We start from the raw sequence: 72089 nt of genomic DNA, 5'->3' as shown, positions 1-72089 counted from the left end.
GTCTTTTCAACTCAATAAGGTGGTGCAACTGTACTTGGGTTCCTCCTTCCTGATGCAGAGAAACTGCCTCCAGATTATGTTGGGGGAAGTCAAATGGCAACCGCTTGTTTTCCTCAGGGTTGGCCACCCTGCGTTGCCTGAGAATCACTGTCACTTGTACTTGACCCAGTGTGTTAGTCAGCTTTTCTCCCTGTGACCAAAATACCTGACAAGGACCACTTGGAAGAGGAATAGTTTAGTTTGGCTAAAGTTTAGTTTGGTTCCAGAGGTTCAATCCATGCTTGGCCAAGTCCATTGCTCTGGGCCCAATGTGAGGCAGACTATCATGGCAGAAGGGCCTGGCGAAAAAGCAGCTGCTCCGATGCTGGAAGCCAGGAAGCAGAGAAAGAAGGAAAAGGCTTCAAGGAGGATGAACCCCTCCAGGACAAGCCCCTAGTGACCCCCCCCCACCCCACCCCCTCATGCCCCACCTCCCTATAGTTACCCCCCACCTGTCAATGCTTTCAAACTAGAGTCCAGCTCTCACAACCCAATCATTTCACTTCTGAATATTCCTGCATTAGCACAGGGCCTTTGGGTGACCCCTCACATCCAAACCATAAACCCAATTTATTGGCTGTTGGGTAGAGAGGCTAAATTTAATCCCCGTTACTCCATCTTGGCTGAGAGCAAGTCCTCTCTCCATTTCCTTTTAAGATATTTCTTTTTTCTTTCTTTCCATCTGCAAATTCCCTAATAGCAATACCTGTACAGTTTATTTGCTTTTGTAAGTCTTTTAGTTTATACTTCACTTAGGACTACTTTATTTGTTTTGACCTTTTCCCCAAGTTCTTCCACCTTTTATTACAGTTCTTTCTATTTCCCAAGAATCTTATTTCAGAGTTTTTCTAATTTAATTTATTTTTCTTCCACATATGTTATCTTTCCCTTGATTTTTTAAAAAAGGTTTTTTTTTTATACTCTAGCTTAACATTTTGTCAGTTTGGATCTGTTATCTTTCTTTCAAAATTTTATCTTGTATACAGATATTCTTCTAATTTTTTCTTGCTTTTATTAACAATTTCGAATGGGATCGGATCCTTTTTGTTGTTGTCGATGTTGTTTCATGCTGGGGATTGAACCCAAGGCCTCGAGCATGCTTGGCAACTAACTACTCTACCACTGAGCCACATCGCCAGGCCCTGTCGCTCCTTTTTAATTAAAATGAATTTTCCTGTAATTTTAGGAGGAAGAGAAAGGCCTTCATAGCTCAAGAGCTGTGTGGATTTATAGCTCCCCCTTCTGTTGTTCTCAGTAAGTGATTTTTTTTCTTTAGAAAAAGAAATGGGTAACTTTAAAAGTTACCCACTTCTGAGATTTACTTCAGTGTTCCTGCCCTCATTTTTACCTGAATTTTCTCCTTCTTTTGCCACTGTTATGGAATCTGCTTGCTTCCTTGCTCTGAAAGGGAATTTTGATTGTCTCGTTTTGAGAGTGTATAGAGTTCATTTCTCAGTCCATTTGGAGGGACGGGGAGGTGAAGGAGGAGTGGTTAAAGGAGATTCAAACTCATGGCCCCACTGAAATCATCTTCCACATATCCCTGGATCCAGTCATGACAAAGTCTCTTGTCACAGTTCCTACTATCGTGTTTATATTTCATTGTCTTTTTGTTGTTGTTGTTGTTATTGGGGTTTAAACCCAGGGGCACTTAACCACTGAGTCACATCCTCAGCCCTTTTTATATGTATTTTTTAAATTTAGAGACAGGACCTTGCTAAGTTGCTGAGACTAGTTTTGAACTCACGATCCTCCTGCCTCAGCCTCTGGAGCCACTGGGATTATAGGAATGCACCACTGTGCCTGGCTCATTGTCCATTTACTTCAACAAATATTTACTGACCTGTCAGGGTGGCTCACACCTGTAATCCTAGCAGCTTGGGAGGCTGAGGCAGGAGGATCACAAGTTCAAGGCCAGCCTCAGCAACTTAGCGAGACCCTAAGCAATTTAGAGTGACCCTGTCTCTCAAAAATGAAAAATGAAAAGGGCTGGGGATGTGGCTCAGGAGTAAAGCAACCCTGGGTTCACCCCAGTACAAAAAAAAAAAAAAAAAAAACACCAAAAATTCACTGGTTGCTTACTATGTGCATGACAGTGTGCTACGGATATGAGCATGGATACTTTAGCCTTTGAGGAGTTTCCAAGCCAGCCAGGGAGACAAACATGAACACAGCTAAGTACAATCAGGCTGTGGCCGATGCCATGAAGTTACTGTGGAAACTCAAGGAAGACATCAATCCCCCACTTGTTGGCTTGGCATCAGGACAGTTTTCATAGAGAAAGAAACATTCACATTTCCCAGAATTTGAAGGTCTAATGGGATTCACATATTAAATCAGAATTAGATTTCTTGTAGGAGGATGGGCTTAAATATGTTTTTTCCCACCTACTTCTTTTTTTAAATATTTTTAATTGTAGTTGACACAATACCTTTATTTTACTTATTTATTTTTATGTGGTGCTGAGGATCGAACCCAGGGCCTTGCACATGTGAGGCGAGTGCTCTACCACTGAGCCACCACCCCAGCCCCTTTCCCACCTACTTCTAATACATGATTTTTTAATGATAGTGATTATTTTTATTTTTTATTAATTTTTTTTATTTGTTTTAATTAGTTATACATGACAGTAGAATGCATTTATGCACTTTGATATATCATACATAGATGGGATATAATTTCTCATTTTTCTAAGCATACATGTTGCAGAATCATATTGGTCATGCATATGTTATTAAGGAAAAGGCAGCTGGGTAATTAGCACTGTCTTCTTTATAGAACTAGGTGCTTCTCATCACCATCATTAGCCTGTCTACCTTTTTCCTTTTCCCCCAGTGCTGGGGATCTGACCCAAGTCCTCATGCTTGTGAGGCAAGAGTTCATTCTACCACTGAGCTATCTCTCCTTTTTCTTTCGTTTGTTTTGCTCTTCTAACAATTTTGACAGGTCTCTGGCAGGAAGACAGTGTGGCGTTGTCTGGTGTAGATCCCATCTCTTCCTTCTCAACAGACCCATCAGATTATAGCTTTCCATTCTCTCTGCTGCCCAAGGAGACCTGCAGGGCGCCTTTCTGCGTTCTTGACCTGTGATGTCCATTCTGGACCCTTCCACATTCCATCCCCTGGGTAGCTTTCAGCCTGGCTCTTTGGCTGGCATCTCACACAATCATGTCCTCCCATCTGGATATTCTCATAAAAGGCCAAGCGGCTGATATGTGTGTGCAGACATGGGAGAGGGCAGGCCGTCGTCCACCCAGCTTTTCCCCATAGCAGTCTTTGTGGGTAGATCTTCATTTTAGAGAGCAGCAATGTGTGTCTTTTGCTTCTATTCATCAGAGTAATCCTTTTTTAAAATTTTTGAGTGTTGAATACTGAATAAAATTATTCCAGGATTCAATTGGAAATTTAAAAAAAAAAAAAATTGAAGGTTCTCTTGGGACTTGCAGTATTTCCTCAATGCATGTGTCTATAGCCAAAGGCTCAGGAGTAACCCTGAGACCAGTAGGAGGGAGAGAAGGGTGTGAGCTAAGGCTACCCTCAAGTCAGCTCCACTAAGGGCCAACCAGAGGGCACCATGCTAAGGTAAACGAGCATGGAGGAGGTTGTTTAATTAAAAGAGAAGGAGACATGGAGAAAGGATTTGCAGGCTTCCAGTTGCCCCCATCCTGTCCTCCTGGGCTCCCTCTCACCCTCACCCGAGCTTCCTCAGCTCATGCCCAGGCCTTGCGGCAAGCCCCTGTGGGTTCACTACTGCTCCTGGCCTCAGGAGCATTCATACCTCCAGGTCCTCACTCAGGTGAGGAAAGCCCCTTTGCAAGATAGTCCCAGATGAGGTTAGAAACAACCTCCAAGAAATGAGGCATCCTAGAACTGGAAGCAAAGGACTTATAAGTCACGAGATTCTCATCCTAACTCAACTGTCCCACAGAGTGGCACGGCTGACTCAGCCCCACAGCTCCTCTCCTACTTCTTCTTCCTTCCCCTAAGCCTGTTGGAGTGGGGTGCCAAGCAAGAGGCTCAGCCCCTCAGATCACTGCAGGCCTGGGATGGAGTCCTCTGTGCTCTGTATGCAGGCCTCCTCCTTTCTCTTGCCCTTGGACATAGGCCCAGGTTGGACCTTTTGCCTTGGCTTGCCCAAGTTCTGTTTTTCCCCCTCAGGCTTTCCCTGGTCTAAGATGAAGACACTTCCTCATTTGAACGTTCAGCATTTATGTTTGAGGTGTTACATCATCCTGAACAGATCCTTCAATTGTGTGTTAGTCAGCTTTCGGTCACTATGACAAAATACCTGAGATAATCAACTTAAAAGTTGGTTGGTTGTGGCTCACAATTTCAGAGGTTTCAGGCTGTGGTTAGTTGGACTTGTTGCTTTGGGCCTGTGACAGCACAGTACATCATGGTGGGAATGTATGTTTGCCTCCTGGTGGCCAGGAAATAAAGAGACAGGAAGAGGAGGAGTTGGGTTCCCAATATGCACACTGAGGATACACCCCAATGACCTAACTTCCTCCCACTTGGCCCCACCCCCTAAAAGTTCCACCGCCTCCTGATAGCACCAGGCTGGGTATCAAACCTGCAACACAAGGGCCTTTTTGGAGGGTATCCTACATTCAAACTATAGCATTCTGCCCTGGAGATCTCCGTGGCTGTGGCCTATTGTTCCTCACCAGGCTTTTCTTTCCTTCTCCAAATCCCATCAGGCTTCCTCAAGCAAAGCTGCTTACCCTTGATAGTTCCATCCTCCAGTGAGGTCCTTCCATTTGCCTTGGTGGCATGGCCATGAGTTTGGACCTGACCATGTCAGAGGTTACAGGGATTCAGTGGGTTCTTGAGCACACATCTACTCACAGTTATGTGACCATAACCACATAACCTTTGACTCTTACTCTTATTAACTCATTTTAAACCGCTAAATCTCTAGTTCCTCTGAGTAGTTTCTTTAGTTTTTAGTTCATATTCCCAAAAATAAACAAAAAGAGAAAAGAGCTTTTTTTGCTAAATGTTCTCTGATACTCAGAGTCTGAATGAGAAGCAGGTGCATTCCACTTACAAGCTGTGTGACTTGGGTGAGTTACTTAACCTCTCTGGGCTTCCCATTTTCTTTATCTTTAAAATGAGAATGCTCATTATTCTTACTTCATAAAGGTAAACACAAGGAGACTCCTGGAACATAGCAGTGCTTGATGTTATTATGGATTGTCATTGGCATTGTTGTTGATGACACTGAAGAAGCAGAAGAATTCTCCCCTCCTATGCAGAATACCCTGGAAGTCAAGCCTATTGCCCATCTCTTTTCGAGAGCCCTGGTCAGCATGCAGGTCAGAGAGCCAGAAAGAGTCGATGCCACGTGGTGACTGAGGGAGGAGGGGGCATGAGTCACACTCTGGGGAATCCCCGAAGTATTAGGTTAACTCACGAAATTGCTGGGGGTTTTGGAGAAAGAGCATAGGTTTCTATTCATGTGACCCTACTTTTAGTCTCAAGCAGAGGAGACTGGAAGAATATAGCTTTCTTAGGTTCCCTGTCCTGCTATTGTCAGTAGACCCCATTCTCCTGGTGACATGTGAGACAGGCAAAGCTTCTGGATCATCAGACTTTCAACTGCTACTCATCACCTGGGGATCTTGTTAAACTGCAGATTCTGACTCAGTGGGTCTGGGTGGGGCTGACAGCCTACACTCCTAACAGATGCCTGCCCGGACCATCCTGTGAGGAACAGGGCTCCGGATGCTGTCAGAACAGCTCTAACTCATTTCAAGTCCAGAGAGCCCAGAGCTAATCCGGTCCCTGGCAACATTAGCATCTTAAAAACAAAATGAAGCAAAAAAAGCTCTTTTGCTAAATGTTCTCTGGCATGCAGAGCCTGAATGATAAGCAGGTGCATTCCGCTTACAAGCTCTGTGACTTGGGTGGAGGGTGGTAACATCAAAATCCCCCACTCCACCTTGTCTAGAATATCTTAAGCTACAATTCTTCCTGCCAGTCCATTAAGCCTATTAAAAAATAATAAGGATTTAAAAAAATTTCCTTTCTTCATTGCATTCATTCAACCAATATTTACTAAACATCTACCATATACCAGACACTGCATGAAGAAAAATTCTAATCTAGGCTTTGTGCATAGCCAGAATAATTATTAGAGGTGAAAACTCATGCTGCTACTTTTTTTTTTTTTAAATTTGGGCCTGGGGATGGAACCCAGGGCCTTCTATATGCTACGTGAGTGTTCCACCTCTGAGTTACACCCCCAACCCCTAATATGGCATTTACTAGCCTCTGAATGTAGGCTTAGCCCTCACTGACAGCTCACCCTACCTCAGGCTTTGCTTGGCACAAGAAATATTTTCTTGCTCTCAGCTCCCTAAGCTGCCAGCTGACTGGTTCCTGCTTTTCCCATCAGCTTTACAACCCCCCGAGAAGGAGCAGCCCACTGTCACCTCATTGATCACTTGTGCTCTTCAAGACAAATTCCCCAACACTCCTTTCAGGGAATCTTCTTGGAGCCCAGGTGGATTTCTGGGGACCCCTGAGTTCTGACAATTTTACATGGAAATTCTTCCAGGTTCTTGCTCCACTACACTCAAAGTTTTCCAATTATACAGTCACAGTCATCTCCCCAATTATCTAATTTTTGCTGAGCTGCATTCTGGTCTGAGTGCCATACTACCTGGACCTGGTAGGAACACTTGCCTGCAGGTTTTCCCATCTGAGATGCCCGTGGACTTGACCTGCTTCCAGATCATTAGCTTTGGCTTCACAGCAGCTGGCGAAGGGCTGGGCTTCAGACTGCTGAGGAATGAAAAATGTTCCAGGGTGAATGTGCGTCATCTGTGGTATGTAACATTTTACAGCCCAGCTGTCAGGACAGAATCAATAAAAACCCTACCAGGATGGAGTGAGAAGAATACCAAGGAGCTGAGTAGAAGACAGAGGGTCACTACCCTTCGAAACCCAGAGTGCTGGAAAATTCAGATGTGCTCCCACTCTGGAAATCTCTCACCTTTGGGTATAGTGAGTTAAAAGGAAGTGCAAGCTCTTTGCAGCTTCTAAAACTAGCTCCATCTTGCTTTCCCTAAGGTTCTTTTTTTAAAAAAAATATTTATTTATTTATTTGTTATCGGTGGACACGACATCTTTGTTTGTATGTGGTGCTGAGGATCGAACCGGGGCCGCACGCATGCCAGGCGAGCGCGCTACCGCTTGAGCCACATCCCCAGCCCCTCGTTAATTTAGCAGCTGTTATAGCCATTTCAGTTTTATGTCACTGAATTGCTAAAAACCCAGTCTTGCTTTTTACGAGAGAAGGGTTTCGGAAAATATTTTATTTTCTTGTTCTCTTAAATCAGGCTCCCTCACTTAAAAACAACACACACCACCACCACCACCACCATCACTACCATCACCACCACCAACAACAACACAAAACATTTTCTATGTCATAAAATACAACTATAAAAATGTAACATGATAAATGTTGAAGTCATCATTTTTTGCAGTAAAACTCATAAATTTCTGAGAAATCATCTTCCAGGGTCATAGTTTAGAAGAGATGTATGTAGTGGTGTTGGGGTGGAAGGAGCAATGGGAACCTTAAATCCACTTTTGATATTCTGAAATGGCCCTGCCTTTTTAATTCAAATGCCTGAAATACAGAATTATCTTCTATTTCACTGGCTACAGTAGAAAGATGGCAGTCCCTCAGCCTCTCTGAATCAACCTGCCACTTGTGTCACTCACTGGTCCACCGTCTGTTTTGACCTTTTTCTCTCTCTTTTCTTCCCCAACCCTTGGCCCTCATTGCAAACACTGTGACCGTCACTGTGGGTAAGAGCAACATTAAGTTAGAAGACAATTTTGATTTTGAACAGGACGGTAATGTGGTCAGATTGAGCATCGCCAATCTGAAAATTCAAAACCTGAAATGCTCCAACATCTAAAACTTTTCAAGCGTCCACAGAGGCCACATGTAGGAAATTGTACACAATAAAACTTTGTTCCATCCATAAAATTATTTTAAAATATTCAAGCTGGGTTTGGTAGTACACACCAGTAATCCCAGTGACTCAGAAGGCTGGGGCAGGAAGATGATAGGCTTAAAGTCACTCTTCATTTTAGGGAGAGCCTCAGCAACTTAGAAAGACCCCATCTCAGAAAAAAAAAAAAAGAGAGAAAGGATTGGGGGTATAGATCAGTGGTGCTCCTGGGTTCAATCCCCAAGAAAGTTCTATAAAATTACCTTTCTGCATTAGGTATGTATGAAACATAAATAAATTTCATGTTTAGATTTGTGTCCCATTGCTAAGATATCTTATTAACTTATGTGCAAATATTCCCAAATCTGAAATCCAAAAGCACTTAGGATAGTGGATACTCCTCCTGTATTAGAGCATCTTAGTCTATGGGAGATGCTACAGCAAAATACTATAGACTGGGTGATTTATAAACAACAAGTAAGTTTATCTACTTCTAATAGTCCTGGAGCCTGGGAGTCTGAGATCATGACTAGTTCTGGTGAACACTGTCTTCCAGGTTGCAAATTGCTCCCCTTTTTGGTTATATTTTCACATGACAGAGGATGAGGGAGTTCTCTGGGATCCTTTTTATAAGGGCAGAAGTCCCATTCATGAGGCTCTACCCTTGTGTCTTAAATCTCCTGCCAGAGTCTTCATCTCCTAAGACCATCAACTTGGGGGTTAGAATTTCAACATATGAATTTTGCAGGGGCACAGCATTCAGTCCATAACATCAATGATGTCTTACCAAGGATTATTGGAGATGGTGGGAAGGATAGACAACAAGGTTTAGAAACCAGAATCAAAGAGACTAACTGGTTTAGTCAATCCAGGTCATATGTGAATCATCTTGAGTGACAGCACAGGGCTACCATATTCCAGCTTATGCTTCCTTTATTCACATAAAATGCTCTCAGGATAGCCAAGTTAAGGGAAAAGGTAAAACCCCAAAATTGGCAGCGCTCAGTGTACACAGCAGAGATTATGCAAAATGGAGGAAACGTGACCAGAGAAAGAATTGGATTCAATGTCACAATCCCCATGAGGCCCAAATGCTGACAGTGTGGGAAAACTGGCTGGTCCTTTTTTCTTCCTCCCTATATGACCAAGCAAATGCCTCTGGGCTAGTGTCTAACTTTTAGGACAGGGCAAGTGTGGATAAGTAGACCCCAAATCTGATTAGAATAAGAGCCAGAGGCCAAGTTCACGCCGTAGAGAGGACGGTGCTGCATGTGGTCCAGAATTCAGCAGGAGTCTCCATGTCCTATACCAGTGGTGAGGTCCCTGATGCTTGCCACTCTTCATCTTCCTTGGAAGTTGTTGATCTTGCCAGCCACTTTGGCAGCTTTGGAGTTGCTCAGGTATCAGCTGGACTATTAAAACTTGGCCTAGACCTTATTTGGGGGGTTTGTATACATGAAGATATATGTTTTGCTCTCCTTCTTTCCTCGTGCTCACCTTTAAACTTGCCCACGTATTTATCATTGCTAGTGTTCTGCATTCTCTCGGGCAGATCTGAATTTCATTCTGGTTTCATTTTCCTTTAATCTGAAGAATTCCAACATTTCTGGCAGTGCAGGTCTACTGGTGATCCATTCAATTTTGCTGCCCTAGAAATGTTTTTATTTTTACCTTCAGTTTTGAAGACTATTTTGACTAGATTTAGAAATCCCAGGTTGGCTTTATTTCGGCATTTCATTTTGAGATGTCTTTCCATTGCCTCTGGTTCATACCGTCTAGGGTAAGAAGTGAGCATGTGTCGTATCTTTCCCCTGTATGCAACATGTTATTTTCTCTGGCTTCTTTTATGACTGACATTCATCAATATGATTATGTTGTGTCTCACTGTAGCCTTCTTTCTGTTCATCCTGCTGGGTTGAGTTTTGTTTTTTTGTTTCTTGGGGAAGTATGAATTGGTATTCTTCATCAAACTGGAAAAAAATAGATTCATTGTTTTTGTAAAAATTTTCTGTTCTTCCTCTTCTTTCTTCTTGGGATTCTAATTATATGTTTGTTTATTGTCTCACAGGGTACTGAGGGTATATTCATTTACTGAAGCCTCTTCTTTTTTGTGCCTCAGTTTGATAGTTTTATTGACACACTTTCAAATTCATTGGGTATTTTTTCCCTCCAATGTCCAATCATTTGTTAATACTACACAGTAAAATTTTAATTTCAAATATTGTTTACATTTCTATTTAACTTTTTTTTTCTTTTTTCGGTGGTACTAGAGATTGAACTTAGGGCCTCATACATGCTAGGCAAGTGCTTTACCACTGAGCTACATCCCCAGCCCCTCTATTTAATTTTTAATTGAGGAAATAGTTCACATATCATTATTTCTGTATCTACAATTTTTCTCCTCATTGTGTTCATGTTTTACTTCTAGTCCTTTAATATATTTACCTAAGCTCCTTTAAAATTCGTATCTCTTTGTAACATTTTTCCCTCTCTTTATTTCTGGGTGTCTTTTGATTGGCTTGATTGTTCTGATTATGGGCCATATTTTTCTGTTTCTTTGCATGTCAGTATTTTGGTTGTATGCTGAACACTTTGAATGTTACATTGCTGAATGTTGGGATTCTGATGTCTTTAATGAGTACTGAGATCAGTAGATTAATAATTTTTGTGTGTGGGGGCGAATACTGGGGATTGACTCAGGGGCACTCCACTACTGAGCCACATCTCCAGCCCTATTTTGTATTTTATTAGAGACAGGGTCTCGTTGAGTTGCTTAGCTCCTTGCTAAATTGCTGAGGCTGGCTTTGAACTCTCTATCCTCTTGCCTCCACCTCCTGAGCTGCTAGGATGACAGGCGTGCGCCACTGCACCAGGCCTGGATTAATAATTTTTTTAATATTTTATTTTTTAGCTATAGTTGGATGCAATACCTTTATTTTATTTCTTTATTTTTATGTGGTGCTGAGGATCAAACCCAGGGCCTCTCACGTGCTAGGTGAGCACTCTACCGCTGAGCTACAACCCCAGCCCCCTGGATTGAATAATTTGATGGCATTATTGGGAGGTGGTAGAAACTGTAAGAGGTGGGACTAAATTGAAGAAGTGGGTTCTTGGGTGCCCTTGGGGACTATATATTGTCCCTGGCCCCCTCTCCCATCTCTATATCCTTCAACGTGCCCTCTCTCCATCCCAATGTTCTGTCTCACCGCAGGCCCATAACAATGCATCAAGTTGACCATGGATTGAAGTCTCTGAAATAAATAAATCTTGTCTTTTAGATTTATTTTCTCAGATATTTTGCCACAGGGATGCCACCAAGCTGATTAACACAACATCTTATTGTACCTAATTTACAAGCTAGTTTTAGGTATGTATGTATAGGAAAAACAGCATGCATAGAGTTTGGTACTATCTTTGTTCTCAATATTTCCTTTGTAGGTAAGGGAGAACTACTATATTCTTAAGATATGATTTTCCTGGGGTTTCTACTGAATGCTATCCTTAAGATAGCTCCACATCTGCTCAAAAATCAAGAGTCTCCAGGATTGTGCAAGCTTTAATTGCCTGGGAGTTAGTCGCTCTTTCCCCTGATATTTACTCTTTGCACAGTTTTATAGAATATCATCTGCATAACACAGTCTAGCATTCAGCCCAAATCTTTGAGGGTATTATACATATTTATGAAGCTATTTATTTGCTCATTTTTGAAAATTCACCACCACCCAGCCTTCCAAACACCTTTCTGTCTTCTTGGCTTAGTCAGACTGCTATACTCTGCTTTGATTCTTGCTGCCTGCATCGTGGTGTAGAAAGGCCCCAGGCAAGAAATGGGATTACTGGACTCTTCTTTTTATTTTCCTGCCTTCAGAGATTACAGTCCTTGGATATCCATTCTCCACGGACTTGAAAAGAGTTGTTTCATATATTCTATCCAGCTCTCTATTTGTGGCAAAAGAGTTTTTCTGGTAACAATTACTTCTTATAGACTCTTCTTATATGTTATTATGTTGTTATTATATGGTAAAAAATAAACAGCTCACTGGTTCTAGAAAAGATTTGAAATTCTATCATTTGCAACAAACTAGACAAACCTGGAGGACATTGTGAGATGAGCCAGGCACAGAAAGACAAATATTGAATGATCTCACTCATGTGGAATTTAAGAAAAGTCAATTTCATATCAGTTGAGAGTAGAATGGTAGTTCCTAGAGGCTGGGAAGGGTAGGAGAAGGAGGAATGGGGAAAGATTGGCCAATCGTTATGGTTCAATCTGAAGTGTCTGTTGTACAGTAGAGTGAACACAGTGACCACATTTAACCATAATGTATCATGTACTTCAAAATATCTAAAAGAGAGGACTTTCAACATTCTTACCACAAAGAAACGATAGGTGATAGATAATCCATTGTCCCAATTTGATCATTACACGAACATGTATCAAAACATCACAGTGTACACCATAAATCTGTATAATTATTATGCATGAACCCTAAATATTTTAAAACAGTTAGGCAAAAACAGATAGTGTCAGTTGTGTCTCTGAAGACATGTGATAACCAGGAACTAATGCAGCAGCAGTCACATGGCCCTGTGAGGGCAGCTCTCTAAGAGAATGTGCCAATGTGTTGAGAAAGAGAGAGAGCTACAAAACAACTGGGTCTGCGATAGCACCAGTGAGATGATCCAGCAACCAACCCTGAAACTGCCCAGTTCTAGACTGACTGATTGCCATGCTGGGTATTAAACCCAGGACCTTGTACACACCAGGCAAGCATTCAGGGTCTTGTTGATTTGTATCATCACTGAGCATCACCACCAGTTCCTGCTCAGCTCTAAATGTACTGTTCTTAAGCTGTTTGGTCTCAGGGTCCCTTTATATTTTAAAAATAATTGACAACCCCAACAAGTTTGGTTTATATCTATCAACATCTACCTTAATATTAGTTAAAATTCAGATAAACTAATATATATGTATATTTATATATTATATGTACATATATGTGTACATATATATAATATATATATGTGTACATATATATAATTATTTACATAATAAATATATATGTACACATATATGTACATATAATATATAAATATACATATATATTAATCCACTAAAAAGAAATCCACCTCATTAACATGAATATGTTTTCATGAAAAAAAAAAGTATTCATATCCTCTAGAACAAAAAATAGCCTGGTGATATGACTAACATTGTTTTCCAGTTTTGCAAATCTCCAGAATCTCTGGACTAGTATGACCCAGCTGGATTTTCAAATCTGCTCTAGCATTCAACCTGATGCAATACATTGTTTTCATTGAAGTATATGAAAGAAAAAATTCTGGCCTCACCAGATCCATGGAATTCCTTTTTAGATAATTGTAGATTATCTTCTTTGATACTCACTAAAAATGAAACAAGTGGTAGTTCCTTAAAGCTTCTTTGCAACAAGGAATTAAAAACTACCTCTAAAAATATTTTGTGCTCTTTAGCAGGAATCAGGAATTTTTTTTTTTTTTCTGTGAAGAGACACTTTGTGGGCTCTACACTGTCTTACCACAATGACCTCCCTTTGCTGGTATAACACAAAAGCACTCTTAGACAATGTGTAAGCAAATAATGCTCTGGTTGGAGTGCCAATAAAACTGTATTTACATAACTTTTTTTGTAATTAACATTTTTGTAAATGAATGTTGATCTCTTCTCTATTACCTTAAAGTCTATTGGTCTATCTTGCACTTGGAATGGATGAATTTGACCAAGCAGATCTTTTGAAAGGGTTTGAAGGTTCCCTTGGAGTCGCCATGTTCCACTTTGACAACTGTCACTCTCATGTTTTTTGTTATATGAGATAATAAGTCTCTTATTATTAATGCCAGTTGGGTATTTTGCTACTTGAAGTCAAAAGCATCTTTGCTGGTAAACTCCTGGGTAGTTTCATAAAGTCAGAAATCTGCATTCTGATCTCCATCTTGGATCCTGGGATGTGGCAATCCCAACCACATTTACCCCCAGCAGCTTGATGAGCCAGTCATAGAGTAGAAATAACCAGATGCACATCATGTTAGTCAGAGTTTGCCAGAGACACAGAGCCAACAGAGCTATTGTACTCGTAGTATACGAATTTATTAGGAAATTGGCTCACACCATCACGAAGGTCAAAAATTTCCACAACAGGCTGTGTCTAAACTGAAGAGCCAGTGGAGTGGAAGCAATGACTCAGTCTCAGCAGTCAGAAGCCTCTGAACCAGGAAGGCCATCAGCACAGTCTCCAGGCCAAGAGCCTCAGAGGCTTCAAGGGCCTGAGAGGCTCCAGAGGTCTCTGTGCAAATTCCTGCATTCAAAGGCCAAAGAACCTGGAATCTGATGTTCAAGGATAGCAGCAACAAGAGAAAAAGCACTCTGCTTAGGGAGGAAGACACCCAGAGAGAGGGTTTCCCCCTTTGTCAGCTTTTGTGATCTAACTGGCCTCTTGCCACTACAGTGCCCACCCACATGCAGGGCGGGTCTTCCCCACTCAGTCCACCTCCCTGCATGCCAATCTTCTGGAGACAACTTCTGAGACACATTCAGAAGTAATGCCTTATCAGAACTCTAGGTATCACTCCATCCAGTACGGTTGATACCCCAAATTAACCATCACATGTCCAGGCTGAGACATCCTGACGCTTCATGGAGCCTCAGTGGGTCCCAGAACATTATGGGGAACATTGGAAAGACTTCCATGTTTTCTCTTGGAAGGGCCCGGAGGTACCTGAGAGAGAGCCTGGAGAACCAAGGAAGCCCTACTCTTTAGACAACGGGACAAGGCAGGACATGTCAGCATGAACTTCACAACAGGAAATTCTAGGAGAACATGGGCCTCTCATCAGGTGCCAGCATGGACCGAAGATGGAGAAGGGGGAATGCAAGCCACCCCTCTCTACAACTGCCCTGGCGTCATGCACACCTCCTCTAACTTGGAGTCAACCTCAAGGAGAAGCTAACTGCAGGTCTCCTGAACTGACCAACATTAACTACATTGACTAAATTGAAGTTGCTATTTTTACCAAAAAAAAAAAAAAAAAGGAACTTTTAAGACAGAAATTAAGGTCAATAGTAGGAAACTTTTAAAAAACTTACATATTTGTGTTTATGTACTAAAAATCCATATTCTCCAGCAATGGCCATCATCAAATTCATTTGTTCGTTCATTCATTCATTCTGGGGATAGATCTCCGGGACACTTAACCATTGAAATACATCACCAGTTCCTTTGTTTGTTTATTTATTCCTTTTTATTTTTAATTTTGAGACAGAGTCTCATTAAGTTGCCATGGGTCTTTCTAAGTTGCTAAGACTGGCCTTGAACTTGGGATCCTCCTGTCTCAGCCTCCTGAATCGCTGGGATTACAGGTGTGCACCACGGCACCTGGCTCAAATTTTAAAGCATTTCCAATTTGATGAAGAATATGCCTTATTTTATTTGTATCTCTTAATCATCAGTGAGGACAAGCATCATACATATGTCATTGAGAGGACTATTAATTTTAAATCCACCATGGTGCAATGAATGGAATTAAATCCAGTGCAATTAATGTTTACAATTAAACACTCTCAAATCTGCAGATAACTCATGCACATAAATGGGTGCTGCTGTTTTTAGCTTTAAAGTGAGTAGATTTACATTTTGTTCAAGCCCTAAATAGACCTTTAAGAGATACACTCCTCTAGTTCATCTACTCTCCTTTATTCGTATGCTGTTTATATTCTAACTTAGACTCACAGTATTCCTGCTTGTCCAGCCTCCTGCCCATGCTCTTGACTGGTGGCTGGAAATAAGGCCCAAGCACTAGGCTCGGTGTTTCTGGATCTTGTTTCTATCAACATCTCTCTTCTCCCAACAATCCAATATAATCAACACATCCTTCTTTAATCTGGACTTCACATGAACAAAGGCAAGTAATTCTCCATGTTCAGTTATTTTTTTTTAATATATGAAAACACCCCAGTCTTCTTGCCTGCAGAGGTAATACTCATTTTTAAAATTAATTTCACTAAAAAACAAAATTGCAAATGGCATAAAGAATGCTACTCCAAATCCCTCTGCTCTAAAGCAACTGTTAATTTTTGTGAATCTAATCCTTGCTTAACTACATAGATATTTTATATACTTACAATTCTGTGTATGTACTAAGCATTATCCCCAACATTGTACATTCATCTGCTACTTTAGTCTACAAACATCATAAGTCATAAAAAAAATGACTTGGCTACTGTAGAACTGAAATATCATCACATTCCTATGTTCTACTTTTATCATTTATTTATTTATTCACACATTCATTTAACAAATATTTAAGGTGATAGGCATTAGGAGCACAAATATAAATAAGAACACTCTCCCTGCCCTTAAGGATCTTACAATCTAGGAGCAGAGAGCAACATCACCACGTAATTTTCATGTACTTACACATTTGAGCTGGATATTTATGTTGTAATTCCACATGTGTTAAAATATAAAATGCCCATTTTTTAATGTTGACTCTGCACAAGTGGCCAGATGCCTGTGTTTTGGTTGACTGAGTTATGTCCTCAAGGCTTTAAAAGAAGAACCTTGTAAAGATCTAGAAGGCCCATGGTATAATCTCTAGGCAGCACATGCTTCCACTTTTGACCACAGGACAGGTAATCAGATAAAAACATTCCTTTAACTGAGAAAAACAATTAAGCCTGGAAAATGTGAGAACAAGGAAACACAAGATTAAAATAGAACTTACCAGCCTGCTTTATGAAATGTATTTTTATCTGGTAGATTTTTGTTGTTGTTGTTGTTGTTACTGGGGATTGAATCCAGGAATGCTTAAACACTGAGCCACATCCCCAGCCTTTTTTTTGTATTTTATTTAGAGACAAGGTCTTGCCAAGTTGCTTAGGGCCTTGGTAAATTGCTGAGGCTGGCTTTGAACTTGTGATCCTCCTGCCTCAAACTCCCAAGCCACTAGGATTACAAACAGGCACCACTGCACCTGGCTTCACTGGTAGATTTAAAGCTAACATTTTTACCATATTCCACTCTTTCTGAACTACATGATATTTATAACAAGGAAGTCATCAGAATAGCAGCTAAGTATGCTGCTTACTCTTGTTTTAAACTCTAGGCCAGTTATGAGGAAATTGGTTTTATGTTTCAGATCTAGAAACCACTATGGACCTTTTCTTGAAAAATTCTTTTAAAATTTTTAATTAAAAAAATTAATATCTGCGAGTTGAAAGAAGAGTACAGTCAGCCCTTGCTGCCTTTCCTCTAATTTCAGCAGTTATTGACACTGTTAGTGTTATGCCACATTTGAAAGTAGATGAGAGGGGCTGGGGTTGTAGCTGAGGGGTAGAGTGCTTGCCTCACAAGCATGAAGTACTGGGTTCAATCCTCAGCACCACAGAAATAAATAAATAAATAAATAAAAATAAAGATGTTGTGTCCATCTACAACTAAAAAAAAAAATTAAAAAAAAAAAGAAAGTAAATGCAGTGCTTGATCCCTAAATATTCCAGCACATACCTCGTAAGGACAAAGACATTATCTTATATAACCACAATGTCATTACCACACCCAAGACATGTATCACGGGTATTCAATACCATTGCCTAATAGGCAGCTACCAGCTCTGGTGTCCTGAGACTATGTGTTGGCACCACCCTGCTGCCTGGGCGCTGAGCCCTGTCCCTACCCTGTCCCTGCCCTTTCTAGAAGGTAAAGCCTGACTCGGTGCACCGTCAAGTCTGGAGACTGTGCCAGGCACTTTCACCCATCGTCTCCGACTCCTGGCAGCTAACGCCTTCCCACGCCTCTGTAATTGAATACACTGTTCCCTATCCCTGTGGGCCAGCACCAGAGTGAGGCTGATAATTCTTGACCATGACCCATGGCCATGCCGCAGCCGACCATTGGAAATGGCAAGGGAAGATGTAATAGGGCGGGACACATACATTTCCAACTTGTTCTTTGTATGTCATGTTTCCAAGAAAAACGGCTTTTAGCAACACCTATGTGCTGGAATTTCATTAATATTTATGTCAGAAGAGAGCTGCTCATAAAAGCAAAGTGCATTTCAACTTCTTGGTAAAGAGTAAAGAAAATGCTCTGGATGGATGAAGATCAAATTGCCCAAGCCAGTGAGGGAGTGGACTGCGGCAACTCTTAATCCTCCCTTCCTTGCCTGGTCTCTCAACCTAAACCTGCCTCTTGCAGCAGAGCTCAAAGAACAAATTCTTTAAGTCCCCACAGCCATCTGCAGGGACCATCACAGGATGGAGCACAATAAGCAAAGATCCTATGCCAGGACGAACAGGTCCTAGGATACCGACATTTCAGCCCTGGTCCCCGTCTGCACATGCACAAGTCCAAGGACTGGCGGGGGCTCTGCAGAGCCCTTTGCTCTTTGGCAGGGGGTGGGGATGAGAAGTTGGCATTTCTCAAGGGGCCCAGCTCATGTGAATAAAGACTCACTCCATGCTGCAAGGGTAAAAAGCCTGAGAGAAAAGGAAAAGGCAGGGGGAGTAACTAAAAATAGAAACAGGCTCAAGGCTTTGATGAGCAAGATTCTCAATGAATCTGGTCCTTCAGTGAGTGGAAACATCTCATTTGAAACAGAATCCCACGGACAAGCTTTTGGGCTCTCTGTTTTCGCCACATTAACACCCTGACAAAGGGCCACAGCATTGTCAATGCAGGAAATGAGGGGGCGAATAGACATTGGCTGAATTCCTCCTTCCTCTTGGTTTCTGCAGACAGTCCTGGAGGCTGGGAGCTGGTTGCCTAGGAAACAGCTTAGATGTGAAACTCCAGAAAATGTGCTGTCTCTGGCAGGAGATGCCATTGCTGGTATTGTGTGATGCTGGGGGCCATTTTCTTAACCCCTTTGAGCCGGTTTTCTCACATATGAGGAGGAAATAATTGTGTGAGTGTGTTAGAGAGAGACAGAGAGGGAGGGAGGGAGGGAGGGAGAGCGTGTAGTACCACGGCTGGTTGAGGAACCCAGGAGGCACTCAGTGTGGATTCCCTCCCTTCTCTCCCACCCACCTCACCATCACACTGCCCTTAGTGGGTGCCATTGGATAAATAGGATATAGACATGATATAGAAACCGTTTTCGTAATGAATAAGAAGTTAATTCAATTTTTTAACTGGAGTGAGGTTTAAAATTTAAGTTCGCCATGGCGTATTAGATGATCGATCTTTTGTAAACTGAGAGATTATTGAAGATGCAAACACTTTGAATTCATCAGTTCGGTAAATTTTAAATTTTATCGTTTGATCCTCTTCGAATAAGTACGATTGCACAATATGGGTTGAAGCTCCTTGTTAAGAGCTTGATCTTTCTCTGTTCAAATTCAGACCCAAAAGAGAGATGGATGTAGGAGTCACAGATAGCAAGAGCAATATGGCAGCATGATTACTGATAAAATCCATATTAATGGCCTGGGCAGAAATGATGGGTCTTTTAATGTCACTCTTCCAAATTGGAGAGACTCCACACTCCAATCACAGGGAGTTCTAGGCTACTGTGGTCACTCCTGGCCCCGTCCCCCTAGTCAGGGCTGAGTCCTCCATATAACTTGTGGCATGTCATGGATGGTTCAGAGCATACCCTTCCTACAAGCAGACTACCATTAAAGTCATGCAATAGAAGTTATTAGCCAGATGTACACAAAAAACTTCACAGACAGCAGCTTGGGAGGCTAAGACAGGAAGATTGTGAGTTCAAAGCCAGCCCCAGCAACAGCGAGGTGCTAAGCAATTCAATGAGACCCTGTCTCTAAATAAAATACAAAATAGGACTGGAAATGTGACTCAGTGGTTGAGTGCCCCTGAGTTCAATCCCCCCCCTCCCCGCAAAAAAAGACTTCAGAGAGTTGAAACTAGAAGTTTCCAGTTTAATTAACAAAGTGGATGCTATGTGGACCATGGAACACCCCCTTAGGGCTCTGAGGCTCTCATCTTCCTGCTGCCAGGAGTTACAGACACTGACAGCTTTCAGGACAATCCTCTCCTGGAGCTGCCTTCAGCTAAAAAGAGCAGCCTCACCCAAAGTCACAGCCTTCTCCTCAGGGACAGCTTGCACATAGAGGCTGGTCACTGGGGGGGAGGCACAAAGATGTATCCTTTGCCTTAATTTGTGACCTCTCTCTGAAGGCTTATCTGAGCTCCAGAGCATCCCTTGGGATTGATCGAGACCATCATTGGGACCATACAATTCAGCTCCTGGCTTCTGCAATTCTTCCTTCAACCTCTAACATGCTTCACGTGTAAATCTCTGACTCAGTCCCTGAGAAACTGACTCAAGACAATTTCAAAGTAACTACAGCATGCATCCAGATTATAAGGTGATAGACTCCAACAATGAGAATTGCATCTGAAAACTGAAACTCTTCACTCATTTTTCTTGATCTATTTATAAGATCATATTCCTTCCCATGCTTTCCTTCCCCACCCCATTTCAGCTCTCTGCAGAGTTTCTATCCATTTGATGTTGGACTTCTTAGGTTATTCTTACCATTTCTCTCCCATTCCTCCTTCCCTTCTTTTCTTACTGTTCATTCTACACGATTTGTTTGTTTTCCAGTATATGCATTAAGCTTTTATTTGTGCTCTTATATTCTGCAGTTCCTAGAAAATATTTTTATTCTCTAAATTTATTTTTATATTATTCTACTTTTATTTCATGGATTCACTTGTGAATCTGTCTTCTCTGAGGAGATCTGTGAGATGTTCAAAGACATTCCCTTCTCCCTACTAATATCCACCCTGTTTCTTATCCTCTTTATTTGTTTGTTTGGATCTCTTTCATGATAGAAGTTTTCTTCAGGCAACTAATAATTTTTGTTGTTGTTGCCTGCTTATTTCTAAGATATAGGCACTAAGAAGCTAATTGAATTTCTGAGCCCATGGGTGGAGTTTTTTGACTTGTAGGGGTCATTGGGTGAATTTGGGGTGTTCTATCTAATCATTCCCCTGGGTGCCGCAGTCCGGCTGCAGCAAAATAACGGGGGGGGGGGGGGGGGGGGGGTGACGAGCAACTTGTGTACATTGATACAGCAGGAGTTGGAGCCGTTTATTGTAGGACAGGAGGGGTATATATACATTCCGCACAGCTTATCTTAATTAAATAAGACTAGATAAACTAGATACAGCAGTCAACCAATAAGGAATCTCCACACTTAATGGCTCGCTGGCGTTACTTCACAAACCACTCCCCCTGGCAAAATGCCAGGCGCCATCTTGACTTGTTTACAGACCCTAACACTTGGGAATGTTAGTGTATGAATTGAATCAGTTACTAAATCCTCCCATCCCTGAATATCCACTCTGTCAAGGTTGAATTTTTTGTGTTGTCTTCACTAGGCTATTGTGCCCAGTTTACATGTTCCTGTGAAGGTATTTTATAGACCATTGGACATTTACATTCAGTTTGTGTTAAATAGAACAAATTACTCTCCGTAATGTAGGTGAACCTCATCTAGTCAGACCTTATAAGTAAAATTAAAGGCTTCCTGAAAAAGAATTCCATCAAGATTGTAATATAGAAATATGGTCCAAGTTTCTAGCCTGCTGACCTGCCCTTCAGATTTCAGGCTTCCCTGATTGTTTCTAGAAAAACCTGACTAATACATACTCCTTTGCAATCTTTCTTTGCTGCTCTATCAATCAAGAATTGTGGTCTACTGGTCCATCTCTTGATTCTGGGTTTGGCCACATGATTTGCTTTAGCAGATGGGATGTTAGCAAATGGCCAAGAAAAGATAGGAGAAGAATTTGTGGATTGGGGATTGCCTTCTCATGCAGCTAGAGATCCACAAAAGCTCAGGTTAACCTGGTGGATGATGAAGGACGCGTGGCTGTTGTCCTAGCACATGTCATGCCAACTGCCAACCTGACAGCGAGGTTATCCCAGAACATCAAGCCCCAAATTAACTGGCCCACAACAGAACAGCCACTCAGCCAAACTGAAAAGCTGTGATCACTACATTTGGGGGTGTTTTTTTTTTTTTTTTAAACACAGCAAAAGCTAATTGATATAGTCACCATCATCAGATCTTACTACGCCAATGTCCTGCATCTTATGCCCACTGCTGGCATTCTGAGAGTGAATAGAAGGCTGAAAGTTTCAGCATTCAGTCTGTAAATATTCTCCTTTTCCCTTCTCTAATTCAGGGCCAACTATAAAGTTTTAGACAGTATGTACTGTCCACAGAGAAGGCTGCCCTCACTTCTGACACCAAGTGCAAGTTTGAGGGAATCCTCAAAGCCACACTCAGATTCAGTAATTTGCTAGAAGGACACATTGGACTCACTAAAAATTGTACTCACAGTTACAGCTTATGATAGGAAAAGTGCAGATAAAAAATCAGCCAAGGAGGAGCCATATGAGATAGAGTCCAAGAGGGGTCCAAATGTAGAGGGTCTAGCTCTCTTCTCTGTGTGGAGTCCTGGGCAATGTTAACTATTTCTCCCCATCCACAGCATCCATATGCACAGAGTATTACCGACCAAAGATGCTATGCTCATCTGAGCCTTTGGTGTCCAGAGTTTTTACTGGGGCCTCACCAAGTCCTGTCTACATGTCTGACCCTCAGTGTCCAGCCCTTTTTTGATGTTGGGCTAGTACCTTTAATCCCAGTTCCTGGGAGAGTAGAAATAAAACCAAGTGGCTCAAAGCCCCCATCATTAATCAAATTGTCCAATGGCCAAAGCCCTCAAGCAAAGAAAGATACTCCTACTAGTAAGGACATTCCAGGGGCTTAGAGATTACCTCCAAAGATCCAAGGGCAAAAGCCAGATGTCTTTTGAAAATCTATTTACCTGTTGCTTTAGCATCTCTATTCTCTTTGGTAGCAGCACTGAGGTTGGTGATTCTAGTTTGGCCCAACCAGAATCCAAGCCTGGCTCAGTCTCAGGATCTATTCCAATACTCTCTTACTTTCCCTTTAGTTATTACAAATAATAATAACCAAGCAATTGGTATTATCTTGTTTCTTGTTACTTTTCATTTCCTTCTGAATCCACTGAACCCACTGTTCAGGATTTATATCCATCAATTCTAAATTCCTTTCTAAGTTCAGCCTCCAATTACTCATTACAGAACAGCTCCAATTCTATACCATAGGTGACTCTGTAGCCATTCAGGAACCAAAGTTTCATCACCTCCACTCTTTCTTTTTTGCTCTCCTCTGACCACATGTTTCAGTGAGTTGGGGTGAGTCTGTTGAGTCCCATTTTGACATCAACTGTGAAACATTTTCACCAACTGTGAAGTTAGAGGGAAGAGTCCTCAAGAACATCCTTACTTCTAGCACAGATTGCAAATTCAAGGGTCCCCAAGACCATCCACAGGCTTGATAATTTGCTAGAAAGATTCACAGAACTTACTGGAAATAGTATGTTCATAGTTACGGTGTGTGTGTGTGTGTGTGTGTGTGTGTGTGCATGTGTGTTTATTAGGTACATGCTAGGCAAGTACTCTGCCACTGAGCTATGTCCTCAGTCAACAGTTATAATTTTTTTTTATAGGAGAAAGATTCAAGTAAAAAGAGTGCCTTAGGCAGAGTCCAGAGGAATAACAAAGGTAGAGTTCATGGTATCTTGTGGAATCAAGGCATGTCAATGTGTGATGATATGCATAGAATATTACTAACCAGGGAAGCTCATCTGATCTTTGGTATTCAGAGTTTTTAGAGTGCCTTAGGTGCACATTTGTGGATATCCCAGTTTGTGCATCCAAACTCCATCATCAGGATACCCCTGGAGCACCTTAATCCTAGGAATGCACGCTGTAGGCATTGTTTATCCTCATGAGAACAGACCTGGGTGTGGGGAGGCTCATACAGGCCTTAGAAGTGAATTTAAGGAAGTTTAAATAAGGAAAATCTGATACACTGGATTTGGGACATTGTCCATAAGAGAGTGGAAAGATTTGGGTGGATATTATCTCTTGAATCTCATGGGGAAGGAACTAGACAGAAAAGGAAGAAGCGTGCCTGATAGTTAGACGAGATATGATTAAAACTTAGTCTTACTAGCCCTTATCAAATCTTTAACCAGACAACCTTCTTTTCTCACCTTAACTATACTATTACTTCTGATTTAAGTTTGCCAGGCACTGGAAAATCCAAAAGGTCTACAAAAACATGTTATATTTACAAGCTGAAGCACAGAATCTCAGCCCCAGAAAAGAGGTTGTGATCTTCCTTTTCCACCTGACTCTTAAGAAACCATAGAACAAGAAGGTAAGGTTTGGGAGGAAATGGAGAAAACATGATGTCTCTGGAGACCATGGATGGATACGCTTTGTCCCTGGAACTGCTGACTGTAGACCACTTCTCAAGTTCACCAGGACTCCCATGTTGTCCATGATCTGCCAGAAGTATGGACAATCTTACCAAAGACACCAACATCACTAGAGACCTGAGGAACTCCTGTGGTCAGTCCCCAGCAACTAACTGGCATTGGCCATGATCCTGGCTTCCCAAAGGATATTGTGACTGTGTAGTCAGAAGTAATGCTGTGCATGGTCCCCATAGACTTCTCCGATGTCTCTGCCATCACCCAAAATACTCAGATTACAAATCAGGAAATTCATCAAATTGTCACTGTCACCCTCATTTGTACATTTAACGATGTTCCAGGCCCAACATTGTAGGATCTTCACACCTAGCTCCTTTTACACCTCAAATCTTCCTTTTATTCTTAATATAACATTTAGTACTTATTATTATTATTATTATTATTATTATATTCTGTGTATACCTCTCTGTAAATGCCTGATCACTGAGACCCTCTAAAACCTGACAGTATAGCAACTTATGCAACAGATGGTAGCAGGCTCCTCAGAAACAGCCAGGACGTGGAGGTTGACCCGCCCAAGAGCCAACTGAACCACCCTCAACTTTGCAATGAAGGTTATTCCACCCGAGATGGCATATGATGGTAGATTTTTGTGGGTCTGAAGCAACGGAGGAATGACTAAATGCCCTCAGTTGCCCATTTCTTACCCACTACTTTGGCTTCACCAAACCATAGTCAGAATTTATCCTTGCTTAAGGCCCCTAAAGTTTTACTTGCTCCTAAGCACTGTCCCCTTAACATCTTGGTCTCAGAATCAACTGACTGTACAGAATAATATTTCCTGTGGAAGAGACTTGATGAGTCTCTTCCACTCTTCTTGTGGAAGAGACTCATTTGGCTCCCCCAGTCTCCACAAAATTTGTGTGAGACCTGCTCATCAATCCTTATTTTAAAACACCTTTATCTGTCTTTGAATACTTTTACATTACTGAGACCAGAGCATTCGGCCAATCAAAATGGTCCTTTTAATCAGTTTCTTCTTATCTAAAACTGTATTTGTTTTTATTTAACCATAAAGTCATATTGACAAGGGATTTAGATAGATTCTCTTAACATGGGCACAGTCTAGATGTGATGACATGTACACAATGATCTTCTTCCATCTGTGAGATGGAAACTGACAGCACTGTGCAGTGCTATAATTTCAGGCTGCAATAGCAGCAGGCATGGTGCATGGTTGTGGGCGGGCACCTGTACAAGGATGTCTCCTCCGTCCTTTCCTGCTGCAAGTTTACAATGGGGTTTGCAGCCTTACTGGCAGCTCCTTCCACTGTTGCCCAGTTGTAATCTCAGACTCCTTTCCAACCTAACCCATTCATTTTTCTATGGTTAGTGCCCAGAGGCCAAAATATATGTCAGTGATATAGAACTGTGCAGTTGAGAGCTGTGCCAAGGCATCCATCCCTGGATGCAGCGACATTCAGCCCTGCTGGAGTGACAGCTCCCCTGCATCCACTTCCACTCGGAAGGGGATCTGCTGTGCTCTCTCCTTCACTGCCTCTCCCAGCCTTTCAGTCTGTAACCACAATATGGCTGATGCTCTGCAGATTTCTAAGCCCCTTTGCAGCAGCTGCTGCAGGAAATGGGGGCCAGCAGCTCTCTGGTCACTGTCTAGGACTCAACTGACTATGGTAGCCCCTATTCCAAGGTCATCCTCAGTGACAGGATTCCAGACTCTGATGCGATTCCTTTTCATTTTAGTTTTGGGAGGTCATCAGCGATAAGAATAGCATCGACCCCACTGGCAGTTACCATGGAGACAGCGACCTGCAGCTACAGAGAATCAACGTGTACTGCAATGAAGCTGCTGGTGAGTATTTGAATGTGAACCTTGCTTTCCACATGTGGGTAGAGGAAATGTCCTAGGAGCATATGAATGACAAATGTTTCTTGCATATTCATGGAAAATACAAATTGCAAAAAAAGAAAAAGAAAGAACAAGCTTACTGGTTCCTTAAGACTCCTGCATGTTTGGCATGACTAAGCATGTTCAGCATCTCCTTTTTCTTTTTCCTCCCTTTGTGTCAAATGCTGGAATTTTCTGTAATGAATTGTGCTGTGAGAGCTCATACAGCACAGTCTTGCCCACGACTTGGTTGTCAAGCCCAGGTCTAAGCTCTTGTTCCCACAGGCAACAAGTATGTACCTCGGGCCATCCTGGTGGACCTGGAGCCTGGCACCATGGACTCAGTGAGGTCGGGACCATTCGGCCAGATCTTCAGGCCAGACAACTTTGTGTTCGGTATGTCCTCATGGTCCATGGGAGCTGGCCAAGTGACTCACCTTCTTCCTAATAGCCACACACTTTACTGTCCTCAGAGTTAAGTGCTGAGGGGAGAGTGTGTCCACAGATAGCCCCACTCCTGGCCTAACCCGATTCAGTCTAGGGGAGGTGGTGTCTCTGGTCCCTCTGTGGACAGCTCAGAGATGAATGTCAGCCTGCAGAGACTGCAGTGGCCTCCATTACAGAGCAGCCTCCAAAGGGAAAGAACAAAGAGCAAGAAGAGCTTCAAACAGGGCTTGTGGGCTACAGGTAATTTCAAAGGTGACCACAAGTAACCACTTCAAGGAGCCAAAGGCCAGTAGCACAGCTTATGACCAAGGTGCAGACAGCTGCTTAGAGCCCCTCTTCTCTGATCCCATCCTGCCTTCCCCTTGCCTGCTTAATTGCACCGAATTAGAATGTTTATAGAAGGTTCTGTTCTTAGTATTACAAGCATTTGAGTTTTGTTAAAGGCACACTATTTATTCCTCAATTTTTTTTAACTTTATCCCAGGTGTTTTCCCCCCTGAACCTTTAAAAACTTTAAAAAGTTATTTTAATTTTATTTTTAAAACTAATACATACAAATATAAAACTTGAACATATTAATGGATTACCATCTAATGTTTAATACATGTTAGATTGTGTAATGTTTAAAGAAGGTTAAACATCTTCATCTCCTCTACCTTGTATCTTTTTTTTCCCAATGGTGACAACTTTCAAAATTCTTTCTTGCAGCTGTTTGAAAAGTACCAAATATTATTATCTATACACACCCTATGATCAATAGCATACCAGAGACACTGGTTTTCATCTAACTGTAACTTAGTATCCATTGATCATAATTCCCCATCCCTCCCAACCCAGTGATTTTGAAGGTCATTAGTACACTGACATTTTTTCTTTAAGTAACAAAATCATATTTGAAGAAGAAGAATCTGCCATCTGATACTAGACCTGTCTTTTCCACCACAATCCAAATGATAGAATCCAGAATTCCTTATGTATCTGTGGCTAATATTTTCTATTCCTCTGGCAGGCCAGAGCTGTGCAGGAAATAACCGAGCAAAGGGCCACTACACAGAGGGAGCTGAGCTGGGGGACTTGGTCCCGGTCAGGAAGGAGTCAGAGAGCTGTGACTGAAAAACCAGCCTCTACCTCAGAGCAAAGTCTGTCCAAGGAAGGGGGTGTGACCCTTGTCCTTGGAAAGACCCACAGAGCACAGACCCACCCTGCTGAGTTGTTTATCTACAAACAGGAGAGATGGTGTCCCATCAGCATGAGACAGGGAAAATACTTGGGATGCCAGATGACCCTCCCAGTAGTTTATGGTGGTTGATAACATGTTGGGAAACCATGTAGTCTAGCACATATGCCCTTTGAACCAATCAGTTCAAATGAATCCCCCTCTTGTACTAGCCAATCACCCTTACCCAACTTGTTCCTGCCAGTGAATGTGCTAATCATGTTTTAGAGTTGTTTTATGATTTTCCCGTGGTATGTGATGATTTGCTAAGATGTGATGTATGTGAAGTCCCTGCCTTCCCCAAAGAATGTATAAAACTGCTGCAAACCCTGGGCTCAGGGCCTCTCAGCGTCACCAGTTGCTGTGTGAGTGCAGAGGACCGAGCTAGCTGGCAATAAACACCTCTTTGCTGCTTACATCCATCTTGGTCTCTGGTGGTCTTTTGGGGGGGTCCCGAATTTGAGCATAACATGACTGTCTCCAGGGCTTCCAGCTGACCCACTCTCTGGGGGGAGGCACAGGCTCAGGCATGGGCACCCTGCTCATCAGCAGGATCGGAGAGGAGTACCCAGACCGCATCATGAACACCTTCAGCGTCATGCCCTCGCCCAAAGTGTCAGACACGGTGGTAGAGTCCTACAACGCCACCCTCTCTGTCCACCAGCTGGTGGAAAACACAGATGAAACCTACTGCATCGACCACGAGGCCCTGTATGACATCTGCTTCCGCACCCTGAAGCTGACCACGCCCACATATGGAGACCTCAACCACCTGGTGTCAGCCACCATGAGCGGGGTCACCACGTGCCTGCGCTTCCCTGGCCAGCTGAATGCAGACCTGCGCAAGCTGGCAGTGAACATGGTGCCCTTCCCCCGCCTGCACTTCTTCATGCCGGGTTTCGCGCCCCTGACCAGCAGGGGCAGCCAGCAGTACTGCGCCCTGCGGTGCCCGAGCTCACCCAGCAGAGGTCATGTCCTTCTCTAGCATCCCAAAACTAACAGCAGAAGGGTGGGGAGGGTGAGATATTTCTTAGCAGCTCTTCAAAAAACTAGCAAGGCTTCCTCTGAGTCACCATTATGATGAGGCCTTTGTGGTCAGACCTTCATCTTTACAGGCTTCAAGCAAGGACAATGAAACAATTGAGAACAGTTTTGGCCTTTTCCTTCAATTCTGAGTCCAATGACTGCCTAGATTAGAAAGACTCCCAAATCCACAAAGAGGAACTGGAAATGTTCAGGTTTTGAAGAGAGCAATGGGCCAGCATGGAAACAGCAGGTCCCTGAAGGATAACAAGACAGGTATGATATGTGGAGAGCCAGCTCCAGGCACAATGACTAAAAGCCACATCTTTGGAGCTGTAAAGAAACTTTCTAGCTAATGTCTTTGTAGCAGCCATTGTTGGACAACCCCACCCCCACCCCCATATGTCTTTGTTCCTCACTCTTCATGGACATGCTGATGACTTCCCACTGCAAACAATTGTAACTTGCCCCAGGACTCATTTGCCCAGCCTGGTCAGCATCTTTGGAAGGAGGACTTGTTTAAGGACAGATTGGAGGCTAAGTAGCCCAGCATCCCTGCCTCCCTGGTGGGCCACCTCTGAATTGTTCTACCTTGTCTCTTACAGATCCCTTGGGTTGAGACCTTGCTGCCCACAGCAGTGACCTGCAGCAAACTCTTCATGGTATCACATTATTAGCAACAGAATTTGTGGCATCAAATATAGTCATCCCTTGGTATCCAAGGAGGAATGGTTCCAGAACCCTCCCAGTGGATACCAAAATCTGCAAATGCTCAAGTGCCTTATATAAAATGGTGTAATATTTGCATATAACCGGCACTTCTTGCTGTATAATGTAAATCATCTCCAGATTACCTATAACACCTGATACAATGCAAATACTGTGTAATAGTGGTTATGCTATTGTTTAGGGGATAGTGACAAGGAAGTAGTCTGTACATATTCAGTACAAAATTAAAAAAAAATACATTTGATTCACAATTAGTTGAACCCACAGATGGGGAACCCACAAATATGAGGAACCAACTTTTAAAAAAAACAAATTTAAGCTTAAAATGATGCCTATTATCATGCCTACATAACAACAGTTAGGCATAAATGATGATAGACAAGAAACATCATTTCTACACAGTCAAATCAAGTACTATGGGAAACAAAGGAAGGAACCACAGAAGCAGGGACAATTTGGAGTTCCTTTGAAGGTCCCCAGCCACACAAGGGAGGCCGCCTCTGTAACTTAAGTGCTCAAGGTCTAATAAACACCTTTAAAAGAAAATGAAAATCAATGTTCTTTTATAGCTGAAAAAAAATTAGCCTTCCAAATTGTAAGTGCTTCTTTCCCTAGGTCTTTCATGAGTTTACTTGCTCTCTTTGCAAAGACTGTTCTTGAGACAGTGGTGAGCAGGGTGGGGCATTGTTTAAATGCCAGCATGGGGATGGGGTGCTGGTCAGGCCCAGATTAGTTGGGAAGACCCTTAAGGAAGAACAATCAAGGCAGCAGTCACTGGGCCAGGGCCCTCTGGGGGTCTACAGCCCACCCCCCACCCCCGCCCCTTCCTGCCTGCACCTATTGCTGCAAACCTTGCCCCTGCGCACTCTCAGCAGAAGGTAGAATTATTAGGCTCTACACAGTCTAACTTGCTTCCTTGCCACAGGGAGGAAAATGTTGATGTCAACCTTTCCATAAATGCCATTTGCTTTGAAAGTGAAACAGAGCGGATCTTGGGCTCTGGAGCTTCTGGAGAAATGACCAGCACTCTTGGCACTGGCTTGGCCTGATGGAGGGCAGCAGGGCTGGCCCCACCCAGATTCCTTGGCAACCCAGATCTTGGGGAAATGTGGAAAAAGCCTGTATTCAGAGAGCAGGCAAGGAGGGACCAGACAGTTGGAAAGTACAGGAACGAGCTCCACAGAGGGTCCTGGAACTTCAAAGAACAGGCCAAATCCATGGGCAGGGAGGTACCCATTGACCTGCAGAGGTTTAGGGTTTGGCGAGTGGAGAAGATTCAAACGGAGCCTAGACTCCCCACTTAGGAGTCTGCTGCTTGTTCATTTCTACTGTAATACCTCCTCGTCGTGAACAACCTCATGCACCAGGGCTGAGGATAATAGGGAGGGAGTGTGCGATAGTACAGGGAGGAGGGAGCATTTTTACCTAATGAGAGCATCACAGAGAAAGTGATTGTGTTAGCTTTCTATTGCTGTAACAAAATGCCTGGGATAAACAACTTATAAGGAGGAAAGGCTTGTTTTGGCTCACAGTTTTGGAGGTTTCAGTCCATTGGTTTTTTTGCTTTTTGTTTTGGGACCTGTGGTGGCATGGTACATTATGAGAGACTAATAGGGTGAAAGAAGCACTTCAAAGTTCTCCAGGAAGTGAAAGAAGAAGAGGGGCTAGGATTTCACTATCCACATCCAGGACATGCTCCAATGACCTAACTTCTTCCCACTAGGCCTTACTTCTTCTTCTTTTCTTTTAAATATCTTTATTTTGTTTGTTTATTTATTTTTTATGTGATGCTGAGGCTCCAACTCAGGGCCTTGCATGTGCTACGTGAATGCTTTACCACTGAGCTACAACCCCAGCCCCCACAATTACATTTTTGAGGGGTAAAGCTTAAAGAGAATTTGATATCCAACCAGGAGTCGCATCTTCAATTTTGAAAGGCCCAGACTGGTATCTGTATTAAAAATGGATGTTCAGGGTGCTGGAGGTATAGCTTGGTGGTAGATCATTTGCCTAGCATGCACAAAGCCCTGGGTTCCCTCCCTGGCATAAAAAAAGGTGGCTTAAAAACATTACTATCTATTCACTCTAAATTATTATTGTCATCTGATGCAAAAATTTACAAACTTAGGTGAAGTTGACATTCTAAAAGTAATGTAAATTGAGGTTCAGGTTTATACTATATTTTTATTTTATTTTATTTTTTTTTAAAGAGAGAGGGAGAGAGAGAGAATTTCAATATTTATTTTCTAGTTATCGGCGGACACAACATCTTTGTTTGTATGTGGTGCTGAGGATCGAACCCGGGCTGCACACATGCCAGGCGAGCGCGCTACTGCTTGAGCCACATCCCCAGCCCTATACTATATTTTTAAAAGGAAGCTTTTTAAATGCTTTTAAAGACATTCCTCCATTTTCACAGATGCTTTTTATTAAGCAGTAGTAGGTGGGGCTTCATTGTATGGGTTTAAGGGCAAGAGAAATTGGGGGTGACCAGTTCTCTGGGCCTTCTCTAAGGGGTCCAACAGATAGGATGTGAGTTTGTTTCATAAAAATGGAAATAATCTTATTGTCAGTATGGTTCTTAGGTTTTCATTATTCTGTAGAGGAAACTAAAGTTTTCAAAATCTCAAGGCCCTGCTCATTAGACTGACTAGATATATTTTAGCTACATTATGTGTGTCACCTATAAATAGGGCATCAATCAACAGTAATCCTCACCCTTAACATGCTATGTGTTCACAGGGCACTTTTCACTAGAGCATTCTCACCAGAATCCTTCCTGTTGGAGCCCTTTGAAGGCAGGTGGAGATGAAGGGCAGGCAGAGAGAAGGGTAAGATCCCAAGTCCTTCCATAAAAGACATGTGTGGGTGTGTCTTCCACTGAGAATGCATTCTCTAGTCTGAATTTTGTCATCACAGTGCCTTCGGTGTAAGAGTGATGGAGCTAAAACACTGCTGGTGATCTCAGGTCTAAAGCAGGAAATGACCTGTAGCTGGAGGATATCAGTGTCCCTTTCTATCACTTGCTCAATTGCCAGCAGAGCTGCTCTTTTTCTTTTTTTTTTTTAAGTGGTCTCTGGATTTATTTTTTTTTATTATTTTTATTTGTCCTACTTAGTTGTACATGACAGCAGAATCCATTTAAGTTCATCATACACAAATGAAGCACAACATTTCAATTCTCTGGCTGAACACGGTATAGAGATGCACCATTCGTACAATCATACATGTACCTAGGGTAATGATGTCCATCTCATTCCACCATCTTTCCTACCCTCAACCTCTCCCTACCTTCCCTTTTGCTCAATCCAAAGTTTCTCTATTCTTCCCATGCCCCCCACATCATAGATCAGCATCCACTAATCAGAGAAAACATTCGACCTTTAGTTTTTGGGGATTGGCTTACTTTCATTAGCTTAATATTCTCCAGCTCCATCCATTAAACCCACAAATGCCATGATTTTCTTTTCTTTTAATGCTGAGTAATATTCCATTGTGTATATATACCACAGTTTCTTTATCCATTCGTCTATTGGTGAGCATCTAGGTTGGTTCCATGGTTTAGCTACTGTGAATTCAGACCTGCTCCTTTTTAGACACCAAGACAAATAGATAAAGGGAGAGAGTGAGATAAAACCAATTATTTTCCCCCAACACTCTTCAGATGTCTATTATAGGGAAGAAGAGAACTAGTTGGCTCTATTTCCTCCTGTTATTATCTGCTCAGTGCTGTACAAAAAGTGTTGCTTTGTGGCAGCGTGGTGGGTTGGGGTATTTACACTGGAGAGGAAAGCAGGAACTCACAGCCCTCAAATGAGTCACCTTGGGCAGGGCAGGCATTATTTGAACATCTGCATGTGTGTTTCTCTGATTATATACTAATACACATCAGGGGCGGTGCTGGGAAGGAGGAGGACAAAGAGCTAGCATGAAGAGGCGTAGGCTGGGTGGCAGGAGCAGGCATATTTGGGAAGAACGCTCACTGCCAGCCATCCACAAAGCAGACAGTCCTCAGGTGCTAGGCCTGCCCTAATCCATGTCATCATTGTCTGTTTACTGTCTGTCTGTCACTCAATGCTCAGAGCCCATACAGTGCCTCATAGCCACACAATGTAGCAATCACAGATTTCCATTTTCCAGATATGGCAATACAGGCTCAGAGAGGTGAAGTGACCTGTTGAATGGCTTAGCCAGGAATGGCATCAGAGTGTGTTCACTCCATGGGGTGATCAAGTACTCCATGGTAGGTGATCAAATGCCCACCTGTTAGCAGAGCCCATGACCCCCGTAAGTAACATCACTCCCTGCCTCATTCTCTGCTTCTGTTGGCCTTAAGTTCCACCTTGAATCAAACAACAAAGTCCAACAAGCAATTATCTCCAGAATATCTTTGTGCAACTGTGTAATCTGCGATAGTCACCAGGAGCAGGGCCATTTCTGGGGAGGTTCTGGAAGCCCCTAGCTGATGGTGAAGGGCTATGGTGTGGAATTGGAGGCAGGAGTGGAAGAAGGTAGAGGCCAAGTCCTAGAACACTGAGAATAGCACCAATGAGACAGCTGTCAAGGAGGGGCCCAGCAGCTTGTGGAGGGGAGAGAGGAGGAGTCTAGGACATCCATGCCCACCTGAGAGAAGGCACCAGGCACCTGCTCGTATCTGGGGGGATCCCAGAGGTCTGACTTCCTAAAGCTGGGCTAATGAAGACAACTTAAGGCCAAGAGTCTACTCATGGATGACTGGCTTTTCACTTCCACCTCTAATAAGGAGCAACTATGGATATAGCAAGTAGGATTCATATTTATAATGACAGCCTCACCTTGGGCTTTATGGAGGCATTTTTGCCCCATAAACTCGACCCCCTTTCATATATAGCTTCTCATTTCCTGCTCACAATGCTGGCTCCAGGGCACCTGTAATTATCATCATTTTGTATTTGGAGAAACTGGCTCTAGAGAGGAAAAGGTGGAGGCTCCTGTTCACCTGCCCCTGTTAACCATCATCTTGGAGACTAATTAGGGTTGGTGCTGACCTCATCCTGCCCAAACCTTTGAAACTCACCTGGGCTGTTGCCAAGTGAGTGGAAAGAATGTAGACTCATTCACTTACTGGCTTTGTGGCCGGTCAGGTCTTTCAGCCTTGCCTTCTGATCTGTGAAGTTGGGAAAGTAATAATGCTTATTCTAGAATAGTGCTGGTTAATAGAAATACCCATGAATATGAGCCATCAACTTTTTCTAGTTTTCACAAGTTAAAAGAAATGAGTGAACTTAATTTAAAATATTTTATGTCACACAGTATACCCCCAAATCATCGTTTTGATTTCTAATCAATATTTAGTGTATTTAAAAGTCAGTAATGAAGTATGTTACACTGTTTTAACTACTAATCCCATGAAAGCCGGTATGTATTTTAGATTTACAGCACATCTCAATTCAGAGGCCTTACTTTCAAGCACTCAACAGCCACATGTCTCTAATGGCTAATGAACTCACAGGTCTGTAAGGTTCCCTGAGGATTGAAAGATCTAAAGTATGTGAGGACAGGGCTGGATGTGTGGCTCAAGTGGTAACGAGCTCGCCTGGTGTGCGCGGGGCACTGGGTTCGATCCTCAGCACCACATAAAAAAATAAAATGAAGATGTTGGGTCTACTGAAAACTGAAAAATAAATATTTAAAAAAAATTTAAAAAATAAAGTATGTGAGGACATTATATTACAACGCGGCCATTATATTCCTCCTTTCTCCTCTCTCTGACACACACACACACACACACACACACACACACACACACTCTGGGATTTTCCATATTTAAGAGGCCTTTACAGGGACCCAAGAGCCCAAAGCAGACATGTGATAAATCCAGCAGTAAGCACTTTTCCTAGCCCCTCCCCACCGCCTTCCTTATAGAGGTGAAAACCTACCCACCTTGCTGTCCTTGAAGACAGCTGCCTGTCACCCACTCAGCCCTAGTCCCATCACCCCCCACCCTCCTCCCCGCCCTGCGCCCCTCGGGGCGTTTATATCAGCCAAGATTCCCACCCAGAATAGAAAGAGAATACAGCTTGGCGTCCAGAACCCTGCCCAGGATGCAGAAGCCCTTGACGAAGAGCTGGAGACCCCACTGAAAAAGCGTCTTCAACTCTGGGATCCCTATTCCAAAAGGGAACCCCAAATGTTCTTCGCCCCTGAGAGGCGAGGACGGTGTTTGGAAGCAGCTCCTCCTCTGGTTTCGGGACCCAGATCTCCAGCCCCCCTCGGGGCTCAGGGTGGGCAGGGTGGGAGGGGGACGGGACGAGACTAAGGACCCACCCAGGGGTGCAGCTACGCCCCTGGATGGTGAGGCGGCGCCGGCAGACCGGGCCGGAGGTCTGGGCACCGCCCTTGGCCGCGAGTTGCCAAGGCTGGGAGCCCTCCCTGGACCCTGCGGCCGCAGTGCCGCGCCCGAGCGCCCCCGCACCTCGCACCGCGCCCCAGCTCCCTCTCGCGGTGCCGCAGTCCCTACCGCGCCGCCCCCCAAATCCCCGCCCCTAATTACGTCACTGTGGGCCGGGCGGGTCTCGGGATATAAAAGTCCTAGCTGGGGGCTGGCGGCGGTCTCAGCGCTGTCCGTAGCCCTCCGATTTACCGCGAGCGAACAGCTCCGAGGGCCAGCGCCACCACCCGCTCCGCCGCCGGCACCATGCGTGAGATCGTGCACATCCAGGCTGGCCAATGCGGCAACCAAATCGGCGCCAAGGTGGGTGTGCTGCTGGGGAGGGGGCCGGGAGGAGTCGCGGACCAGGGCCTGAGACCCCTAGGGTGCGGGTCGGAGGCTGGGACGGGGGCTGGGTGAGCGTGAGGAAGCCCTGGGCTGCATTCCACCCCGAGGCTTCTGGGTGGGGCCTGTGGAAGACCTAAACCTGCCGCGATGCTACGCAGCTGCGTGTGCCCTTAATCAGGACCCTTTAAATTTTCTTGGGATACAATCCTTTTGCAGGGTACAGTTGGCATTCCTCTGGGTGAATTAATTTCTGAAATTTGAATCGGGGCTACAGTAATATGTACCCATCCTTAGGCTCGTGTGAAATATAATTTGTATATTTTTGTCGTTTGAATGAAAAAAATGCAATGTCATTGAACTGACAGATGTTAGAGAAGCTTTTCTTTGGCTGTCATGTAGAAGCGTGTTAGATAAAGTCTCAACACGGGTACTGTCTAGACGTGATGACATATAACGTGATGGTTTTTCTCGTCTGCTGGGTGGCAGGTGACTACATGGGTGGGGGCTGTAATGCCCGACCGCAGTGGGGAGGCAGCAGCGGGCATGGTGCATAGTTGTGGGCGGGCGCCCTTACAAGGACGTGGTCTCTTTCAAAACCGCCATATTGCCCACCCCAACCTCCGTCCGCCCCCTTTTCTGCTACAAATTCACAATGGACTGTAAGTCGTCATGATGGCAAGTGTCTTCCATTGCTGCCTGGCACCTTGACAGGATCTTACCTACCGTTGCTTGCCTATTCCCTGCCAGGGTCAGTGCACAGAGGCCAATATGTAGGTCAGTGGCATAAAACTACCCTGTTGTAAGCTGCGTGGGGTTTGTGCCAGGAGTCAAGGATCCCTGGAGGCAGCTGTGGAGCAGGGGATGGGGGCGGGGCCACCTGTTTCACTGTCCTACAAGCACTTATCTAAAGATTCATCCATCAGCCAGGATGCAGTGACATTCAGCCCTACCTGAAATGACAAGAGTCCCCCTGAGTCCACTTCTTCATAGAAGGAGATTTACTGTGCACTTTCCTCCAGTTTCTCTACCAGCTTTTCAGTCTGCAGCCATATTATGGCTGATACTCTGCGGATTTCCAAGCCCCTCTGCAGCAGCTGCTGCAGGAAATAGGGGCTGTAGGACCCTGATTGCTGCTGTTCCAAGTCAGCCTTGGTGACAGAATTCTATGCCAAAATGCGATTTTTTTTTTTTTTTTCTCATTTTAGTTTTGGGAGGTCATCAGTGATGAGCATGGCATCGACCCCACTGGCAGTTACCATGGGGACAGTGACCTGCAGCTGGAGAGAATCAACGTGTACTACAATGAAGCTGCTGGTGAGTATTTGAATGTGAACCTTGCTTTCCACATGTGGGTAGAGGAAATGTCCTAGGAGCATATGAATGACAAATGCTTCTTGCATATTCATTGAAAAATACAAATTGCAAAAAAAGAAAAAGAAAGAACGAGCTTACTGGTTCCTTAAGACTCCTGCATGTTTGGCATGACTAAGCATGTTCAGCATCTCCTTTTTCTTTTTCCTCCCTTTGTGTCAAATGCTGGAATTTTCTGTAATGAATTGTGCTGTGAGAGCTCATATAGCACAGTCTTGCCCACGACTTGGTTGTCAAGCCCAGGTCTAAGCTCTTGTTCCCACAGGCAACAAGTATGTACCTCGGGCCATCCTGGTGGACCTGGAGCCTGGCACCATGGACTCAGTGAGGTCGGGACCATTCGGCCAGATCTTCAGGCCAGACAACTTTGTGTTCGGTATGTCCTCATGGTCCATGGGAGCTGGCCAAGTGACTCACCTTCTTCCTAATAGCCACACACTTTACTGTCCTCAGAGTTAAGTGCTGAGGGGAGAGTGTGTCCACAGATAGCCCCACTCCTGGCCTAACCCGATTCAGTCTAGGGGAGGTGGTGTCTCTGGTCCCTCTGTGGACAGCTCAGAGATGAATGTCAGCCTGCAGAGACTGCAGTGGCCTCCATTACAGAGCAGCCTCCAAAAGGAAAGAACAAAGAGCAAGAAGAGCTTCAAACAGGGCTTGTGGGCTACAGGTAATTTCAAAGGTGACCACAAGTAACCACTTCAAGGAGCCAAAGGCCAGTAGCACAGCTTATGACCAAGGTGTAGACAGCTGCTTAGAGCCCCTCTTCTCTGATCCCATCCTGCCTTCCCCTTGCCTGCTTAATTGCACCTAATTAGAGTGTTTACAGAAGGTCTGTTCTTAATATTACAAGCACGTGGTTTTGTTGAATATGTCTTCAACTTGCTTTTTTACCTTAGTATGAATGCTAGGGTTTTTGAAGGTCACTGATAACTGAACTTTTTTCCTTAACAAAAAGTAAGGTAACAGGGCTGAGGTCGTGACTCAGTGGTAGAGTGCTTGCCTCACATGAGTTAAATTCTCAGTGCCACATATAAATAAATGAATAAAATAAAGGTCCATCAACAACTGAAAAAAATAATTTAAAAAAATAAGGTAACAAAAGCAAATCTAAAAGACTATCTAAAAGTTATCTAAGACTAGTTCTACCTTTTCTACCACATAAGGAATCCAGAATTCCTTATGGGTCTGGGCTAATATTTTCTTTTCCTCTGGCAGGCCAGAGCGGTGCAGGAAATAACTGGGCAAAGGGCCACTACACAGAGGGAGCCGAGCTGGTGGACTCGGTCCTGGACGTGGTCAGGAAGGAGTCAGAAAGCTGTGACTGTCTCCAGGGCTTCCAGCTGACCCACTCTCTGGGGGGAGGCACCGGCTCAGGCATGGGCACCCTGCTCATCAGCAAGATCCGAGAGGAGTACCCAGACCGCATCATGAACACCTTCAGCGTCATGCCCTCGCCCAAAGTGTCAGACACGGTGGTGGAGCCCTACAACGCCACCCTCTCTGTCCACCAGCTGGTGGAGAACACAGATGAAACCTATTCCATTGACAACGAGGCCCTGTATGACATCTGCTTCCGCACCCTGAAGCTGACCACGCCCACATATGGAGACCTCAACCACCTGGTGTCAGCCACCATGAGCGGGGTCACCACGTGCCTGCGCTTCCCTGGCCAGCTGAATGCAGACCTGCGCAAGCTGGCAGTGAACATGGTGCCCTTCCCCCGCCTGCACTTCTTCATGCCGGGTTTCGCGCCCCTGACCAGCAGGGGCAGCCAGCAGTACCGCGCCCTGACGGTGCCCGAGCTCACCCAGCAGATGTTCGACTCCAAGAACATGATGGCCGCCTGTGACCCGCGCCACGGCCGCTACCTGACCGTGGCTGCCATCTTCCGAGGCCGCATGTCCATGAAGGAGGTGGACGAGCAGATGCTCAACGTGCAGAACAAGAACAGCAGCTACTTCGTGGAGTGGATCCCCAACAACGTGAAGACGGCCGTGTGCGACATCCCACCGCGGGGCCTCAAGATGTCCGCCACCTTCATCGGCAACAGCACGGCCATCCAGGAGCTGTTCAAGCGCATCTCGGAGCAGTTCACCGCCATGTTCCGGCGCAAGGCCTTCCTGCACTGGTACACGGGCGAGGGCATGGACGAGATGGAGTTCACCGAGGCCGAGAGCAACATGAACGACCTGGTGTCCGAGTACCAGCAGTACCAGGACGCCACTGCTGACGAACAGGGGGAGTTCGAGGAGGAGGAGGGCGAGGACGAGGCTTAAGAACTTCTTAAATAAATTGTGCATCCTTAGTGAACTACTGTTGTCCTCCAGCATGGTCTATTGGTATACTATGGTGCTCAGTTTTGCCTCTGTCAGAAATTCACTGTTGATGTGATAATGTGGATCTCCTCTAAAAATGACAGTATTGTCTGTTAAGATATCTATACTAATAAAAAAGCATGTGTATAAAACCTGTGACATTTATTTTCCCTTTAGATAATTTATTTTTCCCCTAAATTTTCTGAGATACAAAGTTTGAGAGTTTACTCTTATCAGTAAGGTAAGATTTGATTCACTGCTCTTAATTAATAGCATTTCTTATATTTTGGTAGAGATGAAAACACGTGTTTTTTCATCTTCACCGGCCCAGAATGTCAAAATAAATGAAGCTTGCAAAAGTGATCAAGGAGTGCAGTGTGGGGATGAGGCAAACCTTCCCTTTTTTGGTACGGTTCCAATTCCTAGTGAATCTCTAGAATAGAGGTCTTAGGTAAGGATTTTCTTGTTTTTGTTCTTTTTGGACAGTGTGATAAAGACAAATACACCTTTATTTCTTAAATAAATTGTATGCCATAAATTCAAGATATCATAAAATAGCAGATATGAACACTACAAAACTTCCCCTTAAAGTTTATTTGAAAATAAATTATGTCAGGAATTTACTTGACAATGATAGAAACTCACAAGTTAATGTTTAAAAATAAGATTTCATCTTTATAATTATTAAAGCTAGAAGCTGCTGTCCATAGTCATTCCTGTTTGCTTACAATCACATTGTTGGGTGGGTAGAGAGCCTGGGAAGACAGGTGAACTGAGCTGTGATATAAAGCAGGGAGTTTCCAAGCTTCAGGACATTATGTTAACAGGCAGTGACATGTTCAAGCCCCATGCTAAGGAACCACCAAGACACAAAAGTTCTGAGGGGTGTTTTCATTGTAAGAAGTCTTCTGCTAACTTGTTGAATTCATTAGCAAAACGTAAATGCAGGTTGTGTTTGCCTTCTGGCATAAGATGTAACCTTAAAAAAAAAAAGTTTCTGATTAATGGTACACTATTTAAAAGTCCCTTCATCCCAACATTTCAGGAAAACATATTTCACTACTGCTGTATATTTTTCTCTGACTGCTACTGGGGAGGTGTAAAGTAAGAGTAGACACTTTCCATGAATATGGACATAGGGTGAACCCCCCCCCCCCAGGTTCTGACCACTATGAAGGTTAACTGTAATTACTTAATAGTGACAGAAACCCATGGTATTTGGAAAGACATCAGGAAATAAATAGTATGACTGGAAAACATGATGGTGAAGGTGACACAGTGGTTACTCAAAAAATCCAGCTGGGCTGGGATGTAGCTCAGTGGTAGAATACTTGCCTACCATGCATGAAACCCTGGGTTTGATCCCCAGCACTAATCAATCAATCAATCAAATTCCACTTTAATAAAGTTGATTTTAAGAGAGAAGGTTGTAAAGATATTTTTTAAAGTTTTTTTTTTTTTTTTTTTTTTTTAAAGGAGATGTCCAGAAACCATGGGGTCTGGGTGGGTGTATCTTAGGGTATCCATGTAGCTGGAAAAACAAATCAGAATTCACAGCTGCCTTTCAAGGTTCCAAGTCATCCTGTCAGTTTTGGAGTACTGAGCAAATAAGCCTGAATACAGTTACCAGACAAATGGCAAAATTCCTTAGGACGGCCAGGACAGCAGGGCCCAAGTCTGCAGCCCTGCATTCAGAGCCACTTGAGCAGCTGTCACACCCCGTCTTGGTAGCCACCCACTGTCCTTGTAATGCTTCTTCCTTTCAATAGGATTTTGTTGAAAGGAGACTGATTTGCAATTTCTTGAAAAAAGACAATTTTCTGAGTACACTAGCTACCAAAGTAGCTAATCATAAATATTTTAAACAAAGCTTCTAGGATATAAGCACAAGTTCAAGACATTTTGTCTACAATGACAACTGGATTTTAAAAGGAATTCACAGCGAGCAAAACTCCAGTTACCACACTATTTAGAGCTCCAATCGTTCAGCACCAGGGGGCTAAGAACTCTCAGTGGGCACTAGGGAGGATGGGTGGGGAAGGGAATTGTCCCTGGAAGATGTTGGCTCTCGGGCTGGGGATGTGGCTCAAGTGGTAGCGCGCTCGCCTGGCATGCGTGCGGCCCGGGTTTGATCCTCAGCACCACATACAAACAAAGATGATGTATCCGCCGAAAACTAAAAAAAAAATAATTATTAAAAAAAAAAAAGATGTTGGCTCTCTTGCAACTCAGCCAAGGGAGCCTAAGACAACCAACTAGAAAGGTAGAATGTTGACATCTTTTGAAAGTTCTTGGAAGGCTAATAATGCTATTAATCACTAGAACACTCTAAATTCAATTTTAATGCTGTTCAGAAAAGAATCGGCCCCCACAACAACCCCAAAGAGAGGATCCAGTTGCCCTACACAAGAAATGCGGCTTTCAGGGGATGCTCAAAGCCTCTGTTTTTAGGAGAAGGAAAGAACCAGTTGCCAAGGATGTTGAAAGGCAATAAAAAGGTAGTTTAGGCCAAAATACATCCCCTGATGTGTATTCTGAGGCAGAGCCCCAAATGGCCAAACTTGAAGTCCTCTTCAGTAACTGTCCAACAGTCACATGGCTACCCTGTTTTTACAATTTGTTCATTCCTATAAGGAAGGAAAGAGATACCAGCTGTGCAGTCTTTCTACTAATGCTCTAGTTCTTGGGGAAATAAAAACTGGGTCCTCTTCACTAATAAACATGGGAGACCTGCTCTGGATACCAGATGGGTGGGCAGGTGGATGGATAGATGGATAGATGGATGGGTGAGTGGATAGGTGAGTGAATGGATACATGGATGGATGGATGAACAAAAAAATGAAAATATAAAAAAATTATTTTTACCCTTAATACCTTTTGGGAACTATTTTGAGGTTCTTAGTATACCTCCCTCCTTTACAAAGGACACAAAATTTGCTCTACAGGAAACCTGTCTTCTGTTCCTCTTTGGGAAGAGGATTACAACACAAAGGTGTAAATATTGGCTGTCAAGGGCATGGAACAATTGTACCCCTAACCTTACTCTTACCCAGATAACAAAAGGATCTAATTACATGTCCCCTGGACAGTGATTTTCAAATAATCACATTCTCCAGGAAACTGGTATGAAATACTCCACCACTAAACACATGGCTGAGTTGGAAATGAAGGGGCTTCAGTGGGTGGGCATAAATTCCTATTCACTAGGGCAGGTTATACATCATATTTGGAACCTTTAGAAAGAGAGACATAATTCTAGATCTTTTGGGGAATTAGAAGCTGTCTAACCTGACAGGGTGAGTCCAGAGGTCACCTTATCTCTGCTTAATATAGTCCTGGGTGACGCTGGCATGGGTGTGACACTAGCCTTACCATGTTAGCTTTCCTTCCCACTCTCAGCTCTTTTGGTTTCCATATTGAACTGTGAGAACTATAGATAGTGACAAGGCTATAAGAAATGTCTGCTGGGTGTCTTTGCTTTGGATGAAGTGTGATAGAACTTTTAGTTGTTTACAAACCTATAAAATTGCCAGGAACAATGTGAACACTTCTACTTTCATTAGAAAACAAAGGAATTGCTGATTCTTTGAAAGAGGATCTTTTCCATTATGAAAGTAGACAGCAAGATGGCTGTAGGGAGGCCTTGTCACTACACTACTCCTTCCAAGGTCATGCAAACCTGGTTGCCCATAACAGCTCCTTTTAACTCAAAAACAAAACCTTTCTATTTTTATTCAGCTCCTTCTAGAATGCCCTAAAAAAAAGGTAATGTCAGGTGGCTGCAAGCTCCTTTCAGCTGGTAAAGCTGGGATTGGGCAAGGCCAACTTTATTCAACGAGGCATTTGGGAATGATAGGTGAACATCTCACTAAGAAGTTCCTTTGCTCAAATGCAATCATGTCTCAAGTATTAGGAAGAAAGGGAACTGCTTCAGAGGCTGTTTTTTGGGCAATGCTGCAGCTTGAAGTGGCCCACTGCTACTAGGTCGGCTGGATTGATGCTTTTACATGGCTTATGGAGGACAAAGTCTTTCCAAATCTGTTGGGACTCCAGGAATCTGGCTGGGGCCTTCTGACTGTAGTGAAAGCTTTCTTTCCATGGCAGCTGGATGTAAATGAGAGGTGTCATCAATGGATTAAAAAACACATGCAAAGAAAATATTATAAATCAAAAAATCCATTTAAGGAGCTGAGGATGTGGCTCAAGCGGTAATGAGCTCGCCTGGCATGCACAGGGCACTGGGTTCGATTCTCAGCACCACAAAAAATTAAAAAAAGATGTTGTGTCCACCGAAAACTGAAAAATAAATATTAAAAAAACTCTCTCTCTCTCTTTAAAAAAAGAATCCATTTAATATATTTCTCCTATCTATCCTACCCTATATCATAGCTTAGGCTAGCCTACCTTAAATATGTTTAGTATAATTACATTAGCCTACAGTTGGTCAAAATCATCTAACACCAAGTCTGTTTTATAATAAAGTGTTGAACATCTCATGTAAATGAATGTAAGTGAAAACAGAATGTATTGTAAAGTTGAAAACCTAAGCTGAACCATGGGTAAGCCAGGGACCATCTATAAATCTCTGTCACTTTTTCATGGCAGCCCTAGCTGATATACATCCTGAATACACACTTGGCTTAACCTAGCTGTGTAGTCACATCCTCTTCTGAGTAGGCCCAGCCCTGCTGCTTCCCAGGGGCTATAAACCCTGACCCTAGAGTTTGATGGGTGTCAACCTCTGCTCAACAAGAATCTCTGAAAGTGAACCGAGGGTGGCCTCACAGGTAATGCCATGCTTGGTAACAGGAGGTTGTCACATAGAGGCCTGTGGACCAGACACATGGTAAGCAGTGTCAGCACTTTCCTATCTAGGAGGGAGCTCTGGACATACAGGGGGTATCCAGGGGCTGGGCCCGGTACAGAACATGAAGGGCAGGGTTGCCCACTGCTGCTGTGATCAGAGCAGCTCTCACTGTGTTTTGCATATTGGCCTTTGCATAAGAGTTTGTTAGGGGGAGGGATTCAGCTGCCTAAAAACAAACATTTAAAACCATAAATTTGAATTCTCTGTAAGGCCTCTTTACTTCCACACGACTTTATGATTCCTCTCTCACAAAAAGAGAAAAGCAAAAGAGGAGGAGACAAATAAACATAAGCTGGAAGCAGGCCTCTCCCGAGAAGGGAAGGCAGCTTGGTGTTTATGTCACATACAATATGTATTCCTTGGTAAAAATCTGTGAAGGCATAGGCTATGCCGTCAAGTGTAACTAAACATGCACCTGGCAAGGCAGGGAAAAATCAGGTTTACCAGAAGCTTGCAATGCTACACTGCTTCCCTATTGTCAGATTCTGGAGCACAGAATCACAGTAGGATTTTGGTACTCAAGAAATGCATCTTCTTTTTGTGGGCTCCTAAATAACCAGTTGTAGTCTAGGTAAGTTCATGACCAATATAAAGTGCTCTTTTTAGTGGAGAAAGTAGAAAATACAGGCCAGTTTTAGATAATAATTGTTAATAACATTTACCTTTAGCACATTGATTCCAAAGAATAGTGCTGTAAGAAAATGATCTTCCACAAGTCTACTGAAGCAGCTAATAAATGCATGGTAAGGGTGTATTCTCTCCCATATTGATATATTCTGTTGCTAGGAGATGGGTCTGGAATAGAATTACTAAACTAAACTATTTTGCTTTTACTTTTATTGAACCTGGCTTTTTAAGGGGACACACTGCATTTACTATAGGTGTCAGTGTGAAAAATACCTGTCATTTCTGAAGCTGAAGTTAGAAAACAATTAACCAGGCCACTCAGTATATTATTCTCAGCATTTTACCATCATAGAAAGAGTACATTTGTGAAAACCACCTCTGCTATGCTGGAAAAGCACTATATCAGGAGGAGAAACTCGAGGATCTTTGCCACCTTGAAAGATGGCTTAATATTGTTCAGCCTTGGTTTCCCATCTGTAAAATGGATATTTTTTCCATGATTGTCATGGCATATAATTAGATTTTATACGTAAAATTCAATTTTTAAATTTAAAAATAATGCCTATATGTAAGCATCACATTATACACTATATATAATATTAAAATAAAACAAAGATAGATTATATAGAAAACTTTTAGGATTAATAAGAAAATATTTTCTGTTTGAATTTTGTACCACAACCATGACAAAGTATTAAAATATTATAAAAGTCTAGTTTGAAAATGCCTTATTGCCTATTAAATCAATGTATAAACTTTTCTATTAAATCTTTACATTCACCAAAACATAATCTCATATATATATATATATATATATATATATATATATATATATAGAGAGAGAGAGAGAGAGAGAGAGAGAGAGAGAGAGAGAGAGAGTGTTTAGTTCCAGATGGACACAACTCCTTTATTTTATTTATTTTTTATGTGGTGCTGAGGACTGAACCCGGTGCCTCACATGTGCTCTATCACTGAGCCACAACCCCAGCTCCCCAAAACATAATCTTAATCTAACTTCTACTTTTATTCTTCACTTCCTCTATGTCCTAGTGAACACCTAAAACTCCACCTTCCCCTGCTTCTTTTCCTTCCTGTGGCTTCTCTCATTCACTGAGACTTTGTAGGCACGGGTGCTGACGCGGTGCCTGAACTCACCGTGACCCTTTCACCTGCTCATGTATGAAGTCAGCATGAAAACGTGGGACCAGAGGATCCTTCTCTCCATGCACAATTAGGGTGGGACACTGAACCAGGGGCAGCAAGTGCCGACAGATGTTACCTGAAAGACAAAGAGCATGAGGAATCTACCGAAGCGTAAAGAGGAAGAACTGAAGCATGATCATTCTGCATGTTGAGAAAGAAAGAATGCACAGAGGCTTCCTGCTACAGTTTGGATCTTGAATGGACCCATGTATTAATGGCTTGGTCACCAGAGAAGTGCCACTAGGGAGTGTGGAACCTTCAGGATGTGGGGCCTTGTGGGAAGACTTTAGGTCACTGCGATCAAGCCTTTGAAGGGTATTGTGGGATCCTTTTGCTCCCTGACTTCTGAGGTAAGCAGTTCTGCTCTGCCACAGACTCCCACCATGATGTGCTGCCTCATCAGAGACCCAAAGTAACTGGGCCACTCGATCACGGACTGGAAGCTTCAGAACTGTAAGCTCAAACAAACCCTTTCTCTTATAAGTAAATTATCTGAGGTATTTAGTTATAGCAATAGAAAACTGACTAATACACATACTCCTCTTTGGATTTCAGTTTTTCTGTGAAAACAATGGTTTAGATTTGGGGTTCTCTACAGGTCTAATATTCTTGGGGTTTCCTTTTCTATTTTTTTGGTTATTGTTTGGTTTTAAGCTCTACTAGCAAACAAAAAGCTTTGCTTGATTAAAATTCATAATTCATATGAAACAGAAGGAAAATCAAACAAAAGGAAATCCCACAATTCTTTATATTACATAGGAGGTGGCCTATCTGCCATGAGCAGGTGCTTGACACCTCGAAAGCTTCCCCTCGAAGTCACGTCTCCAGGCGTGTGGGCCTCACAATGAAGTTATGGTCTGTATGCAGGAAATAAGCTTCTCTTCATGCTTGTGCCTTGGTGACACCCCTGGCCACCATACCTTGAGAGAACATGAGGATCTAGCTCCTATTCATAACATTTCTGAGGCAATTTGGATAATCTGGGCTGCAGTTCCTGTCTTTCTCTTGACTCTGAAATCTTTTTTTTTTTTAATTATTATTATTTTTTAGTTGTAGTTGGACATAATACCTCTATCTATTGATTTTTATATGGTGCTGAGGATCGAACCTAGGGCCTTGCACGTGCGAGGAGAGCGCTCAATCGCTGAGTCACAACCCCAGCCCCTGCCTGCCTCTGAAATATTGATGGCTCTTTAGCCACTTTGAGCTTCAGCCTGAAATAGGAATAATCATAGTTTCCTGGGTTGTTGTGAGGCAAAAAGAGAGCCATATTGAAGGTTCTGGGCATCCATAAAGCTAGCTCCTCCCTTGTCCTTCCTTTCTTCTCTGCTCACCCAGGCACCACCCACTGCCCTCCTCTTCAGTTGGAGGTAGCTGTCCACCAACTGAGAAAGTGATCTGTTGCCTGGGGAAAGACTTCTCTTGGTCTCTGAAGCTTCCTGCTCCTGTCCCTGGGACAACATGAACCTGCCAACTGTGTAATCAAATGACAATGACGAATGCCAGTGTCATTGAGTGTTCACTGTGTTTCAAGGCTATTTAAACCACTGCATATTTGTTCAGGCTTTACAGTAGTTACATGTTTTGACTCACTTTGTACAATTATTTGTAAATTAAGTGCTTTTAAAATAACAATAATAACAGTCTTTCATGAAACACTCCACTTGTGGTACTATACCACAGGTGAAATGAATTATCTCAGTTAATCCCCACAACAACTTTATGAGATAGCTAATCATACGCACAATTCACAGACAGGAAGCTGAAGCTTAGACAAGTGAAGTCATCAGCCCAAATCCACCTTAACAGCAAGTCCAGTGGAAAAGCCAGAATTCAAACCTTGGCCTTTCTGACTCCAAAGCTGCACAATTAATCCCTAGTACCCATAAACCTGAGAGTACAGTGATAAGCAAGAGCTCCAGTCAAATTAATTAGCATAGAAGGGAAATAAGTTATGCACAGTATTGTTGTGGATGACTTCTACACTGCTCAATCTTATGAGGGAGTTATTATTATTTTCAATTGCTCATTTAACTCTGCATTTGGATCTTCCTAACTTTTCATTGCCCTCTTCAATAAAGCATAAAACTGTACATTTCACAATGTAAACCCTTCAGTGGAGAACTGACCATTGTTTCATGGCAATTTTGTTTGTTTTAACAGTGGAGGGAAGTATCTTTCAAGGGACTGCTTCTATGGGTGGATGCTGTGTTTGATAGTATCATTTTAAGGCATGTATTTGCTGTTTCAAACTTAAACCAGAAATGTAACATTTCTAAAAGTCCTTTTCATTGTGAAAGTTTTGATATAACAGATGATTCATGCTGTAAATGACTGTCTAATATATTAAATTTGTCCTTCCATCACAAGCATTTGAATGTGTTCAAAGATTAAATCTTAGCATTCTATTCTTTTAGCAATTAAAAACAACAACAACAACAAAGAGAACAGGCATTCCAAACACAAATAGCTTGGATCTTAAATGTCTTAAATGTCCCCCAGAGGCCCATGCATTGAAGTCCTGTTTCCCAGAGTGGCACTATTGGTAGGTTGTGGAACCTTTAAAAGGTGGGGTCTAGGGGGAGGTCTTTAGGTCACTGGGGCATCCCCTCAAAGGGGATTGTAGGACACCATTTATTCCTCTTTTCTTTTTTTCTCCACTTTGCAGCCCTGGGATGACTTAGCTATTCTACCTGCTCCCACTATGATGTGCTGCTTCACCACAGGCCAAAAAGCAAAAGGGCCAGTGACCATGGACCAAAACCTCTAAACCTTTGAGTCAAAATAACCCTTTTCTTTTATTAAGTTGATTATCTCAGTATTTATTTAAGTTACAGAAAGATGACTAACACATATTGGTATAAAAATAGAATAACTCTGAATTTCAGTTAAAGATTCAATTTTTACTGTTCATGGAAATCTTGTTAATTTTTCGGAACAAAAAAAGGGGGAAACATTTTGTTCATGGCTAAGGTCATATAACTTAGTTCTGAAGATGAGTAAAGAACCACATACTCTCAGCTGGGCATGGTGGTACATACCTATAACCCCAGTAACTTGAGAAGCTGAGGAAGGAGGATTGCAAGTTCGAGGCCAGACTTGGCAATTTAGTAAGTCCCTAAGCAACTTAGCAGGACCCTGTCTCAAAATTAAAAAAAAAAAAAAAAAAATTAAAAAGGCTTGGGGACATAGCTCAGTGGTAAAGTTCCCCTTTGCTAAGTCCCCAGTATCAAACCAAACCAAACTGAATATTTTCTTCCCATACTAATACTGCTGGGATTGAAGCTGGATAGAAATTTTCTCCTTTTTTGTTGCAGGAAGAGGAGATGTATAGTGAGGTGACACATTTAAATGGATAAAAGGGGGAAAATATTGTCTACACCGCGACTTGTTTTCTAATTGCCTAGGCTGGAATTAGAAAATAAAAACCAAACCAAGGATTCTGGAGAATTCATTTGTCATTATATACACAAAGGAAAAAAGAACAGTCTGCTATTAGAGGCTCAACATTATGAATCTTTACGCAAGAGTACTGTCTCACGTTTAAAGCAGATTTAGTATGCAAGAGCTTGTACTGTGTATAATATCTAGTGTTCTCTATTCACACATTTATGTATAAGGATAGTGGGTAAATTCATCATTGGCTGAGGAATGCAGAACACCCAGGAAGAACTCAAGCATCTTCTCATAAGGACGGCCATTAAGCAGTTCATGCAACCTACCATCTGGTAGATGTTTAAACTGTCCTATGCCATCCACCCACTTTTCACAGGTTTTGGCAAGGTAGTCATATCCATACAGGGCTTCTAGAGGCTTCCTTGCTTTTTCGCTCCATTTAGAGACATCTCGGATACCTGAAAAACAGAAGTGTGGAGAAGGATGGAGTCAGACTCACACTAAGGTATTCTTTTTTTTTTTTTTTTGGTACCAGAGATTGAAACCAGGGGTGCTTAACCCTGAGCTGCATCCCCAGTTCTTTTTATTTGAGATGGGGTCTTGCTAAGTTGCTTAGCACCTTACTAAGTTGCTGAGGCTGGCTTTGAACTTGCAATCCTCCTGCCTCAGCCTCCTGAGTTACTGGGATTACAAGTGTGTGCCATCACACCTGGCCTAAGGTATTATCTTCACCAGCACAGGCCACCTTGAGCCTCCTGCTCACTGTTCCATCTGCTCGGGAAGGCCTTCCCTGGTAGCTGCACAGCTCAATCTGTGATAGTCAAACCAAAGTGACTCCATTTTGTTTTGTGACTCCATTTTGTAAAACAACCATGCAAAGTAGAAGGGTCATGATCAGGGCAAGATGTTCTTTTCCTTTTGCTATAGAAACCTTTAAGAACATGGAACTACCTAGTGGGGCATTATTTCTGTAACTGGGGTGACTGGGCTAATTGTGATTGGTTAAGCGTCTGACTGCACTCTCCCGCTTCTGTAACCTGGCTTGCTTGCATTGGCTGGACCCCCAAACGTTCCTTTTGCGGTTTTCAGGCTTATAAGGAGTGCTCTTGCAATTGTTCAGGGCTGATCAGGGGAACAGCTTTATGTTCCGGTTAGTTGCCACTGGTGTGCTTCAATAAAGGATTGATTCGATTATACGTGAGTGGTCTGGAAGTCAGTTTATGAAACCCTGGGACGAAACTTTAACAAATCCTCCAGGTCTCCATTCAGATGTCAGCCAGTGCCCCCTCCCCATTAGCAACTGTCACAGCTTTGCACCCTTTTCTGCATTTATGGCTGAATGTCTATCTCCCCATCAGGATATGCACCCCAATGTAAGGGCTTTTGCTTTGTGCCCTGCTGTACACCTGGGGCCTCGGCCTGTGCCTCCCACAATAAATATTTACCAAGTGAATGAAACTAGACCTGTACCAAGTGCTTTCTCTTAAAAGTAAAAGATAAAAGAAAATACTCCTCTTACTAGGGTTGCCTGGGTAAGAGTGACACTTCAGTCATCCCTCCTGTATGTGGGAGGATTCATTTCAGGATCCCCTGTGGATTTCAAAGTCTGTGGATGCTCAAGTCCCTGATATAAAATGGCATGAGACTTAACACAGAATCCATCCACATCCTCCTGTACACTTTAAACCATCTCTAGATCATTTATGATATCAAATACAATTTAAATGATATATATAGTTCTATTGTATTGTTTAGGGAATAATGACGAGGAAAAGAGCCTGTCCATGTTCAGTACAGATAGATTTTCCCCCCACATATTTTTCACAGTGGTTGCTCAAATCTACAGATTGAGAACCCATGGATACAGACATGGAGGGCCAGTTCTTTTTGAGAACTGGTACCTCAAGAAACATACAAATTATTAAATTCTATTAGTGAAGAAATAGAGTATAAAAGCAAACTCTAACCCCAAACTATATTACAGGTGATTCATTAGTTGGAATTATTATATGTATTCTATTATTATAATAGCTAAAAACATTTAAAGTAAATCAACACATGTAATTACTTAGCTTAACCTTTCCCATATTTCTTTAAATGCTGTGATAAAGATTCTAGTGCTCTAGAACATACGAAATATTGCTTATTGAGAGCTTTCAATATAGTGTTCCTGCTCAAGGATGAACCCAAAAAACAAGATGACACTGAGCAGGGACTCTGGAGATCAAACCCAGTGATACAAACTCACATTGAACAATAATCTATACAGCACTCCAGATGGTGCCTGACATTTGGTAGGCTCTCAAAGTTTACATAGTGAATGGGAATAACCAAATACAGGAAAAACTGCTACTTACAACTACAACTGTCTTCTGAGGGGGTAGATTCTATTATTGGAGGGTGCCTGTCTTTGCTTCTGCTGATTGGTTTAAATATTCAGAGGGAAGTCAATTCAGAAGGCGTTGACTACAGAGGCCAGGAAAGGCCAAACTGCTTTGCACAATAGTGAAAAGACTTCAGAGAGGGGTAGAGAACCAGCCTGAAAATCCAGAGTGGAGAGAAGATTTAAGAAGGGGAGTTGGGAGAGTGGGGGAAAAAAAGAGAGAGGCTAGCAAGATGATGTAAAGAAGGAGTAAAATGATTCCCTGTAGAGGGGCTGGGGGTGGGTGGCTCAGTGATAGATTATAAGCATGCTCAAGACCCTGGGTTTGATCCCCAGTGTCCCTGCTCAAAATACTAAAAGTTCCTTGTACATACTTCTACTTTGTGGTATCTTGAGGATATACCCTATGAGAGGCCCTTTAACAGTAGAACAACTAGATTTTTTTTTTTTTTTTTTTTTGGTACCTGGGATTGAACTCAGGGATGCTTAGCCACTGAGCCACATCCCTAGCCCTTTTTATTTTTGAGACAGAGTCTTGCTAAGTTGCTGAGGGCCTCTCTAAGTTGCAGAGCCTGACCTTGACCTTGTAATCCTCCTGCTTCAGCCTCCTCAATTGCTGTGATTACAGGTGCATTCCACAATGCCCAGCCTAGATCTTTCATAAAATGTAATTCTGATGCCTTGATGGAGTTGTAATAATTCATGCAAATTATGTATTTAAAGAATGTATGTGAGTTTGCCTACATGAGAAAAAGAAAACCCTGAAAAGAGGGCAGAGGTGACTCTGAAGGCAGAGCTGTCAAGGTGGAAACGCAGCCATTGGGAAGGAGGACCAAATGCAGAGCTTCTCAGTTCACACATGCTGTTTTGTGTGTTTTCAGATTAAGAGTAATATGTCATCATAAGGCTGGGGTTGTGGCTCAGTGGTAGAGCGCTTGCCTACCATGTGCAAGGCCCTGGGTTCGATCCTCAGCACCATATAAAAATAAAAATAAAATAAAGGTATTGTGTCCAACTACAACTAAAAAGACAAATTAAAAAAAAAAAGTAGTAAGTCATTACTTACAATGTGGTGTCTTTACATAAAACACTCAGCAATTTCATTTGTGGGCTTATGCCCTGGAGATACTGTCACTCCTAGGCTCAGGAGTTAGTATGGGAATGTTTACTTCAACAGCTGTCTGTTGGAAAAAAGAATGAGCACATACACCTGCCATATCCTCCCACTAGCGTCTCTGAATGCAACACAACAGTGACAAGTAACACACTGCAGCTACCAGCTGTAAGCAACTTAGAAATGCATGAGACGGGGAAATGCAAAGGGCAGTGAAAAAAATAAGTTATAGAAGACAATATACAGTATGAAATCAGTTTTGTAAAGTTCAAACACAAACTGCATTGTTTAATAAAAAACATGTGACAAACTGTTTTCACAAAGGCATTGGGCAGATTTGTAGGGTTCAGGTGGAGGTAGGAGGTGAACTGGGAGGAAGCACACGGATAAAGGGTATATCCTGGGCTCCACAGTAGGTTCCTGGGTATCATAATTCATACATGTAACATGAGTAGAATTATACCTATCAAATATCACATAATAAAAAAAACCCTAAAAATCATTTTGAAAAAACAGTTCCTTGTGATGTAAAGGCCAGACTTTTTATGAACAAAACTGCAAATGTTTAGGATAAAGATGTTTTTCCTGCTAAAACATCATAAAATAGCAAGAGATCCTTTTAATGAGTTACCTTTAGTAGAAGCAGGCATTTGGAGGGAGAGGTCTCTTGGCAATATCAAATCTGGGGCAAAGTTTCAGATTCCCAAAGGAAATAGTAACTAACTCTCAGGAGGAAGGGAAATTCAGCTGTAACTGGAGTAAGCCAGATGTTCACATCAAGCACTGTGGTTAAGAACACAGCTTGGAAGTCAGACTGCCTGGCTGTGAATCCCAGCTCTCATCCTTCCTAGCTCTGTGACACTGAGCAAGTTGCTTAACTTCTCTGTGCCACAGTTTCCTCATCAGAAAAATAGGAATTGTATGCCAGGCGAGCGCGTTACTGCTTGAGCCACATCTCCAGCCCCCATGTAATAACACTGTGAAATAAAGAATAAATAAGTTACTACATGAAATGTGACAACAACAGTGCCTGGCGTATAACATGAACTCAAAAATATTCTTCGTATTTTTATATTTATTCAGGAGGAAGCCAGTTCTGTCCCAAAGCATAATTACCACCAAAAATTCAACAGTAATTATGTTTTATAGTTAAGTTCCCAAAATAACCATTTGAATCAAACTGTTTGTTGATCTAAAACAGAACAAATTTGGATCTCCAAAGAAACTGATATATTTCCTTTTTTTGAGCATATAATCTGTGCAAAACTGGAACTGTAACAAAGAAACTGTTTACTCTTCTTAATTGGTAAATGAATATTGCAAACATTATCTCAGGTCTGCATGTGTTGGTTACTGCCAATATAAACTTGAATGAGATATGGTCTCTGCCTTCAAGAGCAGAGAGCTTAGACACAGCTGCTATAATTCCCCCTTATCCTCAGGAGATATGTGCAAGACCCCTGTGCCTGAAACCAGAGATAGTCTGGAATCCTCTGTATACTATGACTTTTCTTGTAGATCCCTACCATAAAAAAGTTTAATTTATAAATTAGGCATAGTAAGAGAACAATGGCAACTTATAAAAAAATAACAAAAATAACTCTATACTGTAATAAAATTGCCAGCATTGCTACCCATACTCCGAAGCCACATTAAGTAAAGTAAATCCTTATTGAACACAAACACTGCATCCTTGACATGTGATAACCAAGATGGCTACTAAATGACTTGGCAGGCAGGTAGTGCATACAGTGTGTATACATTGGAAAAGGAAAGATTCATGTTCCAGACAGTGCAGAGCAGGACAGAATGGGATTTCATCGTTCTATTCAGAATGGCACGCAATTTAAAACTTATGGTATTTATTTCTGAAATTTTCCATTTAATATTTCTAGACCATAGTTGACTGAGAGTAACTGAAACCACAGAAAATAAATCTGCAGATAATGGGGACTACTGTATTATAGTGTGTATCATTTAGCAAGATAAGATACTTAGGAAGAAGAACAGGTCTAGAGAAGGGTTATGAGCTCAATTTTATTGTATGTGCGGGGCAACCAGATAAGAAAATAAAATGAAAAGCTGAATTATCTGGAATTTAGGAGTTAAGACAAGGATGTCTAAGAGTGAGAAGAGGGCCGTGTGTGATGGCATCTACATGTAATCCCAGTTACCTGGGAGGACGAGGCATGAGGATCACTTGAGCCTAGGAGTTTGAGACCAGCATGGGCAACATACTGCCACCCGACCCCTGCCAAGTCAAAAAAAAAAAAAAAGGAAGCTTCAAGAGGAGGGGTGTGATCAGTATTGACACACCATGAGCCCATCTTCAAATGCTGCAGAATGAGCCAGGAAAAAGGCAGCCAGTGTCTAGTGGGTTGGTTTAATGGAAGGCCCTCTATCTATTGGATTGGTGGGTCTGAAGTCACCTTGTCACAAGGAGAGACTGGGGGATGAGGAAGTGGCCAAGAAGATGGCCAGGGAGAGAAGCAGAGATACATTAGAGGGTAAAAGTGGTGTGAGGTTGGGAGTTGTATTTTGTGCTCCTAGAAGTCAGAGCCACTGCAATGGTGAACACACACTACAGTGACTGAGGCAAAGGGGTAAAAGGGCGCCAGCGCCCAGGATGAAGGGCTATTGCACAAGTAATTGCAAAGTGTTACAGAGTCACGGGGGAAATCAGCACCAGGCTAAAGGACTCTGGGAGGCCTTCATAGAGGTGGTGCCCCAGAAGCAGGCAATGGGGTGAGGACATGTCTGCCGAAGAGGATGTGGTGGGAAGGGGTCAATGCAGCAGGTACATCACAGGTACAAGGGCACAGAGATTAGAAGGGGAAAGCTTGTTTCAAGAATGGCAATTTGTGCAATGCAAGAAATGCACAGGAAGGGCCAGGGAACAGGAGGCAATGAGGCAAGAAAGCTGGGTGGGGCCTGACTGGTGGTGAGCCAGTAGTGTGGCCTTTACTGAAGGATTTTAAGTGGGATGATTAAATGGTCAGATTATTGTCTTGGAAAGGACACTCTCCTGTGGAGGGCAAATTAACAGAAAAGGCAAAGGAACAGAACCAGGAACATGGAGGGTCGGGAAGAGAGGAGGGGATAACATGAGCAGTGTTCTGAGCATGGTATCAATGGAATGAAGTCACAGTAAAATGTAGAGGGCAGAGGAGCTGAGCCCTCAAGGGATGACTCTGGGGCTGGGCTTACACATCTAGGCAGGTCATCAGAGTGATTATGGGAAAGAACAAGTGAGCAAGGGTGGAGCACAAGAAAAATCAAGAAATAATGAGTTCAACTTTAGACCAAAGCATACCATATTCTGGAGCATAAAATTTAGCAAACATAAAAGAACAAAATCATACAAAGTATATTTTTTGAACCTAATGAAATTAACTAGTCACCAATAGCAGAAAGGTAATCTGGGAAACTCCAAATATTTGTAAATTAGAAAATACTCTTCTAGGGCTAGAGATGTGGCTCAAGTGGTAGCGCGCTGGCCTGACATGCGTGTGGCCCGGGTTCGATCCTCAGCACCACATACAAATAAAGATGTTATGTCCGCCGAAAACGAAAAAATAAATATTAAAAAAAAAAAGAAAATACTCTTCTAAAAAGCTATGGTGAAGAGACACTAGAAGATATTCTGAACTGAATGAAAATATGGCATATCAAAATCTGTAGGATGGGGCTGGGGTTGTGGCTCAGGTGTAGAGCCCTTGCCTCACATGTGTGAGGCACTGGGTTTGATCCTCAGCACCACATAAAATGAATAAATAAAATAAAGGTATTGTGTCCATCTACAACTAAAATGAAATAAAACAAGAGACTGTAAAGAACTAAGATCATACAATGGGACACTATTACTGAGTAGCTTACTAAGGCATATGAATTGCAGAAGAGCAGGAAAGGCGAGGCCTGTGATAGCCTAATGTAGGGGTCTGTAAACTTTTTCTGTACAGAGCCAGAGAGTAAATATATCAGTCTCTGCAGGCCAAGAGGTAAAATCAAAGACATTATGAGGATACTTCAATATGTGAGGATAGAAAATGCCTGATCCATCTAGACCTAACTGCCTAGGGTGAACCATTTGAGGTCCAAAAGAAATATACTCGGGACAAAAAGCTACAAGTCTACAAGGAAGGGTCCTAGTGGTCAGGCTAACAGGTGGAGGTAGCCCAGGTCAGTTTTACTTTTTTCCCCAATAACCTTCAGACCCAGAAGAATCATTCTCTACTCCTGAGAGCCTGGTCATCTCGATTTGGGCAGCTGGCTGGAAGTGGAGCTATTTCATGTCTGAGTGTGTGGTATTTACCAATAATCCCCCGTGTGCCGTGGCCACCAGGACAGGCCCTGGGAAGCAATGCTGGGAGTGGAAAAGAAATGGGGAAGGGGTGGAGTGGATCTCCGGCTTGGTCTCCATGACTCACACAGCATTAGCCTCCTTAGTTGAAGCCTGGGCCTTGAAAAAGCATTCGGCAGGCCAGATTTGACCCACATGTCCCTGCTTGAGTGCCCCTAAAAACCGATAAAAGAAGCTTGAAGGACTACCTTAAAAATGCAAATAGCACAGAAACTGTTACAATCAAAATGAAAGTTTCATATTTGAATTCGATGTTCCCTTTTATGCCCACATTATTTTAAATGAGGTTATGAATAACACTTCACACACCTCCTCCTTTTTTCAAGTTCACTACCAGTGGTAGTAAATGTAAATACTGCTTTTCCTTAGACTTTTCCTGAGTCACAGAAGTTTCACTTCTGGAAATAGAAAGTCTTCTATTTTCAGATGGGTTAAATGACATTACTTTTCTGAGCACTTACTATTCTTCCAGCCTTAGAGCCAAGAACTAGAAATGGATGATATGACTTATCAACACATCAAAATAAGAGATGAGGACAGAAATAAAGATCAGTCATCGCCTGGGGTCGACAGAACCTACCCTGATAAATTCTTTCATCCTCTTCAGTGACATAGGCATTAGCTCCCCAAATCACCATCTTATTGATGTAAGATGGATACTTCGCAGCAGCAAAGAGTGCAGTTATGCCACCGTCACTCCATCCCAGCAGAGAGATCTTCTTAAACTTCAGCGTCTGTGAGAAATACAATGAAAACCACAGCAGAGGTTATTGTTCCTTCCTGCTAAAAGAACCTGAGATTAAAAAATGATCAGAATCAATACAGGGGCTCTGGAGTATCAAGAATGAATCCTAGCTGGGTGCGAGGATAAATGCCTGTAATCCCAGCAACTAAGAATGCTGAGGCAGGAGGACCGCAAGCAACTTAGTGAGACCCTGTATCAAAAGTAAAACTAAAAAGGGCTGGGGTTGTAGGTCAGTGGAAGAGCATCCCTGGGTTCAATCCCCAGTATCAAAAGAAAAAAAAAAAGAAATCCTAGAGTCTACTACTTGGTAACAGTGTTTTCTCTCAATTAGTTTGGGTGAAAATATAATTGTCATAGGATTTGAGTACAGCTGTTTTAAATTATGAGGGAATTACATCTTCTGGTTGGATAAAATGTCAAGGGAATAGAATCAATGGAGATCAGCTGTATTTGGATATGACAAATTGTGTATGTGCATGCGTGCGCATGTGCACTCCTTAAACAAGGATTTGAGAGCAATTATATGGATTACAGAGGGGACCTGAGGTTTCTTGGATGAAATGAAGTAGGACATCTGGTGAAGCCACAGACTGCAACTGTGGGAACAGACCACGAGAGATGGGTTGAGAGAGAAGAGTGTCACCGGGTTGCAGGTCCTTGGGTGAATTAACCAGGGCATGAATCTGTGTTTGGCAGAGAAAACTGACAAAGATTATGTTTGAGAGATGTTGCCTAGAATTAAAAATAGAATGACTAAAAATATTAAAGTTAAAAAAAAACAAATATTAGACCAAAATATTTGCTGATGGGATTTATATATTAGCATACTACTAGAGGTAATAATTTGGTACTAACTCATAAACATAAATATTTATATCTTCTATAACCCAGCACATTTCTCCTAAATTTGCATGAAATTCTTGTACACATGTGCCAGGAGATGGGTCCATTAAGTCTGCAACAACCTTGTTTAAAATAGCAAAAAAGTAAGAACCAAAATGTCATGACAACAGAATGCTCAGTGTACTAATGTTTATAATTAAAAAAACGCAACTTAAAAATTAAGTCCTATTGTTATCTACCATTATATAACAGGTGAAGTAAGACACGGTGCATCTATACAGTGAAATACAGTTACTTTCCCTCTTATCTGTGGGGAACACTCCCATACACTTCCAGACTACTGGTAGATGCCTGAAAACAGTGCCAAGCATGCTACATTTTATCCTATACACACACACAGGATACAGGATGGATAAACTGGACAAAGGGATGATTCTTGTCCCAGGCAGGATGGAGGGGATGGAGCAGAACAGTGCAGGATTTCATCATACTACTCAGAATGGTGTTGAAGTTAAACTTAGGACAGTAAGGTAACTACACATTAACAAGTGTGTGCGCGCATGTGTGTGTGTGTGTGTATTTTTTCCCCCAGTGCTGGGGATCAGATCTAAGGCCTTGAGAATGCTAGGCAAGCACTTTACCACTGAGTTATATCCTCAACCAATATGTACAGTTTCTATATTTTTATGTACCAGTTAAAAAAATTAAATTGAAATTTTAAAAGAGTAAAAAGCAACTTATGACTTATTTCTGGAATTTTCCACTTAATATTTTTGGACCACAGTTGACCATGAGTAACTGAAACCAAAGAAGTGAAACCATGGGTAAGAGGAGACAAGTGTGGCAGGCACCTATTATAAAACAGATGCAAAAGCATGTTTATTGACATGGAAGTATCTTCTTTAGAAATTGTTCAATAAAAACAGTATGTTAGAAGAACATCAGGAATAGCATGATGCCATCAATACAAAACTGTGTGTTTATATTTATCATAAGACTGGTCAGAAAGACAGTCTTAAAGTATTAATAGTGGTGTATCTAAGTAGCTTGATTGTGGAGTATTTCTACATTCATCTTTACATCTATTTGAATCATTTGGACTTTCTGTAGCAATCACATGGGGTACAGCATTTGTAGAAAGAAATAACAACAAAAACTGAGCAAAACAAATGAAGACAGGCCCAGCCACCAACCCTTCCCTGAGCATTTCCCGGGGACCCACCTTCATCAAATCAATAGCATCTTTTGCATCCCTTTCAAAAAAGTCCACTGGGAAGTCTCTATCTGGGGGTCTGGAATGTCCATATCCTCGAGGATCCCAGGCCACCACAGTGAAGAGGTTCTTATTTAGGCTTTTAAGTTGGGGTGCAAAATCAGTCTCTCCGCTTCCTGAAAATAGCCACTTGGTTATGCTCTGGTGAATTCTTTCATTATATGAAACACATCAGAGAGAAAACAGAAGCGACAGCAATTTTAAAACAAAGTAATTAGTGTCTATTCAAAGTAAGCCACAGGAACATAATTAAGAAAGTAGTCTTACAAGGATTGAATCCATTTACCCAGAGGCAGATAGACTTCCTTTCTTAGTGAAGTGCAAACCTGCCTTCTATCGTCCCCTAGTGGACATTCTGAGAAGGACAGGGGCTGGCCTTCATTTAGTCCAGTATTCAGCAACCCCTGCCCCTTTTTTCCTAAAGAATTAATGGAACTATATAGAAATAAACTTATAGCTATGTTATACTTCTAGATTTTTTCTTTTTAAAATAAATGACTTGACAAATGAGAAAGATCCCAATAAATTCTGTAAACAAATTTGAGATTTGAGTCAAAATACAATTCTAAAATTCTGGATTTTTTAAAAACTAAGATGATTGTGAATAGCCCTGAAGATTTTATTTTGTAGTTACAATTAATGCTAAAGTGAAACACTGAAATGGTGGTGGTGGAAGAAATCAAGTGGCATCAAAATAATACAAAAGAGTTTATACTAACAAGTAGAACTATTTTTTTTTGGTGGTCCTGGGGATTGAACTCATGGCCTTGCACATGCCAGGCAATCATTCTACCAGTGAGCTACACACCTAGCCCAGAACTATGTTCTCAAACCCATGGTAGCTTCAACTGGCAGTCCCCAGCTCGATGCAGCCATTCATGATGTTGTGTGCTCATACCCACTACAGAAGGTCACTACAAAGAGCTTAGTACAGGGGCAGATCACCAATTTACTGGTAAAGTCAGTTTGATTTCTGAGGACTCAGACTTCAGGCCACAATAAATATTAAACACCTTGCCTGATGAACTAGCTTCATTATAGAGTGTTTCTAGATGGAGCAGGATCACTTAAAATCATCAAAATCCATCATTCTTGGCAAGGCACTGCTTCTTTGAGATCAGGAAAATCATTCAGGAAACCCAGGCCAAAACCAAATTGGTGATTTCCAGCCTAGGTCTACTACTTTGACACTAGGCTTCCCTTATGTCCCTTGGCTGGAGGGACTTCTGGTGCAAACTATCTTGAAGGAGGAGCAGAAGGTAGGGAGATGGGAAAGGGAGCAGGTTAAAAGATCAATTTCAGAAATAATGAGATAATGAGATATTTGTTTTCTGGCAAACATGTATATATTTGAAGACCAAGGCCATACACACACACACACATATATACTATTATTATTATTATTATTATTTTAATTAATACATGATACCTGAGTAGCCCATGGGGAAGGGATCAGGATCTGTGGGACAGATAGGAAACTCACTGTTTTATTTTTAAATTTTGGAAGCATGTTAATGGTTTTACATAAACAAAAACTGGTATGTTTTTGTACCTGGTTAATGATCATTAATACTAAAATAATGGAAATTCTAACCTGGTAAGTTGTTGTTGTGACAGACGACTTTAGTTTGACCTTGGTTATTAGAATAAATGTCCTCCTTCATTACAACAGCTTAAGAAAAAAAAAGAAGGTACTAAATACTAACTAGACAGAGATATCTCACTAGCTACCACAGTACCACATCAGCGGAGGCTTGATCAAATAGAAACATGAATTAATTGAAAAGTTTTAGTAATTTATTTTTAGGAGAAAGAAGCAAATCACAAGGATTATTTAACTAAACCAAGAATAAACAACAATACTAAATCCTATAAAACTAAATTCTAGATGTCCTGGGATCCCTGTGTATCTTCTCTCACTTTGTACATCTGGACTACTGTTCTGTAAAGTGAGATTCAGATCCAGAGGGCTTACTGTGCCCCACATTGAGAGAGGGTAATACAATAATCTAATTTTGATTTTTTAAATTTTATTTATTTTTATGTGGTGCTGAGGATCGAACCCAGGGCCTCACATATGCTAGATGAGAGCGCTACTGCTGAGCCACAACCCCAGCTCCTAATTTTGATTTTCAAAAGGACCTTAAGCTTATTTTTTCTTTTCTTTTTTTTTTTTTTTTTGGTGTGTGGGGGAGTGAAACTGGGGATTTAACCCAGGAGCACTTTATCACTGAGCTATACCCCTACCCATTTTAAATTTTTAATTTGAGATAGGGTCCTGCTAAGTCGCTGAGGTTGGCATTGTGATCCTTCTGTCTTAGGCTCCCAAAGTTGTTGGGATGACAGGTGTACGCCACCACGCCCAGCTCTTATTTCTTATTTTAACTGAACATATCAACCAGAATAGAGAGCATCTGTCCTGGTTTTAGCACTGTAAGTCCCACAACCTTGAAAACTTCTTGATGCCAGGAAACTGGGATGGCTAATCATCCATTCACCTTATTCCTTCATCTACTCCTTCCCACACCCTTTCCTTGATCTCTCACCTTTGGTTTCACAGTATACCCATGAAGAAAAAAACTGGGTATATAAAGGAATACAAAAAACATGATAGAAAGTTATCTACTTTTCTAAATCATGCATTTGATTTTAGCAAATATCCCTTAAAACAGTCTGGTAAAGCACTAAAATTAATCAATATTTGGCAACTAGTATCATGACCCTATCAGAGAGGTTATACAGCATGCCAAAGGATTCCATTAAAAATTGTCAGACCCAACATCCCAGGAAGCAGCAGGACTGCATGTTCGCCCTCTCCAGTCTGCTGATAATGCAGGTGAACGCCATTCACAGACACTTTGGCAGAGGTTACTGTTCTGGAAGAAAAAGAAATCCCCAAAGAAAATTAATTAACACAATATGTTTATCAATTTAATATGACAAGACTGCCCTTTTACATGCATGAATCAGTTCCAGTACCCCTCTCAAGCTTCTTGGATTATTTTGATTTGTGCCTTAACTTTCCATTCCTAAACAGTGACATGAGTTTGTATCTTCTTTAACAGACTACAAAATCAAGTGTATTCATTTTTCAATATACTGCAGCACCCAGCCTGGGGCCCACCCTACACGAGCACTGAAAGGTTTGCTGAATTCAGTGGCTATATGTACAGGCCTAGGGCACATGTCCAGGAGCTAGAAGTCAGTGGTGCCCGCGTGCAGGCTGATATGGGGCACCAGAGACACAGAACCTGGAACCATTTTCTCCTCCTCAGCAGCTTTACAGCAGTTACCAGGATGTTCAGCAGTATTGGTGGCATTCCTGAGGACAAGACTGATCCCAGGAGTTCCAAGGAAAGGCCCTGGTGATCTCAGGGCATCTGGTGTCATCTAATCAGAAGCAGGAGGACTCTAATCAGAAACACCCAACTGCACTGACATGGACTTGCTGGTTTTTAAGATGCTGAAATATTCCTGAATTGACTATTAAGAAGCCATTTCCATAGGTCCCATTCATGATCCAGCATCTAACTAGACACTAATTGGCACAGGACAAGGCCACCACCAGCATCTGTCCTGCCTGAGGATGCATGGGCTGTACAGGTGTTCTCAGAGGCTCTTCTGGAAGCTCCAGAATAGACTGTCCAAGGACATACACCAGCACAGCACCTACAAGACCCCTGCTACCGATCTGCCAGACAGATAACTGACCTGATGGCATTCTAGGAGAGGTGCTAGGAGGAGCCACTCCTCTTCTAGTGGACTGTCAATAAAGTAGAATCAACTAATCTTCCTTTTTCTATTACATACTCCTCACCTGACCACTGCCCTTGGTCAAGATGACTGCTGAAATGTACGCTTTTGAAAAAACAAGGTCCTGTTTCTTCTTTCGGTTTCACCTGATTTGCCAACTTCAAGTAAAAACAAAATGCAGGAAAAAAAATTGAATATTGCTGTATCTAATTGTAACACACACTTGTCTGTAAAATTATGACAGAAATGGGAAATAAGAAGTCCTGATATAAGCTCATTTCAGAAATATCATTAGAGGAGCAACAATCATGCCATGAAGTGGTTTTAGCATAATATGTACTCTGCCAATTTACTTATTATTAACTTCTTATTCCTCTGAGGAATTAATTTTTATTGGTAGGATGGCTTTAGATATCTTAGGCTCAGGATAAAAACAAATAAATGTACTTTACTAGTAAAGACTCATTTTAGTAAATGGTCATTTATTGGTGTATATTTGCTCACAGTCTAGAAGGAGAGATGATAAAGACAAAGGATTTACTCTGCAAACCCTCAGGGAGGCAGTTATGACTGAGGAAAAAGGAGCTTTGAGGCACCTGGATGGGATAAAAGTCCTTATTGCTATTTCCTGTGTTGCCTAAATTAAATGAAGCCACTCCCTGAACAGAAATGACTACCATCCGCACAGCTCACATTAGCAATAATGTGCACCATACCATTATTCCCTTTATTACTCCTGTGCCCTAGAATTTTTAGGAGCTCCCTTTCTTGCAGCGCCAAGAACATGCTCATGAAAGTTACATTGCACTGTGAGGATATTATGCACGATGAAAGTGCCCTTCCCTCACCCTCCTCCATGTGCAAAGCTCATCAGTTTTCAGGACTGGGTGTTGCTGCCTTAAGCTCTCTGCATCTCTGCAGGGCACAGACTCACAGGCTTTTTCTCAGCTTCCATGATCACTCCCAAGTCTCTGCTGCAAAATACAAACAAAACTAACTTCCCTCTGCGCTTGGTAGTATCTATGTTTTGATTCCCCATTCCAAACTTCTCTAATTATTACCATCCCATGTTCTCTTGGTTACCTAAAAGGAATAGGGAGATAAAACCAGGCAGTCTTGATTTTTAGCATAATGGCAACTCAATGTCAGGAAAGAATGTTTAAAGGGAGACAGAGATCATATCAGGGCTGGGCAGAGGGATCTAAAAGGAGCTTTGGAGATGAACTTCCAAAGATGGGTCAAATTCTGAAAAGAAAATGTGGTGGGAAAGGCATTTCTGGAAGACAAAAATAGTCTGATCAATGGCCCAGGAGCAAGGGACATCCGTGGGGACAAGCTCATGTTCAGCTAGCAAGAATATGAAGGCAGCTCTATGGTGGGGGCCAAATGGTGTTCTGCAGCTAGGCTGGGGGAAAGACACTGCCACACTGCTTTGTCTTCAACCACCCTGTATGTTGTTGCACCAGAGGGACCTGTACTGTCACATCAGCCCATCCCATGGGGTTAATGGAGTTTGACAAAAACCTTTCATGAATCTCTAAGCTGGAGGAAAAGGAATGAGGACTATTTGTGAACAAAAGCAAATCAATATCAAACATAAGAAAAAGGTTTACTTTTAAAGATAACAGTTATTGCTGGGCATAGTGGCATATACCTATAATCTCCAGTGACTGAGGAGGCTGAAGCAGGAGGATCACACATTTGAGGCCAGTCTCAGTCACTTAGTGAAATCCTCAGCAATACAGCAAAACCTGCCTCAAAATTAAAACACATGAACAAACAAACAAAAGGACTGGGAATGTACTCAGTAGTAAAGCACACCCCTGAGTTCCACCCCAATACAGTTAAAAAAAAAAAAATAAAAGACAACAACAATTATTGTTTACTTTCACAGCAATATAACTGAAATGAGTATAGCACTCTTCTTCCAGATTATCTTAGAGTTGCAGTCAGGCCTTGGATTAACAGTTATGTGCATGTTGTAAGAAAATCAGGCCATAAAGACCAGGCCTTCAATGGCCTTGTTGTGTGTTTATTACTTGAACCACATTCAAGATACCAAATTTCCCAAAACTCTCAGGGAGGAAAAAAAAAAATAGAAAACTTCAGAAAATTTAGAGACAAAAATTATAGGCTGTGGGGTATAGCTTAGTGGTAGACCATTTGCCTACTCTTATGTACAAGGCCCTGGGGGTCTTGAACTCACAATCCTCCTGCCTAGGGCCTTTGAATAAACAATAAAGAAAAAAATACTAATCCCTTCCCCTTTGGCTGTCACTTTGGTTTTTCCACCTCTTCTTCTCTCTTATTAAATTGCATCTCTAACCCAGGTATTCTGAAACGGCTGTGTTGTTTAGAATCACCAGTGGAGATTTAAAAGCATGCCTATAACAATCCTGAAAGACATTCAATAACTCTGTGGCAGTGCCCTAGTTATCTGCTTTCAGAAACATTAAACTCCACCATACCATTCATTCATCCATGCACATCCTGAACACCAACCTGCTGCTGGGCACTAAAGTTATGCTCTCATGTAGTTTGGAGGCTAGCAGATGGGTAAACAGCTGGCCACCAGCATTTACCATGCAGTAAATGGAGTCTTATGAAAGAGAAGCTGGGGGAGGAGACCCTAGGATGTAGGTGAGAGTCACCAAGTTCAACCCCCTGCACCAACACCTCCATAGCTGCCCACTTGTCCCCATCTTCTTTAAAAAATATTTTTTTAATTGTCAATGGACCTTTATTTTATTTATTTATATGTGGTGCTGAAAATCGAACCCAGTGCCTCACATGTGCTAGGCAAGTGCTCTACGACTGAGCCACAACCTCAGCTCCAATCGTCCCCTTTTTACAGGAGCATTTCCTGTCTCCTACTACTTCAGTGGAACTAGGGATTGAACCCAGGGGCACTCTGCCATTGAGTCCCATCCCCAGTCCTATTTTGTATTTTATTTAGAGAAGGGTCTCGCTGAGCTGCTTAGCGCCTCACCATTGCTGAGGCTGGCTTTGAACTCACGATCCTCCTGCCTCAGCTTCCTGAGCCGCTGGGATTATAGGCATGTGCCACTGTACCTGGCCTCAAACTTCAATTTGAACCATCTTGCAAACTTCTAAATCTGATGCATAGACTATGCTACAATTCAAATCTTTGGGGTGGAAGCTAGGCAATTATATTTTAAAATTTCTTCAGGAGATTCCAATAGGCAACTAAGATTGAGAACAATGTAATGAGTTATTGGAGGGATAATATTATGTTGAACCTAATCTTACCATGGAGGAATCTGAGGATTAGAGAACAAAGTAATTTGCCTACACTGTGGTGCTCTGCCAAACCAAGATGAGCAGCAGAAAGTCTGACCCAGAGCCTCAGCACTTTGCTTTAGAAATAAAAAATGGAGGCCACTTAGTAAGATACAACCTCATTTCAAAAGTCCTAATCATTTATATTCAGCTATTTTATATAAAGTAACCATTAACTACAATAAAGTATTACACACCCCCAGGGCTTGAATTCAAGTGAATTTCGATCATTTATTTTTACTTCTTTTATATTATTATTTGTATCATTACTAATTGTACCTACTAAATACTTATATCTATTATGTCCTAGACCTTTTACATCCATTGTTTCAAATCCTCACAAACTGTGCAAGGCTGGAGGCTCAGAGGTTAAGTAACTTGGCTACATTGACACAGACAGAAAGTGATGGTAACAGATCTATCTGAACTCCAGAGGCCAAGCTTTCTCTCTAACCTCATGGCTGAACAGAGTCCCCCGCATGGTTCAGGCACTGGGGTAGAACACAGTCTGACTGCCATGCAGGGAGAGGGTGGTGGCAGGCTTCAGGGGAAGGAGGGAATCTGGAACAGGGCATTATTCCAAGATCGAACTCAGAAAATATTTTTCTTCAGGCAGATTGTTAGATGCTGTCAATTGTTAATATTTGTAACTGTACATAACATATAATTTCAGGGAGAGAAGACTTTTTAATTTTTTTTAACCTAATCCAGAAACAAATTTCCTTAATTATTAAATAAGAGTCAAAGTTCCAAATAGCCTTACAAACAAGTTTTTGGCATACAACTGAGTTGCACATTAGACACTGGCTGTTAGAAGCAGTTTTTTTTTTTTTTTTTTTAAATAGGAGTGCTTTTACCAGTTTCATGGGGCTGTGGCCTTGTTTCAGGGTTAACCAATACCACTGCTCATTTTCTCAGATTACATATCATCAGTTTGCAACTGCATTTATGCACCTGCAGGACAAAATCTGGAGAAACCTGTTTTTCAGAGTTAATTTAGGAAGTGCCACTAGGTTGGCAGGGCCTCTATGTAACCATTAAATAACCTATCAGGACTATGATACTGGTACAATCACAGTAACATTATCTCAATCCTTTTTTGAAAACAGGAATCTGGATACAATGTACATTTTCACTGTTGATTTATATAGCTACATCTACTTACACGTTTTTCCATCTGTATCAAAATAGTCCTGAATTAATAAAACTAAGCCAAATATGAAACTTAAGTGCCAGTTAATTACACAATGAAAATTTTAAAAAGATGGTCAGATTTACCCTCCTATTTTCTTCTTTGAAATTAATAGTTTCCACATGATATCAAGTAAAATTCTAAATGCCAGGTACCAATCAAACATTTCATTTTTCCCCACAAGTCATTAATGAAATTGACCCATCAACATTTAACTGCATACATGCATTGTGTGTCTATATGAGTGTGAAATGTATATGTGTAGACATATTATGTAAAGAATACAGTAAAGAAAATTTCAGGCCACTCCATCCATATTTTTCTGCGCAGAATCTCTTGGAACCAGGCACCAGGTCAGAGGTTAATCCAGGTTTTTGTTGTTACTGTTTTAACTGTAAAGGGGACGAGAGGACTAAGAGAAACATGCAGATTTTTGGACCTCTCCACACATGTATTTCAGAATCTCTTAAGAGTGAAGTCTGGGATTCTGAATATTCATAGGTTCCCAAGATGATTCTCTTGCACATGTCAGTTTGAGATAAGCAAATTAAAGACTCAGGAGACTTGGGATTCATGACTTAAGCCTGATCAGTTTTATGCCAGCTAATAGGCCCCAGACATATTCAAGCAGATTTCTGATATAAGAAGTAGGAGAAGGCACTCCTGTAATCCCATTTTGGAGGCTGAGGCAGGAGGATCGCAAGTTCGAGGTCAGCCACTATCAAGACCCTAAGCAATTTAGCAAGACGGTCTCAAAATGAAAAGCTGGGGCTATACCTCAGTGTGACAAAAAATAAAACAAACAAACAAACAAACAAACAAAAAACCTAGCAGCACAAGAGATTACTGTTCTCAACCTCACGATGTAAAGTCTAGAAAGAGGAACCGGCTAAGAATAAGGGGCATGGGTTTACAATCTGCTTCCTCACCAGTTAGTTGTGACTAATAGCAAATTTACCTCTCGGGGCCCCCTGCGTCTGCACACAGATGACAGTCTCGTCCCCTAAGCTCCAGAGTCACAGATGTGAGGCCTAGGCACAGTTCAGGCGCTCACGGAGTGCTCCCGGATGCGGGATCTCGGGAAATCAAGGGCCACAAGGAGGCCAGACCTCGCCCAAGACCCCCATCTTTGCAGCCGGGTCCACCTGGGTCAGCGCGCCCCTCCCGCTGCCCCCCAGAGCGCGCAACGCTGGGGCTCCCCGACGGCAGGAGGGCGCCATTACCCGTACGCGGCCTTGCGCCCAGCCGTGGGGACGTAAATCTTGGGCTTCTGAGGCGAGAAGAGCAGCAGCGGTAGCAGCCCGCCTCGGGAGCACAGCCTCACCACCATGTTCCTATGTTGCGCCGCCTCTGGAAACGCGCACGCGCAGGACCTTATGCCCGCCCCTGCTAGCCCCGCCCCCGTCCGCCACGCCCCCGAGGCGCCCGGCTGTGCCGGGCCACACCCCTCTACACCAGCCTGGCCTAGCTTGCCGTCACGTCCTATGCCAGCCTGCCACGCCCCGCACACAGCCTTTGCCTAAACCCATCAGAAGCTGGTGAGACTGGATCTTTTCTTAGGGGCTCTCTCTGGCCCACAGGCACGATGTCCCAGTCTATGTCACCTCCTCCTACCTGTTTGCTATAGTGATGACCAAGGCCCCTGGGGAAGTGAGCTCACTGGCCATCCTGCCTTCACCTGGTGGGCACCCAGGCCGAGCTTCCGACAGATTAATTATTAATTAATTAATCCTTGATGCATAGCTGGTGCTAAAGGTGGGATGGAGTACGTTCTCATTTAGGGATGGTGGAATCTAATGTTTTTTTTGTTTTGTTTTGTTTTTTCTGTAAGCCATTTATATCCATTAATATAGTTTACAATTTTAAAAAAAAGAAGTTAGTGTTGCTCAAGATGTTGAGAAATTAACATTCTGTGCACTGCTGGTGGGAATGCAAAATGGCTCAGCTGCTGTGGTCAAGAAGATCTCGGTTCCTTAAAAAAGGTTAAATAGAGAATCACCCTATGATCCAGCAATTCTGTTTTTGAGTATACATCCAAAACAAGGAGGGCTTCAGATATTTGTGCACCAGTGTTCATAATAGCATTATTCACAAGAGCCAAAAAGTAGAAGCAACCCAAGTGCTCATCAACTGACTAATGGATAAAATGTGGTGCATCTATGCCATGGAATATTACTCAGCTTTAACAAGGAAATATTTTTTTTTTGTTTGTTTTTTAAACTGGTTCTTTTTATACATGACAGCAGAATCCATTTTGATATAATTATACAAGCATGGAATGTATTTTATTTTTGGTTAAGAGTCCCATTCTTATGGATGAACATGGTGGTGGGATTCACTGTGTTGTTTGCATGGTACATGAAAAATTGTCAGATTCATTCCACTGTATTTGCTTATGCCCCCTCCTTCCCTCTATTCCCCATTGTTGAATCCACTTAACTTCTATCCCCCCTCCCACCTCTGCCTCTTATTGTGGGTTAGCTTCCACCTAACAGAGAAAACATTCGACCTTTAGTTTCTGCTTTGGTTTCTGGGGACTGGCTTACTTCACTTAGCATGATAATCTCCAGATCCTTCATTTGCTGGTAAATGTCATAAAGCCATTCTTCTTTATGGTTAAGTAATATTCCAGTGTATATGTACCACATTTTCTTTATTCATTTGTTGAAGGGCACCTAGTTTGGTTCCATAGCTTAGCTATTGTGAAACTAGTGATGTGGATGCATCACTGTAGTACATTGATTTTAACTCCTGAGGATAAAAGGAGGAGTGGGATAACTGGGTTAAATGGTGGCTCCATTCCAAGTTTTTTGAGGAATTGCTATACTGCTTTCTAGAGTGGTTGCACCAATTTGCAATCCCACAATGTATAAGTGTAACTTTTTCTCTACATCTTTGCCAACATTGTTACTTGTATTCTTGATAATTGCCAT

General features: G+C 42.3%; 2 protein-coding genes and 1 pseudogene across 5 annotated transcripts; 2 read left to right on the top strand and 1 right to left on the bottom strand.

Annotated features, from left to right (window-relative positions):
• Positions 1 to 5221: 5221 nt before the first annotated feature.
• Positions 5222 to 30706, top strand: LOC114083881 (tubulin beta-1 chain-like; annotated as a pseudogene).
• Positions 30707 to 36234: 5528 nt separating this feature from the next.
• LOC114102660 (tubulin beta-2A chain) lies at positions 36235 to 40252 on the top strand. The gene is made up of 4 exons (XM_071613641.1): positions 36235 to 36390; positions 37620 to 37728; positions 38051 to 38161; positions 39001 to 40252. The coding sequence occupies exons 1-4, from the start codon at positions 36334 to 36336 to the stop codon at positions 40059 to 40061; spliced, it is 1338 nt and encodes a 445-aa protein (XP_071469742.1). The 5' UTR covers positions 36235 to 36333; the 3' UTR covers positions 40062 to 40252.
• A 427-nt stretch (positions 40253 to 40679) lies between these two features.
• Bphl (biphenyl hydrolase like) lies at positions 40680 to 70519 on the bottom strand. Of its 4 annotated transcripts, XM_071613642.1 has the most exons (9): positions 70380 to 70519; positions 63687 to 63787; positions 62506 to 62583; positions 62341 to 62370; positions 60861 to 61027; positions 58631 to 58784; positions 50520 to 50651; positions 46750 to 46873; positions 40680 to 41079 (listed from the first exon to the last, which is right to left on the bottom strand). In XM_071613642.1, the coding sequence occupies exons 1-9, from the start codon at positions 70484 to 70486 to the stop codon at positions 40992 to 40994; spliced, it is 981 nt and encodes a 326-aa protein (XP_071469743.1). In that variant the 5' UTR covers positions 70487 to 70519; the 3' UTR covers positions 40680 to 40991. The 4 variants fall into 4 exon arrangements, with proteins under 4 accessions (XP_071469743.1, XP_027803934.2, XP_071469744.1 ...); XM_027948133.2 differs by lacking the exon at positions 62341 to 62370; XM_071613643.1 differs by lacking the exon at positions 62506 to 62583.
• Between the last annotated feature and the right edge of the window lie 1570 nt (positions 70520 to 72089).

This window comes from Marmota flaviventris, chromosome 6, assembly GCF_047511675.1.
Source record: "Marmota flaviventris isolate mMarFla1 chromosome 6, mMarFla1.hap1, whole genome shotgun sequence".
Taxonomy (NCBI): Eukaryota; Metazoa; Chordata; class Mammalia; order Rodentia; family Sciuridae; genus Marmota; species Marmota flaviventris.
This window is presented reverse-complemented; position numbering and strand designations above follow the sequence as displayed.

Excerpts from the sequence above, each read along its gene's own strand:
- Bphl (XM_071613642.1), bottom strand. The coding sequence starts at position 70,486 with ATGGTGGTGAGGCTGTGCTCCCGAGGCGGGCTGCTACCGCTGCTGCTC. Across the intron at positions 61,028-62,340 it reads CTTCCCCATGGGCTACTCAG|GAAGCGGAGAGACTGATTTT; the intron begins GTATCATGTATT and ends GGCTATTTTCAG. Across the intron at positions 41,080-46,749 it reads GAGCAGGTGAAAGGGTCACG|GTTACATCTTATGCCAGAAG; the intron begins GTGAGTTCAGGC and ends TTTTTTTTTAAG.
- LOC114102660 (XM_071613641.1), top strand. The coding sequence starts at position 36,334 with ATGCGTGAGATCGTGCACATCCAGGCTGGCCAATGCGGCAACCAAATC. Across the intron at positions 36,391-37,619 it reads GCAACCAAATCGGCGCCAAG|TTTTGGGAGGTCATCAGTGA; the intron begins GTGGGTGTGCTG and ends TTCTCATTTTAG. Across the intron at positions 37,729-38,050 it reads GTACTACAATGAAGCTGCTG|GCAACAAGTATGTACCTCGG; the intron begins GTGAGTATTTGA and ends TTGTTCCCACAG.